We start from the raw sequence: 72089 nt of genomic DNA on the forward strand, positions 1-72089 counted from the left end.
CGTGTCAACCATGTGATATGTGTAGCAGGCAGGCGGAAAGTCAGAAACCCAAACATTTTTTTTTTTTTTTAATTAAATTTAAAAAAAATTGTGCTGAAGCAGGGACACACATACACACTGCTCCCGACACACAGTTTGGAAAGCACTGCTGTAGGGGGTGGGAGCGGGTGGGACCGCCACACTACAGGCAAAGTTAAAAAAATAAATAAGAGCCGGGTCAGTGAGGTAGGAAGGAGGGGCAATAAGTGGGATCCATTGACGGAAAGGGATCGGGGAGGGGGGGGGAGGGTATTGATGGGGGTGAACGTTTTTTGCCTAATTTGCAGCAAACTGGGTACTGGCATACAGTAGATGGCGGCAAAATAGGTAGAGGGGGGGAGGGTTAGAGAGCTGTTTGAGGGGGGGTCAGGGAGGTAAGGAGGGATACTACCCTGCAGAAAATATATTTAAAAAAAAAAAAAACCTTTGATTTTTATACTGGCAGACTTTCTGCCAGTACTTAACCCTTTGAGTGCTAAGCACTTTCCGACCTGGGTGCTAAGCTGTTTTAAGTTTTTTTTTATTTTTTGAAATATTTTTTTTTTCTCAGATCCCCAAGACTTACACTGTTGGAAACGTTAGGTTATTACCTTTCCAACGGTGGGTTCTTGTGGGTCTGTAGCTGCTTAGATCCCTGAGATACAGGCTTCTAAGCAGCATGCGCCCTGCTCCTATACGTAACATTGTGAATTTTAAATAAAGTTGCGTGGTGACGTCATCACGTCATTGCGTGTGACGTCACCGCGCATAACATAAAGCCCCGGAGATGCCTGTCACTATGCAGGCCCGATCGCTGGGGTAGGAGTGCGTGGGAGCCCCCAGATCTCCCTCAAGGTGAGAGAGTGCTAGCGACGGCTCTGAGCCTCATGATTCAGTTAGAGAATACAATTTTAAACAACTTTACAATTTAATTATATTATTTCATTTGTTTCCTTCTCTTATTATCCTTTGCTGAGGAGCAGCAGAGAACCTAGGTTCTAGCTGTTGATTGGTGGCTGCATATATATATTGATTGTGATTGGCTCACCCATGTGTTTAGTTAGAAACTATAAGTGCACTGCTGCTCCTTCAACAAATGACACCAAGACAATGAAAGAGATTAGATAATAGAAGTAAATTAGAAAGTTGTTTAAAATTGTATTCTCTATCTGAATCATGAAAGAAAAATGTTGGGTTACGTGTCCCTTTAAGATGGAGGCAACCTTTGGGGGGTGGGGGAGGGAAGAGAGCTGTTTGAGAGGGGTCAGGGAAGGATCAGGGGGTGGGATGTGTCAAGTGGGAGGCTGACCTCTATACTAAAGCTAAAATTAACCCTACAAGCTACCTAATTAACACCTTCACTGCTGGTCTTAATACAAGTGTGGTGCGCTGCGGCATTTAGCGGCCTTCTAATTACCAAAAAGCAATGCCAAAGCCATATATGTCTATTTTCTGAACAAAGGGAATCCCAGAGAAGCATTTACAACCATTTGTGCCATGATTGCACAAACTTGTTTGTAAATAATTTCAGTGAGAAACCTAAAATTGTGAAAAAGTGAACGATTTTTTTTGTTAGATCGCATTTGGCAGTGAAATATACCAAAATGGGCCTAGATCAATACTTTGGGTTGTCTACTAAAAAAATATATATATAGTTTTGATAGGTAAATATAAAAAAGGCTCTATTTCTGTTTAAAAAGTACAAGAAGACAGAGGGGCGCCTCATGTGTGGTATAATCAGATGGTATGATACAGAACAAACAGAATGGAGCCAAATGAGTACTCACATACTATTGAAGCACACCTATGTGCTGGTAGAGACAAGCTGCAATTTCAGATAGGTGTGACAGCTCACCCTCCAGGCAAAACTGTAGCTGGTGAGAGATTAAAAAACAAACAAAGAAAGCACTACATGTGCAGACCATTAAAGGTATAACCGGCAATATCGCTTAGATGATACAGATGGGTACTCACATACTCCTGTAGCACACTTATGTGCTGGTAGAGGCAGGCTGTAACTTTATGACAGGTGAAAAAGTGAACGATTTTTTTTATTAGATCGCATTTGGCAGTGAAATGGTGGCATGAAATATACCAAAATGGGCCTAGATCAATACTTTGGGTTGTCTACTAAAAAAATATATATATAGTTTTGATAGGTAAATATAAAAAAGGCTCTATTTCTGTTTAACTGTAGTGATGGCAAAAATGCTCTGGGCTTTTGGGAAAGTTTTTGTCTGAAATGCCCGGTCCTTAAGGGGTTAAATAGCAATTAAATTTAAATGTGTCAACCAAAACTCACTATCTATTGTTACAAATGACAGTAGTGAAACTAGTACATGTATAATAAACCTATATCAGCTGAGTGATTGTGGATATATTCTACATGTGTATATAGTTTGTTATATGTATTATACTGTAAAATACTATATTATGTATTTAAAGTAAGTTCATTATATTACAAGATTCTGTCTACAGCATGTTAATATCCCATAGAATACAGAAGCTATAGTTTGTTTGTTTTTTTGGTTTACAAAAGTGTGTTTTTTTTAACTTTGCACTGTTTAAAACATGTTTTTAAAATAGATGGCTTTTTATTATTGGATTTGTACAGCCACTACAAATTTTATCGCTGTACTGTACATGTTTAATTATAATATCATGACTGCACTCACTGTACCAAAAGTGTTATATATTAATAACATGTTTGTTATAGTGTGGTCACAATATTATAAGTAATTCAGTTCAATATTGTGTAAACTTACTTTGACACTTCTATTTTTCAAAATCATCATTTCAGCATTTTTAAAAATATACTCCTTTTGTGTTTTCTGTACACTTCAATGCCTTTATATAAATAAATATAAAAAGAAAAATCCGATGTGGGCACTGGCAAATTGATAACTTTAACTATTTATAATAAATTTAGGGAACAGAAAAATATATTTGATAATATTTTAATATTATCTGTTGTCTCCTTATAACATTTAATAAAATATGCAGCTACTCTTAGTGTCATGTTTTGCACCTCTTCAGTCTTTTTGCAAATTAACAGACTTGTTATCGATATCCAAAAATACTAGCTACGTTTTCACCAGCAGTCTGCTCATCAACTACTGCCTGACGCCAGACACCGCAATGAATAAATGAAAAACAAAAATGTTTAGATTATATAAATGGTTATTGCTTTATGAATAAGTAACTGAGACAGATTAAAACTTTGTGTTTTCACATATAATAAACTTACTTCTTTAAAGATAAATAATTTAGTTCAAGAAACAAAACCAAAATTCATATATGGTTGCTCTTACAATCCCTAAGCATATACAAATACACACACACAAAACTAAATTATAATATAAAAATGTAATCAATATTAAAGGACAGTAAAGTCCAAATTAAACTTTCATGATTCAGATACGGCATGCAATTTTATACAACTTTCCAATTTACTTTTATTATTAAATTTGCTTTGTTTTCTTGGTATTCTTAGCTGAAAGCTAAACCTAGGTAGGCCCATATGCTAATTTCTAAGCCCACCTCTTACCTGAATGCATTTGACAGTTTTTGGGGTTTTTTTGCAGCTAGAGGGTGTTAGTTCATGTGTGCCATATAGAGTTATTTAAGAGTCTGCACTAATTGCCTGAAATCCAAGTCTGTCAAAAGAACTGAATTAAAGTGAATGTAAATTTTGATGCTAAAGTGCCTGGTTTTTAAAAATTTGATTAAAAACAGGGGCAGTTTAATTCATCAAAATTTACATTTCACTCGTTGTGAAGAAATACCTTTTAAACTTGACAGCAGCTCTAGCTTCCTCAGGTCGTCGCAAGCCATTTTTGATGTCAGAAATTATGGATAGGTCATCCTCCAATCACGGCTTCCCCCCTGGGGGAGTCAGTGTATGATTCAACGCCGTAATTGGAGGAAGCCGGATTCCTCATTTCTCTTGTAAGATGTGTCGAGTCCACGGATTCATCCTTACTTGTGGGATATTCTCCTCCCCTACAGGAAGTGGCAGAGAGAGCACCCACAGCAGAGCTGCCTATATAGCTCCCCCCTTAGCTCCACCCCCCAGTCATTCTCTCTGCCTGCTTAACTGCTAGGAAGGGCAAAGAGGAGTATGGTGACAAAAATGTTAGGTTTTTATTTTCTCAAGCAAAAGTTTGTTATTTTTAAATGGTACCGGTGTGTACTATTTACTCTCTGGCAGAAAAGGGATGAAGATTTCTGCAAGGAGGATGATGATCTTAGCATTTTGTAACTAAGATCCACTGCTGTTCTCACAAGGGCTGAAGATTACAGGAAAACTTCAGCTGGGGGAACAGTTTGCAGGCTAAACTGCATTAAGGTATGTTCAGTCTATTTTTTTCTAGACAGACTGTGTTATTTCTAGAAAAGGCTGGCAATATCCCCATGAGGGGAAGGGTAAGCTGTATTCAGACACTTGGATAGGAATTTCAGCTTGCATGAAGGGCTCATTAGTTACTGATGACACTGTTTGGTAAAAACATTTTTTGTTTATTCAGTGAATGATGCAATTATAACGTTTTTTTGAAGGGACTAAAGGGGTCATTGTGGCTTGTTTTTGAGTTTTCTAACCCACATGGTTAATTTAGAGACACTCTAGTGTTTATCTGTTAGGCCTCAAAACATTGAGTGAGGTGGGAGGGGCCTATTTTTGTGCCTCAGTTGTGCAGTTTCTTTTCCTCTGAGACTTCTAACTGCTTCTCCAGAGGTTCCTGCCGTGTTTGAGGGCTGTAAAAGACGTTTTTTTCCCCACAAATTGTTCTGAAGCTCAGGTAGGAGCCACAGCAGAACTGTGGCAAAGTGCTGAAAGTCTTTTTTACTAGTTTTGATGTTTTTTTCAATCCGGTTTTGTCATTAAGGGGTTAATTGTTTATTTGCATAGCTGTGCAAAGTTACTAAGGCTATATGATACTACTGTAAACATTTTGTTATGTTTACTGCTTTTTTACACTGTTTTGCAGAATTTGTGCAGCTTTTTTTCTCTTAAAGGCACAGTACCGTTTTATTTCTAAGTGTTATTTACTTTGATTACAGTGTTTTCCAAGCTTGCTTGTTACATTACTAGCCTGTTTAACATGTCTGACACAAAGGAAAATCCTTGTTCAATATGTTTGGAAGCCATTGTGGTACCCCCTCTTAGAATGTGTCCCAATTGTACTGATATGTCCATAAACTATAAAGAACATATATTAGCACTTAAAAATAGAGCAATAGATGATTCTCAGTCAGAAGTAAATGAGGGTTTAGCATCTAGCTCTCCCCAAGTGTCACAACCAGTAACGCCCGCACAAGTGATGCCTAGTACCTCTAGTGCGTCTAATTCATTTATTTTACAAGACATGGCCACAGTTATGAATACAACCCTCACAGAGGTTTTATCCTGACTGCCTGGTTTTCAAGGAAAGCGGGACAGCTCTGGGTTAAGGAAAAATGCTGAGCAGTCTGACGCTTTAGTAGCCGTATCTGATATGCCCTCACAATGCTCTGAGGTAGGGGTGAGGGATTTGTTATCTGAGGGAGATATTTCTGATTCAGGAAAGACGCTTCCTCAGACAGATTCTGATATGACGGCCTTTAAATTTAAGCTTGAACACCTCCGCTTATTGCTCAGGGAGGTATTAGCGGCTCTAGATGATTGTGACCCTATAGTGGTCCCAGAGAAATTGTGTAAGATGGATAAATACTTAGAGGTTCCTGTTTACACTGATGCTTTTTTCCAGTCCCTAAGAGGATTGTGAATATTATTGCTAAGGCGTGGGATAGACCAGGTATTCCGTTCATTCCCCCTCCTGTTTTTAAGAAAATGTTTCCCATATCTGACACCATGCGGGACTCGTGGCAGACTGTTCCTAAGGTGGAGGGAGCTATTTCTACTCTTGCTAAGCATACAACTATACCTATCGAAGACAGTTGTGCTTTCAAAGATCCTGTGGATAAAAAATTAGAGGGTCTCCTGAAGAAAATTTTTGTTCATCAAGGTTTTCTTCTTCAACCTATTGCGTGCATTGTTCCTGCAACTACTGCAGCTGCTTTCTGGTTTGAGGCTCTAGAAGAGGCTCTTCAGATGGAGACTCCATTAGAAGAAATTTTGGACAGCATTAAGGCCCTTAAATTCTTTTATTACAGATGCCGCTTTTCAACTGGCTAAATTAGCGGCAAAGAATTCAGGTTTTGCCATTTTAGCACGCAGGGCGTTATGGCTTAAATCCTGGTCTGCTGATGTGTCATCTAAAACAAAACTTTTGAACATCCCTTTCAAAGAAAAGACCCTATTCGGGCCTGAACTGAAAGAGATTATTTCAGACATCACTGGAGGGAAAGGTCATGCCCTCCCTCAGGATAGATCAAATAAGATGAGGACCAAACAAAATAATTTTCATTCCTTTTGGAATTTCAAGAGTGGTCCCGCTTCAGCTTCCTCTGCTGCAAAGCAAGAGGGGAATTTTGCCCAATCCAAGTCAGTCTGGAGACCTAACCAGGCTTGGAACAAGGGTAAACAGGCCAAGAAGCCTGCAGCTGCCTCTAAGACAGCATGAAGGGGTAGCCCCCGATCCAGGACGGGATCTAGTAGGGGACAGACTCTCTCTCTTCGCTCAGGCTTGGGCAAGAGATGTTCACGATCCCTGGGTTTTAGAAATTGTGTCCCAGGGATATTTTCTGGAATTCAAAGGTTCTCTTCCAAGGGGGACTTTTCACATTTCTCGATTGTCTGTAAACAGACAAAGAGAGAGCTGTTCTTACGCTGTGTAGAAGACCTACATACCATGGGGGTGATCCGCCAAGTCCCAAAAGAGGAACAGGGGCTAGGTTTTTACTCAAACCTGTTTGTGGTTTCCAAAAAAGAGGGAACTTTCAGATCAATCTTGGATCTCAACATTCTAAACAAGTTCCTCAAAGTTCCATCATTCAAGATGGAGACTATTCAGTCTATTCTACCTCTGATCCAGGAGGGTCAATATATGACCACCGTGGACTTAAAGGATGCATATCTACGCATCCATATTCACAGAATTTTCACAAGGGTGCTAGGGGCCCTTCTGGCGGTTCTGCGACCACGGGGCATAGCAGTGGCGCCTTATCTAGACGACATCTTATTTCAGGCGTCAACTTTCCAGCTATCCAAGTCTCACACGGACATTGTGTTGGCTTTTCTGAGATCTCACGGGTGGACGGTGAACATAAAAAAGAGTTCCCTCTTATAAGAGTTTCCTTCCTAGGGACTCTGATAGACTCGGTAGAAATGAAAATATTTCTGATGGCGGTCAGAAAATCAAAGCTCTTAACCACTTGCCGAGCTATTCATTCCATTCCTCGGCCATTAGTGGCTCAGTATATGGAGGTAATTGGACTCATGGTAGTGGCAATGGACATAGTTCCTTTTGCCCGCCTACACCTCAGACCACTACATCTATGCATGCTCAAACAGTGGAATGGGGATTATGCAGATTTGTCTCCTCAACTGCATCTGGACCAGGAGACCAGAGATTCTCTTCTCTGGTGGTTGTCTCAGGACCACCTGTCTCAGGGAATGTGTTTCAGCCCTGCTAGGCTGGGATGCAGTCTGGAACTCCCTGAAAGCACAGGGCTTATGGTCTCGGGAGGAATCTCTTCTCCCGATAAATATTCTAGAACTGAGAGCGATATTCAATGCGCTTCAGGCGTGGCCTCAGCTTGCTGCGGCCAAATTCATCAGGTTTCAGTCGGATAACATCACGACTGTAGCTTATATCAATCATCAAGGAGGAACAAGGAGTTCTCTAGCGATGATGGAGGTAACCAAAATAATCCGATGGGCAGAGGATCACTCTTGCCATCTCTCAGCAATCCACATCCCAGGAGTAGAGAACTGGGAGGCGGATTTCCTAAGTCGTTAGACTTTTCATCTGGGGGAGTGGGAACTCCATCCGGAGGTATTTGCCCAGCTGATTCAGCTATGGGGCACACCAGAATTGGATCTGATGGCGTCCCGTCAGAATGCCAAACTTTCTCGTTACGGGTCCAGGTCCCGGGATCCCAAGGCGGTACTGATAGATGCTCTAGCAGTGCCTTGGTCCTTCAATCTGGCCTATGTATTTCCTCTCCTTCTACGTCTGGTTGCCAGAATAAAGCAGGAGAGAGCTTCGGTGATTCTGATAGCACCTGCGTGGCCACGCAGGACTTGGTATGCAGACCTAGTGGACATGTCCTCGGTTCTACCATGGACTCTGCCAATGAGGCATAACCTTCTAATCCAAGGTCTGTTCACGCATCCAAATTTAATTTCTCTGCGTCTGACTGCTTGGAGATTGAACGCCTGATTCTATCAAAGCGTGGTTTCTCTGAGTCGGTCATTGATACCCTGATTCAGGCTAGAAAGCCTGTCACCAGGAAGATCTATCATAAGATTTGGCGCAAATATCTTTATTGGTGTGAATCCAAAAGTTACTCATGGAGTAAGATTAGGATTCCTAGAATATTGTATTTTCTCCAAGAAGGTTTGGAGAAGGGATTATCAGCTAGTTCCTTATAAGGACAAATATCTGCTTTGTCTATTCTTCTACACAAACGTCTGGCAGATGTCCCAGACGTTCAAGCATTTAGTCAGGCTTTAGTCAGAATCAAGCCTGTATTTAAACCTGTTGCTCCGCCATGGAGCCTAAATTTAGTTCTTAAAGTTCTTCAAGGGGTTCCGTTTGAACATATGCATTCCATGTATATTAAGCTTCTATCTAGGAAAGTTTTGTTTTTAGTAGCTATCTCTTCGGCTCAAAGAGTTTCTGAGCTATAAGCTTTACAGTGTGATTCCCCTTATCTTATTTTCCATGCAGATATGGTGGTTTTGCGTACCAAACCTGGGTTTCTTCCTAAGGTTGTTTCTTATAAGAATATCAATCAAGAGATTGTTGTTCCTTCACTGTGTCCTAATCCTTCTTCAAAGAAGGAACGTCTGTTGCACAATCTTGATGTGGTTCGTGCTTTAAAGTTCTACTTACAAGCAACTAAAGATTTCCGTCAAACATCTTCATTGTTTGTTGTTTATTCTGGTAAGCGGAGAGGTCAGAAGGCTACGGCTACCTCTCTTTCCTTTTGGCTGAAAAGCATCATCCATTTGGCTTATGAGACTGCTGGCCAACAGTCTCCTGAAAGAATTACTGCTCAGTCTACTAGAGCTGTGGCTTCCACATGGCTTTTAAAAATGAGGGTTCTGTTAAACAGATTTGTAATGCGGCGACTTGGTCTTCGTTTCATACTTTTTCCAAATTTTACAAATTTGATACTTTTGCTTCTTCGGAGGCTATTTTTGGGAGAAAGGTTCTACAAGCAGTGGTGCCTTCCGTTTAAGGTCCCTGTCTTGTCCCTCCTTTCATCTGTGTCCTAAAGCTTTGGTATTGGTATCCCACAAGTAAGGATGAATCCGTGGACTCGATACATCTTACAAGAGAAAACATAATTTATGCTTACCTGATAAATTTATTTCTCTTGTGATGTATCGAGTCCACGGCCCGCCCTGTTTATTAAGACAGGCATATATATATATTTTTATTTTTAAACTTTCAGTCACCACTGCACCCTATAGTTTCTCCTTTTTCTTCCTAGCCTTCGGTCGAATGACTGGGGGGTGGAGCTAAGGGGGGAGCTATATAGGCAGCTCTGCTGTGGGTGCTCTCTCTGCCACTTCCTGTAGGGGAGGAGAATATCCCACAAGTAAGGATGAATCCGTGGACTCGATACATCACAAGAGAAATAAATTTATCAGGTAAGCATAAATTATGTTTTTAGACCCAGGAAGAGGCTTTGCGACGGGTGGAGGAAGCTGGAGCTGCTGTCAAGATTAAAAGGTAAGTTTTTTTCACAACAGCAGTGAAATGTAAATTTTGATGACTTAAAGTGCCCCTGTTTTTAATCAAATTTTTAAAAACCGGGCACTTTTAGCATCAAAATTTACATTCACTTTAAGGAGGCAGTCAGCAGAAGCTTAGATACAAGGCAATCACAGAGGTAAAAAGTGTATTCATATAACAGTGCTGGTTATGAAAAACTGGGGAATGGTAAACAAAAGGATTATATATATTTTTTAACAATACACTTTTTGGTGTTTACTTTCCCTTTAAGATTGCTAAATAAAAATATTGTATATAAAATAAAAAGTCAGGACAAATAAACATTTCTCAAATTAAAACAAGATGATGCCTTAGTGAACATTTTAAAGGATCTTTATATTTCCATTCTTTCCATAAACATTATTGAAATAAACTGATACGGCTCTACCACATTATATCCTTCATATTTCTATTCCCAAGATGCTCCTGGCTAGTTGGTTTCTCCGTTTGTTCTGGACATTAGTCACAAATAAGAATACAAAGTGAGTTACTGTTGATATGTTTGGATATTCAATCATGGAAGCAGTGTAAACCAGAGAATGGACAGGATAAGTTATACTTTAATGACAAGTACAATACATACAAATTTATACAATGCACTGAATAATAAAGTTTGATAATACAAATAAAACCTTTTCCCCCCCAACAATATTAATAACTGACTGTTAATGCATGTGAACAGTTCGCTTTAAGCCATAGAAACTTTACAGTACATTGGTTCCCTATCATGAACTTATACTGTGAAATGGCATACTAAAATGCGGGAACAATATAATTTATTGTAAAAAAAAAAAAAAATTACTTTAGTCTACAAATATACTTATTGAGTGAATGTTTAGACACCCTTTTTTACACACATTTTTTTTTTTAAGTAACTTAAAACCAAAAATATTTATTTTATGATTCAGATAGAGAATACAATTTTAAACAACATTCCAGTTTACTTCTATTATTTAATTTGCTTCATCTTTAGATTATCCTTGGTTGAAGAAATAGCAATGCACATGGGTGAGCCAATCACACGAGGCATCTATGTGCAGCCAGTGCCACCAATCAGCAGCTACTGAGCCTATTTGGGTATACTTTTTAACAAAGGTTATAAAGAAAATGAAACAAATTAGATGATAGTAGTATATTGGAAAATTGCAAACTCTTTCTAAATCATGAAAGAAGAAATGTGGGTTCCGTGTCCCTTTCATTTTTGCAAATATTGTCTAAAAACTCATCCACAATTTTACAATTTGTTCATATAATTGGTACTGTTATAATGCATTTTATATTGTAAGACTTTACATTTAGTTAGTTTGTATACTTAGTTATGTGCATTGTATCATGGGTGGTGCTAGCCATGATCACATATTTCCTATGGATACATAAAGAAGTGTATCTTAACTAAGATGCCTGGTCACAGCAGTTGGTTGGGATGTCAAATACCACATAGATTACAAATGTTAACATATTTGAGGATAGTATGGTCTTACCTCAATTCCTCACCATATCTGTCTTCAGCCTATTCTAGCAATGATGAAAAGGCTATTTGTAGCCCCCTTCTGGGCGGTTGATTGGTTAATCAGAAGAGAGTGCTCAGTTCTGATATTGATCTATTATACTTAGTCAATTAGCATAAAAAAACAAGTATGACCAAACACTGACAACAGTGGGAAAAGGGACTGTAAAGGACCACAAGAGGATGAAGACAGACATTGTTTAGAGAAGGATTAAGATAATACATTGCTAAGTAAGTGGGTGGGTTGTTTTTTTTTTTTGAGTTTAGATGATAGAGGGAAGGTCTTAGATACAAGTGGTAGGGATAGGGATAATGAAGGGGTGTCTTTTTGTGATGGGGCAGTGCAGTAGGAGTTGTTTAGAGGGGTCACACAAGTTTTACTGGGGTGTCATATGGTGGGTTACATTGTGTGCAAGGGGGTCACAACATGAGGTTAATGCATTTAGCATAGAAATAATGTGGGTGGGTCTGAGTGTCAAATGATTGGTGCTCTTGTGGGTTCCAAGTCAGTTAGGTTTAATAGCTGTTGAGGATGTCTGTCATGGTAAGGCTTAATAGATGTTGTGGGTTGTTGTTAGGCATTAAATTTAGGGTTAATATCATTGGGCTTCCAGTGTGGAAAGTCATGGTTAAAATGTATTTTGTTGCAGGTTCTGAGGGCATCAAAGGATCCTCAATCCTGAGAGGACACTGGAACCTACCTTTATAGATGGTCTTTTGGGGGGTTAAAAATACAGTACAGGTACAAATCGCCAAAATCCAGAATTATTCCAAAATACAGACTTTTTCATAAAAAATTTTTTTAAAAGTAAAATAATTTTAAAAATTACCATTTTCCCCACCAGTAAGTCACAAATTTTCTTTGCATGTGTATTTGGTTTGTTTTTTTTTGTGTTCTAAAATGCAACTATTAGTACTGTGCTATCTTTCTGATGGTACTATGTATACAAAATGATTAACATTATATAAAGCTAGCTTTAGGTTGCATGCATAAGCTGTATTGACATAAATGACAAGATATTGTATGCCATCTGCTCTCCAAGCAGTCCTATTTTATAGAACCAAATATACAAATATTCCTAAATCCAAACTATTCTGAAATCCAAACCTTTCCCAGTTCCAAGCAGTATGGATAACGTGTTTTCTGCCTGAATAACACATGTATGTATATCACTTGCATTTAAAGGGACATTAAACACTAAATAAACGCTAGATAGAATGATGCATTCAAAGAAAAGATTAGTCTGAGAATTTAAATAGTGAAAAAATAAGTGTAAAGTTTTAATGTCTGTAAAACAATGGGGGCTGTCATGTTGTTACTTAGGTTACCTTCTCTGCTGTGGCCTAACAGGGGCAGTTATAAATAGGTCATTAGAGTGTGCAGCCAATGGCTGTATGGAATATAACAGTTTTCTGCACTTCCATTTCTAACAGATACTGAAATGCTCACAATTTCAGAATGGAATTACATAAAAAGGGGACAAAATAAATAATTCAAGTATATTGTAGATATTTTGTGTATATACAATGTATTTTATTTTCCCATCTCATATTGTTTAATGTCCCTTTAAAAAGAGTCAGCATTAAAAACAGTTTTCCATAAACTTCACATTTGTGTTGTTGATTGAAGTTGGTTTCCTTCTAAATCTGCATCACCTGCAGCCGTGTTCTGATTGGTTGATTTTTCCATGTCCATTCCAATAAGCAATGTCATAAAATCCACTACCGTGTCAATGTGTTGAGTTTTTGTTGAGGCATCTTTAAGTTTACATAAAACACTTAATCGACTGAAAGATTTTAGTTGGGAAATATTTGCTCGTAAAAACATAATGATAATATTTAAATCATTTATAGGACAGCCAAGCATTTTGTTACTTAGCAGGTCAAATGCAGGAAGCATTTCATAAACATTAAGGAAATGTTTATCCCAGTAAAATAATTTACTTAAATTATATAATATAACAGGAACCAAGATAACGTACACAACCGCATTGGCTACACTAATTAATTGGAAAATAGACAAAGAAACAATCTTGCAGTTAACTAATTCTGACTTCATTGCTTCTGATTGTAGAGGTCCTGTTTTTATATGACAGTTGAATTCATCCTGAAAAAAAACACTTAAGTGAAAAATTCCCAGGTAGACACAGGTTAATGCAATAAAGACAAGTAAAAGAATATTTCTTAGGAGATATGTGAATACAAGATGATATGAACGTTGTTTGTAAGATAAATATCTCTCCAGCATCGGAAATTCAAAGTATCTGACATGGCGGGCACTGAAAGAGAGAAAACAAGAGAAATACGGATTTTAGTTATTACTCTATGTTAAAGGGATACTAAACCCACATTTTTTCTTTCATGATTCAGACAGAGCATGACATTTTAAGCAACTTTCTAATGTACTCCTATTATAAATTTTTCTCCATTCTCTTGCTTTCTTTATTTAACCCTTTGAGTGCTATTGAGTTTCCCACTCTGGTGCTAATGACGGCTCAGACGTCACTAGCACTCTCCCACCTTGAGGGAGATCTGGGGGCTCCCACCCGCTCCTACCCCAGAGATCGTGCCTGTAGAGTGACAGGCATCGCCAGGGCTTCCCGTTTTGCGTGGTGACGTCACTCGCAATAACGTAAGTATAGGAGCAGGGGGCATGCTGCTTAGAAGCCTGTATCTCAGGCATCTAAGCAGCTACAGACCCCCAAGACCCACCATTGGAAAGGTAATCGCCTAACCTTTCCAACAAAAAAAAAACATTAAAAAATCTTAGCACCCAGGTGGGAAAGTGCTTAGCACTCAAAGGGTTAAAAAGCAGGAATGTAAATCTTAGCAGCCAGCCCATTTTAGGTTCAGCACCATGGATAGCGCTTGCTTATTGGTAGCTACATTTAGCAAACCAATATGCAAGCATAACCCAGGTTCTCAACCAAAAATGGGTCAGCTCCTATGCATCATATTCCTGCTTTTTAAATAAAGATAGCAAGAGAACGCAAAAAAAATTGATAATAGGAGTAAATTAGAAAGTTGCTTAAAAATGCATGCTCTATCTGAATCATGAAAGAAAAATTTGGGTTTAGTGTCCCTTTAAAGGGACATGAAACCCCACATTTTTCTTTCATGATTTAGGTAAAACATACCATTTTAAAATACTTTTTAGCTTACTTCTATTATCAAATTTGCTTCTGCCTCTTGGTATCATTTCTTGAAGAAACAGTAATGCACTACTGGTTTCTAACTGAACACATGGCAATCGGTATAGATATGCAGCCACCAATCAGCAGCTAGAACCAAGCTTACCTAGATAAACCTTTTAGCAAAGGATAACAAGAGAAGAAAGCAAATTAAAAAATATAAGTAAATTGGCAAGTTGTTTAAAATTTTACTTTACTGTCCCTTTAACTATCATATAGCAAATCTAAATCGGCCTCTGCTTATTGGCTGATTATCTAAAATTTGCCAGAATGTTCTTGGAAGTATCCAGATGCCTCCAATAGTAAGTTATAAAGTTTACTGAAAAGGGAAACTTTATTGGCAGGAGCAAAGTTGACTTTAATCAGATAGCAGTAGAATTTTGTAATGTATGGGTAGTATTGTCACAGATAATCAGACTAGATTTGTTTTTCTCTTTAAATTTGTAATTGAACAATTATCTTGTTGTTTGAGGGTTGTATCATATCTGGTTATTGCAGGTTATTTTAGTTTTACTATAGGATAGAACATGCAATTTTTTTTTATTTTTTTTCAAATATCTTTTTATTGTTGTCAGGTAAAGCAATACATACATTCCAGTTATTACATTTTGTGTGGATATCATGTCTGGTGACAAGATTTACATTGTAGATCCAAAATTAAACACAGTATGAAACATAGCAATGTCACATTATAAGAGGTGGAACATTTTCTTCACTTGACCACACTGCGTTCTTATCTTACATGATATTTACTTGGTCTGAGTGATTGCACTTCCCCGACATAATCTTTTTCCAATTTCTTTTTAACATACCTACAACTAAACGCTTAAGCAACCTATTCTAACTAATAACCTAAATAAATAAATCCTTGAGGCCCGGCGGAGGAGAAAAAAAAAAAAAAAAAAAAAAAAGAGAAGAGGGGAAAGTGGGGGGGGGGGGGGAGACTGTAGGAAGTGAGGGAGGAGAGGGGGGGAATCAGGTCCCCTATGAGACAATTGTCGTTTTAAAATAAATGTGCCCACTCCCCCCTCAGTCCCGCTTCTATGTAGAACATGCAATTTTAAACAACTTGCCAAGTTACCTCTATTATCTAATTTGTTTTGTTCTCTTAGTATCCTTTGTTGAAATGCATACATAGGCTCAGGAGATGGTGATTGGTGGCTGCACATATATGACTTATGTTATTGGTTCACCCATGTGAGTTGATGTTTCTTTAACAAAGCAAACAAGATAATAGAAGTTCAAAATGTATTTTCTATCTGAATGCACATGGGTGATTCAATAACATGAGGCATATATGTGCAGCCACCAATCAACAGCTCCTGAGCCTACCTAAGTATCATTTTTTTAACAAAAGATATCAAGAGAACAAAACAAATTAGATTATAGAAGTACAATGGAAATGTGTTTAAAGTTGCGTAATTTTGCTGAATCATGAAAGAAAAAAATATGGTTTCATGTCTCTCTAAAGTTGATCACGCTCCTGAGACAATTTCATGCTTTCATAGAAAGGAGCTATAGTTCAAGTTTGGATTTATATATATATATACTGTATATGTGTGTGTAAAACATGGGTATCCACAAGGGGGGGGGGGCATGGATTTACCTCTCGACCCGGAGTACAAATTGCAGGGGGGAAGAATCCCCCTAAATGTAGCTCAATTTTAGCACATTTTTCTAGGAAGTTATATAGGGTTCTGGAATTTATTCTCCACTATTTCACTCTCAGTATTGTGATTCTGCAATTCTGGACTCTAATTCCCAGCAGGCATTGTACAGTAGTAAAACATGAGCTTCCTGGAAGGTAGAACATTTTGCATGAGGTCACACCCCCTCTTCCATGCTGTATGTGACCCTGGTAGCAGGGAATATGGTCTGATTCTCTGCATCATTCATGTTAACTGATGCACTATGTGTATAAAGGCTATAAATCCTTTGTACACTCTAGGGTTTATTTGTATGGTCAGACCCTATGCTCAACTGGTAGTGGGAGCGGACAGGGTGCACTGTGCCAGTAATTTTAAACTCTGCACCATGACTTCCATGTTATATATATATATTTCCACTATATATATATATATATATATATATATATATATATATATATATATATATATATATATATATATATATATATATATTTTCTTTTTTATTAGTTGCATTCTGGTCTGAGTTAAGATTTTCTGTGCAGTCTTCCTATTCACATACTAAAATAATTTGTTAAAAGTTTTGCCGATAGCACATAAAGAGAAATGTACATTTTGTATATATTTGGTAATGTACTATTAGCAGTTTTAGTCTTTATATGTTAACTTATGTTGGTTCTTTTGTGCTTCATTTTGATTTTGTTTTTCTTTTGTATAACTGTAAAATGCAACACAAATCAATAAATACAACTACATGCTCCTTTTATTTTCATTTATAAGGAGTCTGGATAAATATATAAATCTTATTATACTCCCAAAAAAGTGTACTAATAAACTAGTAAGCATTTTAGGATAATTTCCAACCACTGATTTATGTGTATATATATATATATATATATATATATATACTATATGTATATATATATATATATATATATATATATATATATATATATATATATAGTCTTGGCACATTTTTTTGCCCCCACCCTAGAAAATTTTCTGCGGACGCCTATATATATATATATATATATATATATATATATATATATATATATATATATATATCTAATATATATATATAATATCAACTAGAGCTTTTGCTATTATAAGCATTGTTCAATTTAAATTGATAAAAGTTAGCTGTGAATATAGAGGAAGCATTCAGACTATGCTTTTACTGAGAACATTAATTACTGGATGAAAACCCATGCCATAAATTTAACAAATGGGGTTTATCCAATTGTTTCCTAATAAATCAACACATAAAATCTATAAAACTTGTAACGTATAAAGCTATGTTAGCACTTCCCTTCAGATGCTCGCTGCCAGCCCCGGTTTTCCCAGACCGTATCCAGAAACAAGAAATATTGAATGTGGCGGCGCTGTGTCACCTCAGGGGATGCAAGCTGTTCTTTTCCTCTGTGAAACCTGCCTTCTTTCACCTCAATATATCAAAATCAATATATGTCAAAGCAAGTTCGAGTAGTGACTAGTAGACTACTCCAACTTGCTTTGACATATATTGATTTTATGCTCTTGAGAAAGTCTTGTTTTGCCGAAACGCGTTGAGCTATATTTTAATAAAATCTGAAGCTGCATCTAAAGATACCCTTGTGATGGTTATAATAAATGGTTGATTTAAAACTGAAATCCTGTGAGTATGACCTGTTTGTGCGCCTACCATTTTATTTAAACCGTGCTACACCATTGTGAGCTTTTTATTTTGGAGGTGAAAGAAGGCAGGTTTCACAGAGGAAAAGAGCAGCTTGCATCCCCTGAGGTGACACAGCGCCGCCACATTCTATATTATTTGTTACTAAAATCTATACTAATAGATCATTATATAATTAAAGCCATCATTTTGGGCAAGATTTCATATGACGCGTTGGGTGCAATACCAATTTTTATTCGGACCTAGCATCGACTTTGCTCCACCTGGAAGAAGATGGATGTCCGGACTTCAGGAATGGTAAATTTTTTCGGGGTTAGTGTTTGGCTTTTTTTGGGGGGAGTATCTACTTTTTTTTTAGATTAGGGATTTTTATTATTTTCATGGGCACTAAAAGAGCTGATTGCCCTTTTGGGGCAATGGGTAGCTTAGTTTTTTTTTTAGTTAGGCCTTTTTTTATTTTGGGGGGTTGTATTGTTAGGGGCGTCTTTATAATTTTTTTTCATAAGAGAGCTGATAACCTTAAGGCAATGCCCTACAAAAGGCCCTTTTAAGGGCTTTTAGTAGTTTATTCTTAGATTGTTTTTATTTTGCAGTGGCTTTTTTGTTTTGAAGGGGGTATTAGATTAAGCCGGACAGATAGCTCATTGTGCTAATGCACTGTTACAGAGATCTGTGGCAACCCAAGGGTTAGAGGTTTTTCAATCCTGGCAAGGTCCACTCAGTCTTTCATCCTTCCGAGGTCGGTAAAATGAGTACCATTAAGTTGGGTAATAATAATACCTGTTATCAGTGCCGCATGTCGATTAAGTTTGAGGTTGTTCCCTATACAAGTATCCAATTATTATTAGATTAGGAATATCTTTTTTTTATTTTGAATAATGTAGTTTTTTTTTTCCGTAATCGAAGCTTTTGTTATATTTTGTAATCGTAGCTATTTTTTAATTTAATTTTAGGATTTTTTATTTTTATGTAATCTTAGGTTTTTTTATTTTCATGTCATTTTAGAAATTTTTATTTTAATGTAAAGATAGTTTGTTTTTGTTTTTTGGTAATTGTAAAATAATTTTTAAGGTAGTCTTTTTTATGTAATTGTAGTTTAATTGGGCTTAATTTAGGGAGTGTTAGGTTAGGGGTCTTAGGTATTAGATTAATACTTTGCGTTGTGGGGGTTGGCGGATTAGGGGTTAATAGTGTTTATAGGTAGTTTGAGTTGTGGGGGGGTTGGTGGATTTGGGGTTAATAGGTAGTTTGCGTTGTGGGGGTTGACGGTTAGGTGTTAATAGGTATTTTGCGTTGTTGGGTGTTGGCGGTTTAAGGGTTAATATGTTTATTAGGTAGTTTGCATTGTGGGGGGTTGGCGGTTTAGGGGTTAATATCTTTATTAGGTACTTTGCCTTGTTGGGGGGTTGGCGGATTAGGGGTTAATAGTGTTAATAGGTAGTTTGCGTTGCTGGGGTTGGCGGATAAGGGGTTCATAGTGTTTATAGGTAGTTTGCGTTGTGGAGGGTTGGTTGATTCAGGGTTAATAGTGTTAATAGGTAGTTTGCATTGTGGGGGTTGACGGTTTAGGTGTTAATAGTGTTAATAGGTATTTTGCGTTGTGAGAGGTTGATGGTTTAGATGTTAATAGTGTTAACTTAATAAAATCAATTGACACAAAAAATGAGCACAAAGAAATTACATAAAAGCAGAATACACAACGTGTATTTAACGGTGTTAATGTATTACTTACAGTCATCAGACACCGTCCGGTTTAAGCAATACATTAACACCGTATATTTGGAACTGTATTTGCTGGTGACAAGTCCTCTAGTCTCTCTCCTATATAGGAAATTCAAGGAGATTGAGAGGAGAATTTTTTGTATGGAGAAAACTTTCTGATATCCGTATTTCTGTAAACTTAAAGAGTGGTTTTGTTTGTTTACTACGCTGAACTCAGTAACCCTCATTAGGGTACCTACGTTGTGTATGCTGCTTTTATGTAATTTCTTTGTGCAAATTTTCTGTGTCAATTGATTTTATTAAGTTTGGTGTGTAGTGGTTGCTGTGCAGACATCACTACATAGACTATATATTTATTGTGTTGTTTTTTTTATACAATTGAGCATGCTTTTTATGTGTATTTCATTTTAGTGCACAATCTGTATTTTAACAAATAAGACCGATACTAAATGTATTTTAATACCCTTTTATCCCACTTTATAAAATAAATGAAAATTATTATCTATAGCCGTACTAGTTTATATTAAGCTATCTGAAGCGCCACTGATTTTAGTTTGGATTAGCTCTCTCTGTTAGAACTAATACCCTCTAATTATTTTTTTCTATTACGTTTGTAAGGTGTTTTGGAGAAAGCACCTGTATCTGTAGGCATTATAAACTTATTTGTGAGCGCAGATCATTCCTTGTCTAAATAAAGTGATAGCGGATAGCGGATGGCGGACACTGCAAGGGCCAGTCACAGACACCAGTGTCTGTTTATGGACACCTTGCCTATCCCTGGCCCACCAGCAGAACGCTATTTCAGTTATTTGGCCTTAGAGGTGACGTTTCCACCTCTTAGCCAATAGCCGTGCGTGAAATCCGGCTTGGCACCGCATATTGCGGACTTAAAGTCCCCTTTATTTTTTCCAATGATAAATCCTAGCGTTTCACAAATGCTAGGATTTGCCATCGCTTTAACAAATCTTTTGTCATTGTAATTAAAGGATTTTTTTTTATGGCACATTATAGAAAACAAAATATAACCTATAAACAAAATAGTGTGATACATATTATAGACATAGTTAAAACTTACCTCCTTAGCTCTTCCCAAAAGATATGTGGATCCGGGCATGTTCTGTGAGTTTTTAACAAGTATTGGACAAGCTTTATTGATCGATTATATGATTTGTCCAGTTCATCAATGATAAAAACAAGATCTAAATTCAGCGATGATTCAGATATAGACTTCCATAATACAACAGGGATATACATTGCTACAGCTATAGCTATTAGAATATATGGAAAAACCTAGGTATAGAAGAAAAACACGGTTAGTGAATTAAAGGGAGCTATTAAAATAGAGCTGTTTACAATAGTATAGCCTATCAGTAGAACTAAATGCTGCAAACACATTCATCATAAATGTAGGACACAATAAAAACTGTTGACAGCATGCAGATTAATTATACCCTAGCGTAATACTTCTCAGCCTAGGTAACACCTACAGTTTGTAAAAAAAATATGTATAGCATGTGTATTAGTTATTCATTGGAAATTTGCATGTGTCATTCATCACTGTTGATTAACCCCTTCAGTACGGGAAATTTCTGAGAAAAACTTGCCCAAGTACCAGAGAATTTTTAGCATTTTTGCTATCACTCCATTTAAACGGAAATAGAGTCCTTGTTTTTTATTTACCCATCAAAACTATATATATATTGTTGTTGTTTTTTTGTTTTTTTTTACCTTGACAACCCAAGGTATTGATCTAGGCCCATTTTGGTATATTTCATGCCACCTTCTGGTTCACCTGCGATCACATAAGCTGTACCCCACACTCGTAGCTAACACAGTAGATCAGCAGAGCGGACCCTAACAGATGTAAGATACACTACCTGGGAATTCACCGTTGTGGTGCTGATCCATATAACGACTTTTTAAGGCACCCACATAGTGGGAATTTAGCGGGACTATTACTGTGAAGCTGCACACAGTAGATTGGCAGCTGTAAGATACACTACCTGGGAACTCACCGCTGTGACGCTGATCTTAATCTCGTACAAATAAAGAAAACCACTTCCAAACAAAGAGAGCATCTAACGTTCCTGAACATCTGACTTCAGACGGTACTGTTATTCCATATGAATGGAACTTTGTTCATCTTCTTTAGACCTTTTGGTATCTTGGATACCCCGAAATATCCGTAACCAGCTGTTGGTTTCTGAGTCACGTGATTATTGCATCCAGGACGTGTTCAGACTGTCCCCATTACAGACTGGATTTGCCGTTGTATTCTGAGGCCCTTTTCTTGCAAGTATCTTGTTAACATTTTGCTACTTTTTAATTGTTTATTAAGAGTTATAGGGGTCTATTTATGATAGTGCGGACGGACGTGATACGATGTAGCGTATCATGTCCGCCGCACATCGATAAATGCCAACAGCATACACCCCATAGACTCATGTAAATTTTTATACGGTACCGTAATCCATTTAGCTTTGATCAGAGCATTTATTGTATTACTAGTCCTAAAGCCCGTTCACACGGGCCATGTGGTTTATTTTTATTTTTATATTCTCTCTCTCTCTCTGCCCTATCTCTCTCTCTCCCCTCTTTCCCCCCCCGTCTCTCTCACTCTCTCCCCCCTGTCTCTCTCACTCTATCCCCCCTGTCTCTCTCACTCTCACTCCCCTGTCTCACTCTCACTCTCACTCCCCTGTCTCTCTCTCACTCCCCTGCCTCTCTCTCCTCCCCCTGTCTCTCTCTCTCTCCCCTGTCTGTCTCTCTCTCTCCCCTCTCTCTCTCTCTCTCTCTCTCCCCCCCTGTCTCTCTCTCTCCCCCCCTGTCTCTCTCTCTCCCCCCCTGTCTCTCTCTCTCCCCCCCTGTCTCTCTCACCCTCTCCCCTGTCTCTCTCACCCTCTCCCCTGTCTCCCTCTCCCCTGTCTCTCTCACCCTCTCCCCTGTCTCCCTCTCCCCTGTCTCTCTCTCCCTCTCCCCTGTCTCCCTCTCCCCTGTCTCTCTCGCCCTCTCCCCTGTCTCCCTCTCCCCTGTCTCCCTCTCCCCTGTCTCCCTCTCCCCTGTCTCTCTCTCCCTCTCCCTTGTCCCCCTGTCTCCCTCTCCCCTGTCTCCCTCTCCCCTCTCTCCCTCTCCCCTGTCTCCCTCTCCCCTGTCTCCCTCTCCCCTCTCTCCCTCTCCCCTGTCTCCCTCTCCCCTGTCTCCCTTTCCCCTGTCTCTCTCTCCCTCTCCCCTGTCTCTCTCTCCCTCTCCCTTGTCCCCCTGTCTCCCTCTCCCCTGTCTCCCTCTCCCCTCTCTCCCTCTCCCCTCTCTCCCTCTCCCCTCTCTCCCTCTCCCCTGTCTCCCTCTCCCCTGTCTCCCTCTCCCCTCTCTCCCTCTCCCCTGTCTCCCTCTCCCCTCTCTCCCTCTCCCCTCTCTCCCTCTCCCCTCTCTCCCTCTCCCCTGTCTCCCTCTCCCCTGTCTCCCTCTCCCCTGTCTCCCTCTCCCCTGTCTCCCTGTCTCCCTCTCTCCCTCTCCCCTGTCTCCCTCTCCCCTGTCTCCCTCTCCCCTGTCTCCCTCTCCCCTGTCTCCCTCTCCCCTGTCTCTCTCACCCTCTCCCCTGTCTCCCTCTCCCCTGTCTCTCTCTCCCTCTCCCCTGTCTCCCTCTCCCCTGTCTCCCTCTCCCCTGTCTCCCTCTCCCCTGTCTCCCTCTCCCCTGTCTCCCTCTCCCCTCTCACCCTCTCCCCTGTCTCCCTCTCCCCTGACTCCCTCTCCCCTGTCTCCCTCTCTCCCTCTCCCTGTCTCCCTCTCCCCTGTCTCCCTCTCCCCTGTCTCCCTCTCCCCTGTCTCCCTCTCCCCTGTCTCCCTCTCCCCTGTCTCCCTCTCCCCTCTCTCCCTCTCCCCCTCTCCCCTCTCTCCCTCTCCCCTCTCTCCCTCTCTCCCTCTCCCCTGTCTCCCTCTCCCCTGTCTCCCTCTCCCCTGTCTCCCTCTCCCCTGTCTCTCTCTCCCCTGTCTCCCTCTCCCCTGTCTCTCTCACCCTCTCCCCTGTCTCCCTCTCCCCTGTCTCCCTCTCCCCTGTCTCCCTCTCCCCTGTCTCCCTCTCCCCTGTCTCCCTCTCTCCCTCTCCCCTGTCTCTGATCAGCTGCTTTCAACGGCTATTTGCGTGCGCGTGCGCAGGGTGCGAGGGTGCGTGCGCATTCTGCAAGGGGGATCTCATGTCAACGATTAGTTGCGTGCGCGTGGGTTCGCATGCGCATGTGAGTGCGAGGGTGTGTGCGCATTCTGCAAGGGGGATCTCATGTGTCGCTGTGAAAGTGCTGAAATCAGTTTACGCTAAGTGGGTGCGAGGGTGGTGCGTGCGCATTCAGCAAGGGGGGTCGCTGACATCAGTTTTTTTTTTCAGCTACAATCTTGCTAAGTGGGTGCGAGAGTGCGCGCGTGCGAAGTATCAACAGCTGACCAAGGGTGCGCGTGCGATCAGCTGCAAGAGTTTGTCTGAACTGCGCATGACGGCTTCAGACAAACTCTTGTCTTTTTTAATATAGGATGTTTTAGCTGTGTTTATTACATATATTCTTTTGTATCTCGCATTTATACATTCTAGTAAACTTGCTTTAATTTTAATATTACGCCTTCCTTTCCTATATGTGCATACACATCTCAAATCAGCTAGATTAACCAAGCTTGGTTATCTTAAGCTCTCTCCTATACTGTTATTCTTTGGTTTTATGTTTTTCCCTATCTGATCTCTCCCAAAGAGCTCTCTCCTCCCCCACCCACACTCTTCACGACCATCTTAGGTACTGGCAGACAGTCTTAGGTACTGGCAGTTTAGTGCTTTCTTCTTCTTATTATTATTATTATTATTTTTTTGAGGATTCCTCTTCAACCCTCCAACCCCCTTATCCCTCCCAAGCAGCTCTCTAACCCTCCCAGTAGTGGCAGCAATATTCTCCCCTCCCCCTTATTTGTGATCATTTAGTAGCCTCCTCCTCACTTAAATTTGACATGTTTCTGTATTGTAGCTTCCCACCCCTCCCTCTCCCTACCAAACTTTGGTTCCATAGTGTAGCATCCCACCCCTCCATCCCCATGCCAACCCCCCTTGCAATGTGGGTGAAAAAAGAGGATGTACCATTACGTCACTAGGGTTCTTAAGACACAGTTTTTTCGTTACATAATGGTACATCCGAAAATCTAAAGTGGTTAAAGTCCAAATTTCTAGAAACATGTTTAACTTTTCTAAATATATGTAGCTCATAATGTTTCTAAAATACCCTAGACACTCCCTTGTTGACTGGTATCATCAAGTTGCGTTGCTTAGTATTTACTTTTGCTGATTGCCTTCATCTACATTTACTCTGCGTATCTGCCCAGTTCTGCTTCACTTACAACCACAGCACACATCAGGTTTTATTTTTTAAAGAGACATTTTGGATTAAATGTGTCTGGGTCCAGCTACCATATCCTTAATTGGGTATTTTGATACAGGGTTTATGTTTATGAACTTTACAATTATTTTATTGTTTATTGACCCCATTCTGCCTTACTTCCCCTGTAAAGAGTATGCCACTATGTCATCCTCTGGAAGCATGTGAAACCTTGGTAAGGACAAATACTGTGGAATCCAGCAATGCCACTAAAGCTTACTAGCTCTTTGCTGGGTTTCATACCAGTTCCTCGGTTCTTGGAGTTTCTCCTAGATTAAGTTTGTTTAAAAATGAACCATTTATTCTCTGAAAGTCCATGTTTATGCTTTTTCACGTCTTTTTTTTTCAGTGAAATATATCTCATAGCCCTAATGTTCTTACTTTTTTCTAGGTTCTGAAAATAATTTGCCCTGCGTTAAGGCATCTCATACTTCCAAGAGACCTTGGTAGAGTTCATCTACAGATAAACAAGTTTAATTACAGCCAAACTAAGTGCCCAAATTATCAACCTTATTATGGACCTTATGGTGCAGGATTGCTTATCTATGATTGCTGTACCACGTTAGAGGGGGTGGAGTTAAAGGGATAGGAAAGTCAAAATTATAAATGTATGATTCAGATAGAGCATTACATTTTAGGGGTCCAATGATCTAAAATTCTCCGCTCAGGCAAGATGATCTAAGAAGTCTCGCCAGTACAGTGAGGACCCTCAAAGAAATACAAATTTTACTTTAAGATATGTTTATCTCACTATCGGCTAGATTTAGAGTTGGGCGGTAGCCGTCAAAACCAGCGTTAGAGGCTCCTAACGCTGGTTTTGGCCGTCCGCTGGTATTTGGAGTCAGTCAGGAAAGGGTCTAACGCTCACTTTCCAGCCGCGACTTTTCAATACCGCAGATCCCCCTACGCCATTTGCGTATCCTATCTTTTCAATGGGATCTTTCTAACGCCAGTATTTAGAGTCTTGGCTGAAGTGAGCGTTAGATATCTAACGACAAAACTCCAGCCGCAGAAAAAAGTCAGTAGTTAAGAGCTTTCTGGGCTAACGCCGGTTTATAAAGCTCTTAACTACTGTGCTCTAAAGTACACTAACACCCATAAACTACCTATGTACCCCTAAACCGAGGTCCCCCCACATCGCCGCCACTCTATTAAAATTTTTTAACCCCTAATCTGCCGACCGCACACTGCCGCAACCTACGTTATCCATATGTACCCCTAATCTGCTGTCCCTAACATTGCTGACACCTACATAATATTTATTAACCCCTAATCTGCCCCCCACAACGTCGCCGCTACCTACCTAAACTTATTAACCCCTAATCTGCCGACCGGACCGCACCGCTACTATAATAAATGTATTAACCCCTAATCCGCCTCACTCCCGCCTCAATAACCCTATAATAAATAGTATTAACCCCTAATCTGCTCTACCTAACATCGCCGACACCTAACTTCAAGTATTAACCCCTAATCTGCCGACCGGAGCTCACTGCTACTCTAATAAATTTTTTAACCCCTAAAGCTAATTCTAACCCTAACCCTAACACCCCCTAAGTTAAATATAATTTTTATCTAGCGAAATAAATTAACTCTTATTAAATAAATTATTCCTATTTAAAGCTAAATACTTACCTGTAAAATAAACCCTAATATAGCTACAATATAAATTATAATTATATTGTAGCTATTTTAGGATTAATATTTATTTTACAGGCAACTTTGTAATTATTTTAACCAGGTACAATAGCTATTAAATAGTTAATAACTATTTAATAGCTACCTAGTTAAAATAATTACAAATTTACCTGTAAAATAAATCCTAACCTAAGTTACAATTAAACCTAACACTACACTATAAATAAATTAATTAAATAAAATACCTACAATTACCTACAATTAAACCTAACACTACACTATCAATAAATTAATTAAATACAATACCTACAAATAAATACAATTAAATAAACTAACTAAAGTACAAAAAATAAAAAAGAACTAAGTTACAAAAAAAAAAAAATATTTACAAACATTAGAAAAATATTACAACAATTTTAAACTAATTACACCTACTCTAAGCCCCCTAATAAAATAACAAAGACCCCCAAAATAAAAAAATGCCCTACCCTATTCTAAAATTAAAATAGAAAAGCTCTTTTTCCTTACCAGCCCTGAAAAGGGCCCTTTGCGGGGCATGCCCCAAAGAATTCAGCTCTTTTGCCTGTAAAAAAAAACCATACAATACCCCCCCAACATTACAACCCACCACCCACATACCCCTAATCTAACCCAAAAAAAAAACCTAACACTAAGCCCCTGAAGATCTCCCTACCTTGTCTTCACCACACCGGGTCCCGATCTGTCCAGAATAGCCTCCGAAATCTTCATCCAAGCCCAAGCGGGGGCTGAAGAGTGACGTCCATCCTCCGGCTGAAGTCTGGATCCAAGCGGCGGCTGAAGAAATCCATCATCGGGCTGAAGTCTTGATCCAAGCGGGCGCTGAAGAAGTCCATCATCAGGATGAAGTCTTCTATCAAGCGGCATCTTCAATCTTCTTTCTTCCGGAGCCATCTTCTTCCAGCCGACGCGGATCCATCCTCTTCTACCGACGCCTACTCGCCGAATGACGGTTCCTTTAAATGACGTCATCCAAGATGGCGTCCGTCGAATTCCGATTGGCTGATAGGATTCTATCAGCCAATCGGAATTAAGGTGGGAAAATTCTGATTGGCTGATGGAATCAGCCAATCAGATTCAAGTTCAATCCGATTGGCTGATCGTATCAGCCAATCAGATTGAGCTCGCATTCTATTGGCTGATCAGAACAGTCTTGAGAAAGGTCAGTGGAGACTGAAACCGGTTGACTGGTAAGGAGTATTTTAATTGTGATCACATTAAGAAGCCATCTGCACTATTGTTTGCCTTTCCTTTTTTGGCAGGTAAGGGACAACATTGCAAGTTGGAATTATTTGTTAACTACCGCCCAAGAAGATTTCTACATAATCAGCAGTTGGGCTCCATATTGAGATAGACTATAGCAAGATTCTTATTATCCAATTTGAATATTTATTTCGACTTTTAAGCATTTTATGTTATATCATCTGTTTTTTAACCCAATGTTGTTATATGGTCTCTTTTAATTAACATCTTGAGGCTCTTTGAGCAAGTCCCTTATATCTAGCTCAGCAACTCTGAGCCCTTTAGATTTGTATTTTAGGGTATCAATTTAGAGCCTGTGTTCAATTTCAATCCAATCACAAAGTTTTGCCACTATTCAGTGTTTATAATAGATATTTGTTCACATCACATCACAGTTTGCAAGCAGAAACACATTTGAACACACGTTAAAGTTGTGCTGTTGTTTTTTTTTTTTTTTTGGTTCTATTTATGCTTTATGTTTGCATTAGTTGATTTGTCCAAAATTCACTTGTATATTGTTTTATTTTGAATTCATTGTTTATTTTGAAAATAAGGTTCACACACCCCTGCAATATTTTTCTCACATTTTTTCACTTGTTAGGATGTACACCCTTTTTGGATAAACACATAGGCACAACCTCAGGTCTTATATTTTGAATTCAGGTTCTAGAAATTCCTGTAACATTTTTTTTTTTTTTGTCCACCTGTTAGGATTTACACAATTTTGGATAAACACATAGGCAAAACCCCAATTCGGAGCCACTTACATTTCACACCCACTGGTTTCAAGCAACCTGGAATCTATCCACCTGTGCATTGTAACCCATTGTTTTTATAAATAAAGTGTGCATAAGCGCTCCTAGCATTCACATATTAGAATTTAAGTTTATGCGATAGACATTATTTGTAAGATTTTTTTTTTTTGTTATTTATTGTTCTACAAGCATTTTTAAATTGTTCCTAGTGTTTCAATATATATTTTAAAGTGTAACATGGATCCATGACTAATTGTTGTTAATTTTAAATGTACCAACTTTTTTATCTTATGTATTAAATCATATTATTTCAACCTATTGTTACCTTTGGTATTTGACTATCTGCCCATAGACCCTGCCTACGTTGTTTGGCGCTCTGATATCCAATCTTAAAATTGAATCCACCCTTGGCAACTAGGTGCCAATTTATTAGAGCTGGAGGTCTGTTGCATTATATAGTTGGCGCTTAGTTATCACCTTTCCACACAATTCAATGCCCATACAAATGCCCTTTTAGGGGCAATGGGTAGCTTAGGTTTTGTAGTGTTAGTTTTTTTTTATTTGGTGGGGTTTGGTGGGTGGGGGTTTACTGTTAGGGGGAATTAGTTTTTTTAAAGGTAAAAGAGCTGTTTAACTTAGGGCAATGCCCTACAAAAAGCCCTTTTAAGGGCTATTGGTAGTTTAATATTAGATTAGGGGGTGTTTTTTATTTTGGGGGGGGGGCTTTTTTATTTTCATAGGGATTAGGTTTAATTTTTTTATTTTTGATAATTTGATTTATTATTTTCTGTAATGTTAGACTTTTAATTTTTGTAATTTAAGATTAATTTAATTTAATCTTGGGTTTTTTTAAGTACTTTTAGGATTTTTTATTTTAATTGTAATTTACTATTTTATGTAACTTGGAGTTAATTTAGGGGGTGTTAGGTTAGGGGGCTTAGTAATTAAATTAGTTATATGCGTTGTGGGGGTTGGCGGTTTAGGAGTTAATAGATTAATTAGGCTTATTGCAATGTAGGGGTTTGGCAGTTTAGGGGTTAATAAGTTAATTAGTTACTTTGCGATGTGGGGGTTTGGCAGTTTTGTGGTTAATACTTTTATTAGGTAGATCGCGATGTGGGTGAATGGTGGATTAGGGGTTAATAGTTTAATTAGGCATATTGCGTTGTGGGGGGTTGTCAGTTTAGGGGTTAATACTTTTATTATTATTTGTGATGTGGGGGGATTGCAGATATTGGGGTTTTTACGTGTCAGGATTATTTTTGGGAAGTGGGATAGACTTTTACGGGAGATTTAACTTTTTTTTATTTTTTATTATGTGCCGGCAGTTTCTAAAGTGCCGTAAGTCACTGGCGACTCCAGGAAATGTGTATTTATGTACATTTCTAGACATTGCTAGTTTATCCGACTTACGGCATTTTCTGAACTGCCGGCGGGGTTTATGTGATTCCCCGATGTGCGAGGTGAAATTACGGGTGACACGGGTTTCAGCAGTTGCGCTGAAGCCTGTGCCGTATATGTAATCTCGCCCTAGAAGTGTTTACTGTTCCCTTAAATGGGGATGTACATACTATTAGATTTTTTTTTTTTTTTTTAAGGAATTGTTAGGTTTTTTTTTTTTTTACAAAAGGTCAGCAACTCTGAATGTTAAATCCAAAAAATCTGTGATTCTAGAGTAAAAATCTGAAACAGTAATTGCTAAGTGTCAAGATAGTTTAGTGGATAAAAAATCTTACTGCTGAACTAAACACATATTAAAATTGCTATCAGACTATTTAAATGATTTTATTTTAATTTTAAAAGTAATGTAACATATATATTACTTATATTCACATCGTTTTTTGGGGGGGAGGTTTGCATAATTTAATGAAAAATAATTGTTCACAACGGGTTCTTGTAAACACATTTAACCTGAGTCTTTGATAGAATAACAGTATACTTCTGATGTCATCATATGTAAATTTATTAACAGGACTTATCAAACATCCAATTAGTTTTGGATATAGAGCACCTTATTATTTTTTAAGTAGTGTGACGTTATAACTCATACAGAAATAAAGAAATGACCAAAACTTGTAAAATGATTTGTAACTCATTTAGCATTGTTTGTGTACTTTTTAAAATCTGGGTTTTATTAACCTTAACTTATTGGCTACAATTGGGTAAGGACTTATATTTCATTCATATATTAAATTTCACTTTCATCCTTTGTCACGCCGCTCCGGTTCCGGACACTGCTTCCCTGTGTTGTCATGGCCGTTGCCATGGATGCGGCGGCCTGTTGCCTTGGATGCAGCAGTTGTTTCTGGCGAGCGGCGATGACAACATCGCTGCACGTCAAGTTACTCTGATGCCGGTCCTGATTGCAGCTGGGTACCCTCCCTGGCGCGAATCCACCCCTATGTAAGTACCTCTGTTTCCTGCATTGCCCAAGTATAGGTGTTACTGTGTGTGCTCGTAGGTGCTTTATTACTTGAATTGCTGGATTGCCTTATCATTGCTAACTCTGCCTGTCTGACTACTCTGCCTGTTTAACCATTGAATTGCTGGATTGCCTTATCATTGCTGAACTCTGCCTGTCTGACGACTCTGCCTGTTTAACCCTTTAATTTCTGGATTGCCTTATCATTGCTGAACTCTGCCTGTCTGACTACTCTGCCTGTTTAACCCTTGAATTGCTGGACTGCCTTATCATTGCTGAACTCTGCCTGTCTGACTACTTTGCCTGGTTTACCCCTAAATTTCTAAACTGCTGGATTACCTTTTGTTGCTGACCTCTGCCTGTTCCTGACCATTCTATTGGTTTACCCCTGAACTGCTATACTGCTGGATTGCCTTTCTGTTGCCGAACTCTACCTGTCTCTGACCATTCTCTGCCTTAATCTTATTGCTGTGAAAGTCAGGACTACCCTGTGTACCGTGAGTACTGCTTACATCATTTCTTAAACTCACTTTGTTCTGGGATATTTCCTTATCTTTCTACTTGACTCCGGGATAAGAAGACTACTGGCCAAGTTTGGTCTGATAGGGAAATATCCCACGAGCAATACATCCTTAGGTTAAAAGGTAAAAAAACAAAATAACTGAGGTTTCATACTCATAGGATTTAATTAAATATAAATTAATTTGTATTTATATTTATAAATGCTCCTTCAACATCTAGCGCAAATGCATCTCCGAATAAAAAGAGAAGAATGTGCCTGTATAATTCCGCTTGGGAAAATACTTTCTCTTGGGGGGTACCTATGGATCCTAATGACAAAAGTAAAACTTCAATAAGGTGTAAAATATCCAGTAAATTGCGTTGTTTACAGTAGAATATGATAGTAAATCATTTTCCCAACATGCCAAGTCACAGAAACATTTGAAATTGAAAAAGGCTGCTGCTTCCTGAAGATTGAATTCTTTTTTGCCTTGTTAAAGTTTCTCAAACAGGGGCGTATTTAGGCATAGGCCAACAAGGCCGGTGCCTAGAACGGCAGATTTGAGGGGGCGGCACTGCCACTGATAAGTTGGCACTTAGCAATGTCGGCATTATTATTTTATTATAAAAAAAATAATTCCTGTGCGGCAGTCACGTGACCCGGCTTTTGCCGATGTCAGGTGACGTTTTCCTCCTTCTGCCCGCCTTCCTGTCTGCTCACAGTGCACGCCGGCGGAGTGTTGGTCCTCAGGATTGGAATCTGCAGGGGTACTGGTGGCTGTGGTCATCATCACTTGTGGGCTGCTATGGCAGGTAAGTCACTGGTAGTACTACCTTGACCTAGCTACCAAAGAAATACTTGAGACTTTATGCAACACGTACAAACCATATATGGTTCACCGTTCACTTCTCCCTGCAAGGGGATTACATTAAATTGCCGCTCATGGGAAGAAATAATTGTAAAATAGGAAATAAGTTACGCTATCTTTCTTGCTTATGCATTACTGAGCTAAACTTACCTGATAATATTTTAACTAAGGCTCAGGCAGGGAAGGCTTTGAAACGTATGTAAGATATTTAAATAGGGGGAAAAAAACTACCAGCTTACGGAGAAATGTGCTTATATCGACGTAACATACACGTTATTGTTATTTTTTAGTTGTTTATACCAGCATAGATTTTGTGCTTGATTTAATTAGCACTAGTGTTAGTTATAGCGCCAAAAAGTAAACAATTGTAGTAATGGGAAAACATCTTACTACTGTGTGAATGGCCAATAAGTTAAGATTGAATAATGATGCTCTGCCTACTATAGCCTAATTGAGTTAGAATACAGGGAGTGCAGAATTATTAGGCAAGTTGTATTTTTGAGGATTAATTTTATTATTGAACAACAACCATGTTCTCAATGAACCCAAAAAACTCATTAATATCAAAGCTGAGTAGTTTTGGAAGTAGTTTTTAGTTTGTTTTTAGTTATAGCTATTTTAGGGGGATATCTGTGTGTGCAGGTGACTATTACTGTGCATAATTATTAGGCAACTTAACAAAAAACAAATATATACCCATTTCAATTATTTATTTTTACCAGTGAAACCAATATAACATCTCAACATTCACAAATATACATTTCTGACATTCAAAAACAAATCAGTGACCAATATAGCCACCTTTCTTTGCAAGGACACTCAAAAGCCTGCCATCCATGGATTCTGTCAGTGTTTTGATCTGTTCACCATCAACATTGCGTGCAGCAGCAACCACAGCCTCCCAGACACTGTTCAGAGAGGTGTACTGTTTTCCCTCCTTGTAAATCTCACATTTGATGATGGACCACAGGTTCTCAATGGGGTTCAGATCAGGTGAACAAGGAGGCCATGTCATTAGATTTTCTTCTTTTATACCCTTTCTTGCCAGCCACGCTGTGGAGTACTTGGACGCGTGTGATGGAGCATTGTCCTGCATGAAAATCATGTTTTTCTTGAAGGATGCAGACTTCTTCCTGTACCAATGCTTGAAGAAGGTGTCTTCCAGAAACTGGCAGTAGGACTGGGAGTTGAGCTTGACTCCATCCTCAACCCGAAAAGGCCCCACAAGCTCATCTTTGATGATACCAGCCCAAACCAGTACTCCACCTCCACCTTGCTGGCGTCTGAGTCGGACTGGAGCTCTCTGCCCTTTACCAATCCAGCCACGGGCCCATCCATCTGGCCCATCAAGACTCACTCTCATTTCATCAGTCCATAAAACCTTAGAAAAATCAGTCTTGAGATATTTCTTGGCCCAGTCTTGACGTTTCAGCTTGTGTGTCTTGTTCAGTGGTGGTCGTCTTTCAGCCTTTCTTACCTTGGCCATGTCTCTGAGTATTGCACACCTTGTGCTTTTGGGCACTCCAGTGACGTTGCAGCTCTGAAATATGGCCAAACTGGTGGCAAGTGGCATCTTGGCAGCTGCACGCTTGACTTTTCTCAGTTCATGGGCAGTTATTTTGCGCCTTGGTTTTTCCACACGCTTCTTGCGACCCTGTTGACTATTTTGAATGAAACGCTTGATTGTTCGATGATCACGCTTCAGAAGCTTTGCAATTTTAAGAGTGCTGCATCCCTCTGCAAGATATCTCACTATTTTTGACTTTTCTGAGCCTGTCAAGTCCTTCTTTTGACCCATTTTGCCAAAGGAAAGGAAGTTGCCTAATAATTATGCACACCTGATATAGGGTGTTGATGTCATTAGACCACACCCCTTCTCATTACAGAGATGCACATCACCTAATATGCTTAATTGGTAGTAGGCTTTCGAGCCTATACAGCTTGGAGTAAGACAACATGCATAAAGAGGATGATGTGGTCAAAATACTCATTTGCCTAATAATTCTGCACTCCCTGTAGATTATCACTACCCAAATTTGACCAGCCAGCCAATAACGTCCTATGCATTATTTAACAGGATTTTATTATACTTGAGTACACTAATTACTTTTACTGCAGTACACTAATTACTAATTAATTTTAAAATGCAGAAAAAAAAGGTCACATGACTCCCTGACTAAATAATGATATAGCCAAAAATGACCTAAATCCAGGGGGGGGGGGGGGGGGTTACGGGCAGCAGGATTCTGAGTGCCTAGGGCAGCACAAAACCTAAATACGCCCCTGTTCTCAGAGCAAAAAGATAACTGTTGCAGAACTTATTCACATTTACCATGGAGTAAAACATTATACAGTAGTTATTTTCTTGCTCAAGACTGCAGCATCAAAGTTCTGTAGCAAGTCATACAAGATTCGAAAATGTGAAGAAAATGATACACAAAATCTTCTATTTTTAAGGTAATTCTAAACCAAAAAAAAATCATTTAATGATTCAGATAGATCATGCAATTTTAAGCAACTTTCTAATTTACGCCTATTATCAATTTTTCTTCATTCTCTTGCTATCTTTATTTAAAAAACAGGAACGCAACGCTTAGGAGCCGGCCCATTTTAGGTTCAGCACCCTGTATAGCGCTTGCTTATTGGTGACTACATTCAGCCAACCAATAAGCAAGCGTAACCAAGGTTCTGGACCAAAAATGGGCCGTCTCCTAAGCTTTACATTCCTGCTTTTTAACTAAAGATAGCAAGAGAACAAAGAAAAATTGATAATAGGTATAAACTAGAAAGTTGCTTAAAATCGCGCGCTCTATCTAAATCATGAAAGAAATAAATTGGGATTAGTATCCCTTTAAAAATGTCCAATATACTTTCTCAGTTGAACTAGTTCTAAAGATTGGTATCACTTTTTCTATTGTAACTGATGCATCCAGTAAAGAAAACCCAAAATGGTTTCCTGTTGCTATACAATACTTTACTCCTCAGGAAGGATTTTAGATTTTTATAAAGATGCATTTGAAGATTCACAATCCATTAAATATCAGATGAATAATGTTACAGCATACAGAGCAAACAATGCTACAGTAAACTAACGAGTTAAATGGACATTATACACCTTTACATAAATGTTTTGTAGATGATCTATTTATATAGCCCATAAAGTTTTTTGTTTTTTTAAATGGATAGTTTTGCTTATTTTTAAATAACATTGCTCTAATTTTCTGACTCCTAACCAAGCCCCAAAGTTTTAGGAGAATACCGACGTACTCCAGCTTTTTTTCTGTTTGTGTAAAGGGTCTTTCATATGCAAAGGAAGTGGGAGGGGGGTCTTATTTCCCACTTGCAGTGGGTGTTCCAGGAACCTTTTAAACAGAGCTAGACTGGAAGCTTCTAAGTAAGTTTTTAAACGGTTTTATACTGGATTTTTGTATCAGTATCTGTGCATATTATTCTTTATAGTAGTGTCTATTACATGCAGTTATATGAAAATTTGTGTATGAATGAATATTAAAATACTATTACAGCTCACTGCAATAACTATATTTTGCTTAACTGTGCAAAAAAGAATTAAAAGCTCTTTCTTTTTTGACATTTAAAATATAGTTTTAACCCCTTAACCACCGAGGACGTGTCAGGCACGTCCTACAAAAAGCGGTCATTAACCCCTTAATGACAACTGACGTACCAGGTACGTCATGCAAAAACTAACAGTTAATGACAATAGATGTACCTGGTACGTCAGTTGTCTAACAGAGTGCTGGAAGCGATCGCAATCGCTTCCAGCAGCTCTGAGGGTATTGCAGTGATGCCTCGATATGGAGGCATCCTGCAATAACCCTTTACAAGCCTCCGATGCAGAGAGAGCCACTCTGTGGCCCTCTCTGCACCGGTAGCTATAGTGCCGTTGTCTGGGTGGGAGCGCGCGTGCGTGCGTGCGCGTGCACATGGGCGGGAGTGCACGGGGGTGTGCGCGTGCACGCGCGCGCATTAGCCACACTGACACCAATGAGGGCAGAAAGGGAGAAAAAAGTAAAAAAAAAAAAAAAAATTAAATATAAAAGGATCTGGGAGGGGAGGGGGTGGGGGTATTGTGGGGGGGCTGCTACACTACAGAAAGAGTTTTAAAGTTAAAAATAAAATAAAAACTTAGGTTTTTGGGGCCAAACTGGGTTCTGGCAGACAGCTGCCAGTACCCAAAATGTCGGTAATTAGGTAGGGGAGAGGGTTAGAGAGCTGGAGGGGGGTTCAGGGAGGTTGGGGCTAAGGCAGGGGTCCATCACAGCTAAAATATTTTATTATTTTTATTTTAAAAAAAACACAAAACTCTTTTATTTAGTACTGGCAGACTTTCTGCCAGTACTTAAGATGGCGGGAACAATTGTGGGGTGGGGGAGGGAAGAGAGCTGTTTGGGAGGGATCAGGGGGTGGGATGTGTCAGGTGGGAGGCTGATCTCTAAAATTAACCCTGCAAGCTCCCTACAAGCTACCTAATATAACCCCTTCACTGCTGGGCATAACTCATGTGTGGTGCGCAGCAGCATTTAGCGGCCTTCTAATTACCAAAAAGCAACGCCAAAGCCATATCAGTCTGCTATTTCTGAACAAAGGGGATCCCAGAGAAGCTTTTACAACAATTTCTGCCATAATAGCACAAGCTGTTTGTAAATAATTTCAGTGAGAAACCTAAAATTGTGAAAAATTTAAAGTTTTCTTTCATGTAATTAACAAGAGTCCATGAGCTAGTGACGTATGGGATATACATTCCTACCAGGAGGGGCAAAGTTTCCCAAACCTTAAAATGCCTATAAATACACCCCTCACCACACCCACAAATCAGTTTTACAAACTTTGCCTCCAAGGGAGGTGGTGAAGTAAGTTTGTGCTAGATTCTACGTTGATATGCGCTCCGCAGCAAGTTGGAGCCCGGTTTTCCTCTCAGCGTGCAGTGAATGTCAGAGGGATGTGAAGAGAGTATTGCCTATTGAATGCAGTGATCTCCTTCTACGGGGTCTATTTCATAGGTTCTCTGTTATCGGTCGTAGAGATTCATCTCTTACCTCCCTTTTCAGATCGACGATATACTCTTATATTTACCATTACCTCTACTGATTCTCGTTTCAGTACTGGTTTGGCTTTCTACAAACATGTAGATGAGTGTCCTGGGGTAAGTAAGTCTTATTTTCTGTGACACTCTAAGCTATGGTTGGGCACTTTATTTATAAAGTTCTAAATATATGTATTCAAACATTTATTTGCCTTGACTCAGAATGTTCAACTTTCCTTATTTTCAGACAGTCAGTTTCATATTTGGGATTATGCATTGAATTATCATATTTTTCTTACCTCAAAAATTTGACTTTTTTCCCTGTGGGCTGTTAGGCTCGCGGGGGCTGAAAATGCTTCATTTTATTGTGTCATTCTTGGCGCGGACTTTTTTGGCGCAAAAATTCTTTTCCGTTTCCGGCGTCATACGTGTCGCCGGAAGTTACGTCTTTTTTTGACGTTATTTTGCGCCAAAAATGTCGGCGTTCCGGATGTGGCGTCATTTTTGGCGCCAAAAGCATTTAGGCGCCAAATAATGTGGGCGTCTTATTTGGCGCTAAAAAATATGGGCGTCGCTTTTGTCTCCACATTATTTCAGTCTCATTTTTCATTTGCTTCTGGTTGCTAGAAGCTTGATATTTGGCATTCTTTCCCATTCCTGAAACTGTCTTATAAGGAATTTGATCTATTTTGCTTTATATGTTGTTTTTTCTCTTACATATTGCAAGATGTCTCACGTTGCATCTGAGCCAGAAGATACTACAGGAAAATCACTGCCTGCTGGATCTACCAAAGCTAAGTGTATCTGCTGTAAATTTTTGGTAGCTATTCCTCCAGCTGTTGTTTGTAATAATTGTCATGACAAACTTGTTAAAGCAGATAATATTTCCTTTAGTAATGTACCATTGCCTGTTGCAGTTCCCTCAACATCTAAGGTGCAGAATGTTCCTGATAACATAAGAGATTTTGTTTCTGAATCCATAAAGAAGGCTTTGTCTGTTATTTCTCCTTCTAGTAAACGTAAAAAGTCTTTTAAATCTTCTCTCTCTACAGATGAATTTTTAAATGAACACCATCATTCTGATTCTTTGGACTCTTCTGGTTCAGAGGATTCTATCTCAGAGATCGATGCTGATAAATCTTCATATTTATTTAAGATGGAATTTATTCGCTCTTTACTTAAAGAAGTACTAATTGCTTTAGAAATAGAGGATTCTAGTCCTCTTGATACTAATTCTATACGTTTGGATAAGGTTTTTAAAGCTCCTGCGGTTATTCCAGAAGTTTTTCCTGTTCCTAATGCTATTTCTGCAGTGATTTCCAAAGAATGGGATAAATTGGGTAATTCATTTACTCCTTCTAAACGTTTTAAGCAATTATATCCTGTTCCGCCTGACAGGTTAGAATTTTGGGACAAAATCCCTAAAGTTGATGGGGCTATTTCTACCCTTGCTAAACGTACTACCATTCCTACGTCAGATGGTACCTCGTTTAAGGATCCTTTAGATAGAAAAATTGAATCTTTTCTAAGAAAAGCTTATCTGTGTTCAGGTAATCTTCTTAGACCTGCTATATCATTGGCTGATGTTGCTGCAGCTTCAACTTTTTGGTTGGAAACTCTAGCGCAACAAGTAGCAAATCGTGATTCTCATGATATTATTATTCTTCTCCAGCATGCTAATAATTTTATCTGTGATGCCATTTTTGATATTATTAGAGTTGATGTTAGGTTTATGTCTCTGGCTATCTTAGCCAGAAGAGCTTTATGGCTTAAGACTTGGAATGCTGATATGGCTTCTAAATCAACTCTACTTTCCATTTCTTTCCAGGGAAACAAATTATTTGGTTCTCAGTTGGATTCTATTATTTCAACTGTTACTGGTGGGAAAGGAACTTTTTTACCACAGGATAAAAAATCTAAAGGTAAAAACAGGGCTAACAATCGTTTTCGTTCCTTTCGTTTCAACAAAGAACAAAAGCCTGATCCTTCGTCCTCAGGAGCAGTTTCAGTTTGGAAACCATCTCCAGTCTGGAATAAATCCAAGCCTGCTAGAAAGGCAAAGCCTGCTTCTAAGTTCACATGAAGGTACGGCCCTCATTCCAGTTCAGCTGGTAGGGGGCAGGTTACGTTTTTTCAAAGAAATTTGGATCAATTCTGTTCACAATCTTTGGATTCAGAACATTGTTTCAGAAGGGTACAGAATTGGTTTCAAGATGAGACCTCCTGCAAAGAGATTTTTTCTTTCCCGTGTCCCAGTAAATCCAGTGAAAGCTCAAGCATTTCTGAATTGTGTTTCAGATCTAGAGTTGGCTGGAGTAATTATGCCAGTTCCAGTTCCGGAACAGGGGATGGGGTTTTATTCAAATCTCTTCATTGTACCAAAGAAGGAGAATTCCTTCAGACCAGTTCTGGATCTAAAATTATTGAATCGTTATGTAAGGATACCAACGTTCAAGATGGTAACTGTAAGGACTATATTGCCTTTTGTTCAGCAAGGGAATTATATGTCCACAATAGATTTACAGGATGCATATCTGCATATTCCGATTCATCCAGATCATTTTCAGTTCCTGAGATTCTCTTTTCTAGACAAGCATTACCAATTTGTGGCTCTACCGTTTGGCCTTGCTACAGCTCCAAGAATTTTCACAAAGATTCTCGGTGCCCTTCTGTCTGTAATCAGAGAACAGGGTATTGTGGTATTTCCTTATTTGGACGATATCTTGGTACTTGCTCAGTCTTTACATTTAGCAGAGTCTCATACGAATCGACTTGTGTTGTTTCTTCAAGATCATGGTTGGAGGATCAATTTACCAAAAAGTTCTTTGATTCCTCAAACAAGGGTAACCTTTCTGGGTTTCCAGATAGATTCAGTGTCCATGACTCTGTCTTTAACAGACAAGAGACGTCTAAAATTGATTACAGCTTGTCGAAACCTTCAGTCTCAATCATTCCCTTCGGTAGCCTTATGCATGGAAATTCTAGGTCTTATGACTGCTGCATCGGACGCGATCCCCTTTGCTCGTTTTCACATGCGACCTCTTCAGCTCTGTATGCTGAACCAATGGTGCAGGGATTACACGAAGATATATCAATTAATATCTTTAAAACCGATTGTTCGACACTCTCTAACGTGGTGGACAGATCACCATCGTTTAATTCAGGGGGCTTCTTTTGTTCTTCCGACCTGGACTGTAATTTCAACAGATGCAAGTCTCACAGGTTGGGGAGCTGTGTGGGGATCTCTGACGGCACAGGGAGTTTGGGAATCTCAGGAGGTGAGATTACCGATCAATATTTTGGAACTCCGTGCAATTTTCAGAGCTCTTCAGTTTTGGCCTCTTCTGAAGAGAGAATCGTTCATTTGTTTTCAGACAGACAATGTCACAACTGTGGCATACATCAATCATCAAGGAGGGACTCACAGTCCTCTGGCTATGAAAGAAGTATCTCGAATTTTGGTTTGGGCGGAATCCAGCTCCTGTCTAATCTCTGCGGTTCATATCCCAGGTGTAGACAATTGGGAAGCGGATTATCTCAGTCGCCAAACGTTGCATCCGGGCGAATGGTCTCTTCACCCAGAGGTATTTCTTCAGATTGTTCAAATGTGGGGGCTTCCAGAGATAGATCTGATGGCTTCTCATCTAAACAAGAAACTTCCCAGGTATCTGTTCAGATCCCGGGATCCTCAGGCGGAGGCAGTAGATGCATTATCACTTCCTTGGAAGTATCATCCTGCCTATATCTTTCCGCCTCTAGTTCTTCTTCCAAGAGTAATCTCCAAGATTCTGAGGGAATGCTCGTTTGTTCTGCTAATAGCTCCGGCATGGCCTCACAGGTTTTGGTATGCGGATCTTGTCCGGATGGCATCTTGCCAACCATGGACTCTTCCGTTAAGACCAGACCTTCTGTCGCAAGGTCCTTTTTTCCATCCGGATCTGAAATCCTTAAATTTAAAGGTATGGAGATTGAACGCTTGATTCTTAGTCAAAGAGGTTTCTCTGACTCTGTGATTGATACTATGTTACAGGCTCGTAAATCTGTATCTAGAGAGATATATTATAGAGTCTGGAAGACTTATATTTCTTGGTGTCTTACTCATCATTTTTCTTGGTATTCTTTTAGAATTCCGAGAATATTACAATTTCTTCAGGATGGTTTAGATAAGGGTTTGTCCGCAAGTTCCTTGAAAGGACAAATCTCTGCTCTTTCTGTTCTTTTTCACAGAAAGATTGCTATTCTTCCTGATATTCATTGTTTTGTACAAGCTTTGGTTCGTATAAAACCTGTCATTAAGTCAATTTCTCCTCCATGGAGTTTGAATTTGGTTCTGGGAGCTCTTCAAGCTCCTCCGTTTGAACCTATGCATTCATTGGACATTAAATTGCTTTCTTGGAAAGTTTTGTTCCTTTTGGCCATCTCTTCTGCCAGAAGAGTTTCTGAATTATCTGCTCTTTCTTGTGAGTCTCCTTTTCTGATTTTTCATCAGGATAAGGCGGTGTTGCGAACTTCTTTTGAATTTTTACCTAAGGTTGTGAATTCCAACAACATTAGTAGAGAAATCGTGGTTCCTTCATTATGTCCTAATCCTAAGAATTCTAAGGAAAAATCGTTACATTCTTTGGATGTTGTTAGAGCTTTGAAATATTATGTTGAAGCTACTAAATCTTTCCGAAAGACTTCTAGTCTATTTGTCATCTTTTCTGGTTCTAGAAAAGGCCAGAAAGCTTCTGCCATTTCTTTGGCATCCTGGTTGAAATCTTTAATTCATCTTGCCTATGTTAAATCGGGTAAGACTCCGCCTCAGCGGATTACAGCTCATTCTACTAGGTCAGTTTCTACTTCCTGGGCGTTTAGGAATGAAGCTTCAGTTGATCAGATTTGCAAAGCAGCGACTTGGTCCTCTTTGCATACTTTTACTAAATTCTACCATTTTGATGTATTCTCTTCTTCTGAAGCAGTTTTTGGTAGAAAGGTACTTCAGGCAGTGGTTTCGGTTTGAATCTTCTGCTTATGTTTTTCATTAAACTTTATTTTGGGTGTGGATTATTTTCAGCAGGAATTGGCTGTCTTTATTTTATCCCTCCCTCTCTAGTGACTCTTGTGTGGAAAGATCCACATCTTGGGTATTCATTATCCCATACGTCACTAGCTCATGGACTCTTGTTAATTACATGAAAGAAAACATAATTTATGTAAGAACTTACCTGATAAATTCATTTCTTTCATATTAACAAGAGTCCATGAGGCCCACCCTTTTTTGTGGTGGTTATGATTTTTTTGTATAAAGCACAATTATTCCAATTCCTTATTTTATATGCTTCGCACTTTTTTTCTTATCACCCCACTTCTTGGCTATTCGTTAAACTGATTTGTGGGTGTGGTGAGGGGTGTATTTATAGGCATTTTAAGGTTTGGGAAACTTTGCCCCTCCTGGTAGGAATGTATATCCCATACGTCACTAGCTCATGGACTCTTGTTAATATGAAAGAAATGAATTTATCAGGTAAGTTCTTACATAAATTATGTTTTTTTTTATTTGCTCGCATTTGGCGGTGAAATGGTGGCATAAAATATACAAAAATGGGCCTAGATCATTACTTGGGGTTGTCTACTACACTACACTAAAGCTAACATTAACCCTACAAGCTCCCTAATTAACCCTTTCACTCCTGGGCATAAAACACGTGTGGAGCACAGCAGCATTTAGCGGCCTTCTAATTACCAAAAAGCAACCCCAAAGCCATATAAGTCTCTTATTTCTGAAAAAGGCGATCCCAGAGAAGCATTTACAACCATTTGTGCCATAATTGCAGAAGCTGTTTGTAAATAATTTCAGTGGGAAACCTAAAGTTTGTGACAAAATTTGTGAAAAAGTGAACTTTTTTTTTTTATCGCATTTGGCGGTGAAATGGTGGCATGAAATATACCAAAATGGGCCTAGATCAATACTTTGGGTTGTCTTCTAAAAAAATATATATACATGTCAAGGGATATTCAGGTATTCCTGACAGATATCAGGGTTCCAATGTAACTAGCGCTAATTTTAAAAAAAGTGGTTTGGAAATAGCAAAGTGCTACTTGTATTTATGGCCCTATAACTTGCAAAAAAAGCAAAGAACGTGTAAACATTGGTATTTCTAAACTCAGGACAAAATGTAGAAACTATTTAGCATGGGTGTTTTTTTGAGATTGTAGATGTGTAACAGATTTTGGGGGTCAAAGTTAAAAAAAAGTGTTTTTTTTTCCATTTTTTCCTCATATTTTATAAAAATTCTTTTAGTAAATTATAAGATATGATGAAGATAATGGTATCTTTAGAAAGTCCATTTAATGGTGAGAAAAACGGTATATAATGTGTGTGGGTACAGTAAATGAGTAAGAGGAAAATTACAGCTAAACACAAACACTGCAGAAATGTAAAAATAGCCATTGTCATTAAGGGTAAGAAAATTGAAAAATGGTCCGGTCATTAAGGGGTTAAGGACCAAGGATGTGCCTGACACGTCCTTGGGTAATCTGAGTGCTGGAAACGATCGAGATCGCTTCCAGACGCTCAAACAGTATTGCAACGATGCCTTGATGTTGAGGCATCCTGCAATACTGTTCCTGACTGCCGGCCCCCGCTTTGATCGCTCTCCCAGTATCATCTTCTGTCAATCAATTTGACAATATAGCGCGCGAGAAAGCTGCGCTTATCGGCAGAGGTTTAAAAAAAGGTTAAAATGTGAGTAAACAAATAAATATAAAAAAATTGATGACTTAAACTCTGCCTAATTTTTAAAACTCTACCCGATGCCCTGAACAAATAGGGTTAACTTTACATTTACTTTAAGTAGTAGTATTGTTGTTGTGAGACTGAGTTCATACAGGCGCTTCATGATACAGGCATAGGAAGTGTGACATTGACAGCCTGCTTGAATTCCTTCCTCCCCGAGTTTGGTGCTACAGCCTCTGTGCTGTGCTGTGATGTTGCTGAACACATATTGGGGTGTTCTTTGGCAGTAACGCATAGCAGGAACTGAGAATAATCCATGCCTACTGTTGGTTGAATTAGTGCATGGAAAGTGTTAAAGTACCAGCATTTCAAATACCCTAGGTTGTCTATTTTTCAAAAATATATGGTTTGATGGGGGTAAATTACACTGCAACAATGTAACATAAAACACAGCACTCACTGCACAGCCAGGAACAGGTTCACCAAACCCAGCATCGATATAAAGAAACAAAATTGTTCCAGCTGGTGCAAAAAAGACTTTTATTGTGCAAACAGGGATATAAAAAAGCAACGTTTCAGGCCCACACTTGGCCCTTTCTCAAGCTTAGACTACACTGGCCAGCTTAAAAAATGTCCTAAATAGGACATGGGTGCATGATGACCTGATGTGAAAATTCCAAGTAGGAAAACTGAAATGCACCCCCTTAAAATAAGGCCTTTTAGCCCCCAGAGAGCCTGATAAACCTATGCATGGGTGGTATCACTGTACTCAGGAGATGTTGCTGAACACATATTGGGGTGTTCTTTAGCAGTTAGCCTTAAAGTTATCAGTATATGTATCCTTAAATTGCTATTTGTGTAAAAAAAAAATACCACTTTTTTTTTTTTTTTTCAAACTTTGGCATAGATTGGTGGTAAAATGGTTTCATGAAAAGAGTCAAAATACAAGTTTAATACCTTAGGTTGTCTTCTTTTAAAAAAATATATACATGTGAAGGGTTATTTAGGGATTCCTAAAAATGGTTTGGAAATAGCAAAGTGCTACTTGTACTTATTGCCCTATAACTTGCAAAAAAAGCAAAGAACATGTAAACATTGGGTATTTCTAAACTCAGGACAAAATGTAGAAACTATTTAGCATGGATGTTTTTGGTGGTTGAAGATGTGTAACAGATTTTGGGGGTAAAATTTACACACAAAAAAGATTGTTTTATCATATTTTATAATTTTTTATAGTAAATAATATGATATGATGAAAATAATGGTATCTTTAGAAAGTCCATTTAATGGCGAGAAAAACGGTATATAATATGTGTGGGTACAGTAAATGAATAAGAGGAAAATTACAGCTAAACACAAACACCACAGAAATGTAAAGACAGCCCTGGTCCTTAACGGTAAGAAAATGGAAAAATGTTCTGGTGGTTACTAAGGGGATAAAGGTTCTTGCAGAATTTTCTAACTCTGCTAAAAAAATTAGAAAAGCTGAGAGTTTTTTTTTTTAATTGTTAAGCAGAGTTCCATGAAGCTGTCTGGCATGTCCTATCTCAGTGGCTTAGCTTATCTAAACGGACATGATACCCAAATGTTGACATACTTGAAAGTGATGCAGCATAGCTGTAAAAAGTTGATTAGAAAATATCTCCTGAACATCTCTATGTAGAAAAGGAAGATATTTTACCTGAAATTTTCTCAGTAGCCACTTTAGGCAGCCAATCAAAATGCTAGTCCTGAGACTTGCAAGAGAGCATACATCTGGCATGTGAAGGCAAAGTCATGTTATTTCCCTGGCTGCATCTCCTGATTGGCTGACAATTCATATTCTACTGGTTAAATGCACAGTATGCTTAAGACAGAAAAGCAAAATTGCCATGCCCCAATGAATTAGAGCTTATTATTTTTGCATTTGAATGTTCCTTTAATTTTACCCATATTAGCAGACACATATTATTGGCATATATTATTTTAGATTTGTACCATTTATACATTTAAAAAATATGATCCTACTTATTATTATATTAATGTATAAAGGATAATAATTACCTTATGTATCCATAATGATCTTAGCGTGGGAGTCCCATTTAATTTTAAATCATGATGTATCATTGTATGCCAGCAATGCTTGTCAACATACTGAACTTGTTTTTCAGTAAAATTATTTGGTGGAAAACAGATAACCTGAGGTTCTGAAATAGAAAAAAAATAATTTTATCAATATTATTATTTCAATCAAGAAACATAATGACACACACACACTCTCTGTAAATACACTGTTGCCATATTTTGATTTTTTTGGTAGAATTTGCTGGTGAAAGTCGTCATATTATATAGTTTAATGGTAAAGTAAGTTTTGATTTGAAATGCACTCAGAAAGGTTCAGTTTTTCTGTATGTTCATTGATTGCATAACCTATTTTTCAGGCCTAATTTCAAGGCCAGGTGTTTGGGTTTTTAGGTGGTTTTTTTTTTGTGTGGTGGTTTTTTTTTGTGGGTTTTTTTATGGAAGCAAACTGATATACTTGAGGAAATTTCTTCACCATCCTAAAGCCTATTAAGCTATGTTCAGTCCCATTTGAGCACCTTTCTCATGTTTCGTTGTGACATGAGGTATTCAGAAGTGGACTTTTCAGTGGGCTTGAAGGAATATAGCTGTACCTTCACTAATTAAATCAAAACAGGACAAAATGTACACCTGGAGTTAGCTGTAGAAATTCTGGTGCAAAAGCACAAATGATCTAAAAGAGGATCTCACTTATTGTATATACAGTAATCCTAAAACAAGTTGCTAAGCTAAATTTGTTAACAATTACATGTCCACTCCACAAATAGCATAATACCTTTATTGCTTGTGATATGCATAAATATACAGTATGTACAAAAACAGGCCCATTATATTGGTGCCATGTAAAAAGACTCTATGCATTGACAGTGCAGCATAGCAAGCTTTCCTTCTTTGGCCTGTATTGTGCCACAGACAATAGGCATATTAAAAACTAGACTTGTGACCGGTGATAAATGTGGTCCTTCCAAAATGTTCGGTTCAGATTTTTTGATGGATTCAGGTCATCAGAATTTTGTTTGCTGGCTTGTCCGGTTCGGCCAAATATTTGGAAGACAATTTTGTTCGGAATTAAATTCATTACATCACATTAAAGCCTATGGGAAGTCTTTAAAAGATTTCTTTTAGCCACAAAATTACACTACTAGGAAATTCCAACAATCCAAACATTCATTGCTATCTGGGACACGAGAACATATAGGAACTGAAACAAGTTTAACAAGAAGAATTCGAACAATAATTTGGAATTAAAAGCACCATTAAAACCTTTCCATACAATTTTTTATTTTTATTCAATTTTATCTTTTTTCTTTTTTTTTTTATACCTCATGCTAAAGTACCCACATTCCTCACTTTCTCACACAACTGCTCCAAAACAAGTTTGTTAGCTCAACTAAGAGAAGGGGAGAAATAGGATAGGCAGTTCTAGGAAGCAGAATAACCAAACTAGGCTTCTGATAATAAAAGTGCATAACCCCTAAAAATATAGCTCCAAATAAGGAAGGCAAACGTCTTCAAATAGGCCGAAAACAAATGCACAAATAAAGACATCAACAACAAAATTCCTCATTAATTTTATAATTAATTTCACATTGGACCCATATATTTTGTAGGCATGGGCATTCAGCAGCTTCATTAGTTGTCGAATGCAGAAGAAGGAGGTGGCTTGTGTATTTCGGCAATTTTCGGGGGCTGGATTTATGCTTGTGAAAGACAACCAAACTAAGTTATGTGCAAATCCAGATCTTAGTCTGGTGATCTTTGACAAGCATAACTCCCCTGTCTCTGAAAATAGCCAAAATCTACGAGTTGCGGCCTACTTTCTCATTCGGCAGTAGGGTTGCCACCTCGGTCGGCCATGTTTTCCTGGACACTTATGAGTTACACATGCTGCAGGGTGTGCAGAAAGGAACATGAATAGTGCTGTTCATCACATGATGTCCAAAGTCACAATACATGTTCCTCCCTGCTTACCCTGCAGCATGTGTAACTTATAAGTGTCCAGGAAAACATGGCCGAGGTGGCAACCTTATTCGGCAGCTAATGAAGCTACCAAATAGTTTGCTTTTTACAAACCTCCCATAAAAAGCCAGATAAAAGGTTGCTTCTTGTAGTTTTTCACATGTATTTAATTCACGTATACGAATATCAGATTCATAATTTGAGCAAATTAGCTAATACTTTAGGAAGCAATTCTAATGGATTGAAACAGAATACAAAAAAAGGAATCCAAAAACAAAACCCACTTTGTTGTATGCAAAGTTTTCATACAATAAAGTCTAATAAATAGGAGAGGGAACATATATTAGTTTCTTATGTTTATATAACTATAAAAGTATATACAGAGTTCATCTTTTTAAAATGCCAAATATTTATCATTTATTATCTAGCAGTGTTATTAAAATATATTAACCAAGGTTATGATTTATCATTTTTATATTCTGGCATTTTTTTTAATGGGACTTTAACCCCTTAATGACCGCAGCACTTTTCCATTTTCTGTCCGTTTGGGACCAAGGCTATTTTTACATTTTTGCGGTGTTTGTGTTTAGCTGTAATTTTCCTCTTACTCATTTACTGTACCCACACATATTATATACCGTTTTTCTCGCCATTAAATTGACTTTCAAAAGATACCATAATTTTCATCATATCTTATAATTTACTATAAAAAACATTATAAAATATGAGGAAAAAATGGAAAAAAACACATTTTTTCTAACTTTGACCCCCAAAATCTGTTACACATCTACAACCACCAAAAAACACCCATGCTAAATAGTTTCTAAATTTTGTCCTGAGTTTAGAAATACCCAATGTTTACATGTTCTTTGCTTTTTTTGCAAGTTATAGGGCCATAAATACAAGTAGCACTTTGCTATTTCCAAACCACTTTTTTTCAAAATTAGCGCTAGTTACATTGGAACACTGATATCTGTCAGGAATACCTAAATATCCCTTGACATGTATATATTTTTTTTTAGAAGACATCCCAAAGTATTGATCTAGGCCCATTTTGGTATATTTCATGCCACCATTTCACCGCCAAATGCGATCAAATAAAATTTTTTTTTCACTTTTTCACAAATATTTTCACAAACTTTAGGTTTCTCACTGAAATTATTTACAAACAACTTATGCAATTATAGCATAAATGGTTGTAAATGCTTCTCTGGGATCCCCTTTGTTCAGAAATAGCAGACATATATGGCTTTGGCTTTGCTTTTTGGTAATTAGAAGGCTGCTAAATGCCCCTGCGCAAAATACGCGTATTATGCCCAGCAGTGAAGGGGTTAATTAGGGAGCATGTAGGGAGCTTCTAGGGTTAATTTTAGCTTTAGTGTAGTGTAGTAGACAACCCCAAGTATTGATATAGGCCCATTTTGGTATATTTCATGCCACCATTTCACCGCCAAATGCGATCAAATTAAAAAAAACGTTAATTTTTTCACAATTTTAGGTTTCTCACTGAAATTATTTACAAACAGCTTGTGCAATTATGGCACAAATGGTTGTAAATGCTTCTCTGGGATGCCCTTTGTTCAGAAATAGCAGACATATATGACTTTGGCGTTGCTTTTTGGTAATTAGAAAGTCGCTAAATGCTGCTGCGCATCACACGTGTATTATGGCTAGCAGTGAAGGGGTTAATTAGGTAGTGTGTAGGGAGCTTGCAGGGTTAATTTTAGCTTTAGTGTAGAGTTCAGCCTCCCACCTGACACATCCCACCCCCTGATCCCTCCCAAACAGCTCCCTTCCCTCCCCCACCCCACTATTGTCCCCGCCATCTTAAGTACTGGCAGAAAGTCTGCCAGTACTAAAATAAAAGATTTTTTTTTTTTTAAAAAGAAAAAAAAAAAAAGCATATTTACATATGCTGTGTTTAGGATCCCCCTTAGCCCCCAACCTCCCTGATCCCCCCCAAAACAGCTCTCTAAGCCTCCCCCTCTGCCTTATTGGGGGCCATCTTGGGTACTGGCAGCTGTCTGCCAGTACCCATTTTTCACAATCAAATATTTATTTAATTTTTATTTTTTGTTATTTCCCCCCCACCCCCCCCCCCCCCCCCCCCCCCGACCAACCCCCACCACCTAAATACCGAATAAGGTGTTTTTTTTTAAAATTACTTGTCCCACTTTTATTTTGGGACACATTTTTTTCTGTAGTGCAGCGGTCCCCACCCGGTCCCTGCCCCGGCGCGCCCCCGCGCGCACCCCCTCGTGCACGTGCGCGCGCCCCCGCGCGCGCCCGGACTTGCACGCCCACGATCCCGCCCCCCTCCACATGACAAGGGCCATCGATGGCCGCCACCCACCTCCCACACCGGCTCCCACCCACCAACGATACCGGCCATCGATGTCCGGTGCAGAGAGGGCCACAGAGTGGCTCTCTCTGCATCGGATGGCCATCTAAGGTTATTGCAGGATGCCTCCATATCGAGGCATCACTGCAATAACCGGAAAGCAGCTGGAAGCGAGCAGGATCGCTTCCAGCTGCTTTCCACACCGAGGACGTGCAGGGTACGTCCTCAGGCGTTAACTGCCTTTTTTCTGAGGACGTACCCTGCACGTCCTCGGTCATTAAGGGGTTAAACATCTTGTAATTACATTACATTTCTGTTGTCTTGCTATAGAATAACATATAAATAGATTTTAGTTTTATTGTGTGCACATTTTCAAATTAGTTTAGTTTTTTTAATGCCACATATCTGTGGCTAATTTGCATTTTGTTATCATTTTTGCTAAAGTGAAACAAAGAATATTTTGTTAACACAATGACAGTAACAAACCCTGTCTTCTCCAAATTCAAGTCCGAAGTAGAGGTGGAGTTTGACCATTGAAAAACAATTGCAGAAAAAAAGGTATTAAAGGGACAGTAAAGATATAATTTAGCATACAGTTTCAAACTTATCCAATTTACTTCTATTATTTAATTTGCTTTGTTCTCTTGGTATGCTTTGTTGACTAGTACACCCAGGTAGGCTCAGGAGCAGTAATGCACTACTAGCTGGAGCTAGCTGAATTACATCAGGAGAGCCAGTGACAAGAGGCATTTGTGTACAACCACTAAGCACCAGCTAGCTCTCAGTAGTGGATTGCGGCTCCTAAGGCTGCGTAGGCCTGTGTGGGAGGATCGTGAGAAGGAAACCATTAAAGTCTAAAAACCATGTATGGAGTTTGCCAAAAAGCATGAGAGCCCAGGTTTGATGTGGAAAAAGATTTAGTGGTTAGTTGACATCAAAAGATTTTTGGCCAAAATTCAAAGCTCTATGCGTGTCAGGATAATGCTGTGGGTGTACTTCTTGATAACAGGGACTTTTTCTTAAGAACAAACAAATGATGAAACAAATACAAAGTACGGCTAAATGACCTGCTTCAATCTGCTAAAAAAACCTTTAACCTTGTAAATAAAATTCACTTTTCAGAAAGACAACAATCACAAATAAAGTAATTCAAAGACAAAAAGAATGAATGTCCTTTTCATGGGCCAGGTCTAATCTCAGTTCCACTAAAAATCTCTGGTAATATTTTAAAATTGTGGTCCACAAGAAACAACCATTCAACCTGGAGAACCTGAGGCAAATCTGTCAAGAAGACTAAAATCACTCCAAAACTATGTGCAAAGTTAGTCCATATTTAGCTAGAAAGACGTAAAGGGGAATTTCTAAATAGCATGCCACAAAAAAAGGCTTAGAGCCCCCCATGACCCCTTCTTTTAAAGCCCAGAAGCCTCTCTTTAAAATAAAGCCACTATATATGTTTTTATAGCCAGGTGATCACAGTGGTAATATTTGAGTAGAAGCTCACTGGAGCCTCTATGTGCACATCAAAGTTATATAAATATACCCAAAGGCCCTAAATGATACGAGGATAACCCTTTCTTCTTTTAGCTATAGTGTTTATACATATATATATATATATATATATATATATATATATATATATATATATATATATATATATGTATAGTTTGAATCTGCTGGGTTTGCTGGGAAAAACAACATATAATATGTGTTAGTTTTCCTGAAAAATGACCTACACTGGGGCTTAAATGTGAGCATCTAAAAACTCCAAATCAGTTTAGCACAGGAGTGGAATTGTCTTGGCAAATAAAGGGTTAAGGCAGGGGTTTAACTCCCTTTATGCCAATAACAATTTTATTGATTTAGGTTTCATTTCCAAAGCCGTTTACAATCTATTTAAATAGTCACTGTTTCAATGAGTAAAGACAAAGGTTTATGTGCAATATTTTCATGTCATCAACTCTTGTATGCTTGCAATGAGGTAAATGTATATGTGTGTCAATGTTATCTTTAAAGGGACACTGAACCCAATTTTTCTTTTTTCTTTCGTGATTCGGATAGAGCATGCAATTGTAAGCAACTTTCTAATTTACTCCTATTATCAAATTTTCTTCATTCTCTTGGTATCTTTATTTGAAATGCAAGAATGTAAGTTTAGATGCCGGCCCATTTTTGGTGAACAACCTGGGTTATTCTTGCTGATTAGTGGATTAATTTAACGGACCAATAAACAAGTGCTGTCCAGAGTACTGAACCAAAGAATAAGTTAGATGCCTTCTTTTTCAAATAAAGATAGTCAGAGAACAAAGAAAGATAATAAGTGTAAATTAGAAAGTTGTTTAAAATTGCATGCTTTATCTGAATCACGAAATAAAAAATTAAGGGTTCAGTGTCCCTTTAAGTGCTTTCAATTTCTCTTCATGGGGCTTTGCAGGCTTTTCACAGACCTTCCCGGTAGGAAGTAAAAATAACACATTTTTGTGCATTATTTAATGCACAAATAAAAACATTTTGTGCATTATTTAAAAAAAAAAAAAAAAAGGGTTATAAAACACTATAAAAGCTAATGTGATGAATTGTAGTTGCATGTTTAGCAATGGAAAGAGAGTTATAAGAATGTTCTTTTTTTTTTTTAAAACATTTTTACACACACATACATACCTACATATTGTGACAAATCCTGCAATATTATTGGTGGTATTGAAAAGGTGCTATTCAATTGTGTATTATGGGCCAGTAATCCACTCCACACTTTGTATGTGGCAGAGAGTAGCAGGTGAGAAATCCAGTTCAGGTTTTCCAGACAATCTAAAAATTCACTCACTCACCTGCTGCTAATTAAGGACAATTAGCACTTGTTAAATGAGTGTGTGCTGGGGCTGTTAGATAGAAAACAGACTAATGTTGAGTTGCTTTGTTAAAGTTCTAGGCCTCTATGCTTATTATTCTGCTTTGTAATGATTGTGGTAAAGCCACACAACTTTAGTTAGGGCTACTTTATACTGTATAGCAAGGTTGGCCAACTGGTGATCTAAGGGCCTCATATGGCCCTCTGCACTGGTATTTGCAGCCCCAGGGAAATTGCAGAGCTAAGAATGTGTGCCAAGGAAAATGTAGAAATAAAACTGGGCTTTGGGTGGCCAAAAATCAAGAGTTCTAAATGGAAAAACACAAGATGAGAGTACCCTGCTACGTCACCTAAATACCCTGTGCCACTGAACATTTTTAGGAAGTATATTATTTGTTTTAACAGTCATAAATGTATATGTAGCCCTTAAGGCTTCTAAAATATTGACCTGCAGCCCCCATGTGTTAGGAAGCTGGCCATCCCTGCTGTATTGTAAGCACTGTGGAGCAAGGAATTGTTTTATTTATGTTAAAGTTTGTTCCTGCAAACTGTCTGTAAAAGGCCAAGGATTTTACACTGAAACCATTGCGTGGCGTACTACTTTTCTGCTTTAAAAGACTGTTTTAAAGCTGATCCTGGGACAAACCCCTAAAGGAAAGAGTAATTTTGTCACAAATATATATATATATATATATATATATATATATATATATATATATACATACAGTGTGTATATATATATATATATATATATATATAGAGAGAGAGAGAGAGAGAGAGAGAGAGAGAGAGAGCACATGTACAACTCTATATAAAAAAAATCACATATACACACTCATACACTTATATTTCTAAAAATAGAATTTATTTTATTAATACAGTAAGAGTAGGGCAATAGGGATTTAGAAGGGGGGAGTGAGATGGTGTAAGGGGCAGTTAGAGGGTGTGAGGGGGAGTTATAGAATAAGAGGGAAACAGGGTGAAAGAGAGACATGGAGAGTGATAAAGGAGAAAAAGCTTTAGAAAGAGGCACCATTTGCACTATCACGGTATGTAATATTTTCTTTTTTAAAGACTGACAAACATCATTTTGGACTCATTTATTTTAGAAAGCTTGAGATACACTTTTTTTCATTTTAAAGGGACTTTATATTCAAACATTTAAAAAAAATATATATGTTCTTGTGCTTAAAGGGACATGAAACCCAAAGTTTCTCTTTCATCGTTCAGATAGAGAATACAATTTTAAACAACTTTTCAATTTACGTCAATGCTTTGCTTCATTCTATTTGTATCCTTTATTGAAAAATAGTGATTAACTACTGGGATCAATGCACTGGGAGAGCCAATAACATGAGGTGTATATATGTGCAGCCACCTATCAGCAGCTTCTGAGTCTACCTAGGTGTCTTTTTTTTAAAACAAAGGATATCAAGAAAATAAAATAAATTAATTAATGGAAGTAAATTGGAAAGTTGTTTAAAATCACATGCTCTGTCTGAATCGGAAAATAAAACAAATTGGATGTCATGTCCCTTTAATAAAGCCAGTGAGCGGTAGAGTCCTGTGACACAATCAAGCAATTCCTGTTAATTTCAGAATCATTTTTAACAGCTTTTACTGAACTTTTTTTCCTGCAGAAAATATTTTTGGGTAGCTTCTCCCTTTAAAGGACCAGTCAACACTGTAGATTTGCATAATAAACAAAGGCATGATAAGAAGATAATGCAATAGCACTTAGTCTGAACTTCAAATTAATAGTAGATTTTTGTTAAATAAATTGAAAAGTTGTGTCTATTTCCACTCCCCCTGTACCATGTGACAGCCATCAGCCAATCACAAATGCATATACGTATATGCAGTGAATTCTTACACATTCTCAATAGGAGTTGGTGACTCAAAAAGTGTAAATATAAAAAGACTGTGCACATTTTGTTAATGGAAGTAAATTGGAAAGTTGTTTAAAATTGCATGCTCTATCTGAATCATGAAGTTTAATTTTGACTTGAGTGTCCCTTTAAGTGGTATTGGATTTGTTTTAAGGACTTATCAACCTCAAAATGTCTAAGCATTTGAGCATCACACAAACTCTGATAAAGTTTTTTAAAAATCACACTTAGAAAAGCTTAGGCGCAGCAATGCACTAATGGGACCTATCTGAACACACCTGCTGGTGAGCCAACGACAAGAGACATATGTATATGTGGTGACCAATAACCTGCTATTTCCCAGTAGTACATTGCTGCTGCTGAGCCTACCACGGTTTACACAGGAGATACATTGAGAAATAGTTTCTGAAGAAGAGAGGGGAAACAATTAAAAAGGGTTAAAGGGACATGAAACCCAAATTTTTTCTTTCATGATTCAGATAGAGAATACAATTTTAAACAACTTTCTAATTTACTTCTATTATCTAATTTGTTTCCTTCTCTTGGTATAGTTTGTTGAAGGAGCATCAATGCACTAATGATTTCTAACTGAACACATTGGTGAGCCAATCAAAATGAATATATATATGCAGCCACCAAGCCAAGGTTCTCTGCTGCTTCTGAACTTGCCTAGATAAACCTTTCAGCAAATGATAACAAGAGAAGGAAGCAAATTAAATTATACAAGTAAATTGGAAAGTTGTTTAAAATTGTATTCTCTATCTGAATCATGAAAGAAAAATTTTGAGTTTCATGTCCCTTTAAGTAAAAGCTGTTTAAATTCTGCTTGTTAGTTAATTCAGCACAGGGACATCAGTTTAAAGAACCAAAACAAAAGCTCTATAGTACATTTAGAATCATTCTCTTTCAGACAGAACAGAGAACATTTTGATATCATGTCACTCTAACTGAAAAGTGAAGAAAAATCCATAGGATGGTGTATGCAAGAAAGACCATCAGAAAAAGAATAAAACATACAAAATGATAAACTGATAGTACTAAAGAAAATGGAACAAAGGGAAAAGAAACAGCTACCAGTATATATGGTGGACTTGTCCAAGCATCATCCACTAGTGGCAAGAGATTAAAATAGCAGTCGAACATACTATAGATTTTCCACTACAATTAGACCCGACTATATTTTTACTAAACAACCTTCCTAAGATCAAATGTAAATTGAGATACGGATTACTAGTTCTTATGCTAAACTGTGCCTAGGAGATTGTTTCCCCCGGGACTGGAAATCTATCAAAGTCCCCTCCATATCAGAATGGAAATCTTTAGTTACACATACCTTATTGCTTGAGAAATATCATTACGTTGCCACAAAACAATTGGACGATTTTCTAGCTATGAACTTTATTTGGGAAGAGTATTATAACTCACAAACATAATTCAGCTTATATAACTCTACAGGATAATTTGATATGAGAAAAGAAATATTGTCTATTGGTCTGCCTGTGATATATTCTAATATTATATGTGTATATATCAAATACTACATAATAACAAGGGACACAAAAAGTCAAGGTTTGTATACTTTATTTGTAATATTGCTGTACATGTTGTTTTTCTTAAGACACAGACATCATGTAATATGTAATCTAGATATGATGCACTATATGTAACAGTTTTTGTATTGTATTTGTCTTTATGTTTATTTAATAAATAAAAAACAGAAACAGGACAAAGACAAAAAAATAAAAAGTAAAGGGCAAATATTCTAATCCTTTAGAAAAAAGATTTATTTACAAAAATTCCAGGGACTTTATGGATAAAGAAACATTCCAGTCGAAATGTAAATGCACAAAGATGGATAACATCTATGAATAGATATCTGTAATATACATGTATTAGCAAAAAAATGCTTTTAGTAAAAATGATCACTGTTTTACTATTAACATTTTTCTCTGCACGTGTATGTGAAGCATATCTAGATATTCTCAATGCACTAGTATTTTAAATATCACAGCTGCTCGGGATGCCAGTGGGGCTTGTGTCATATCATCAATTAAAGGAATAGAAAGTTAAAAATTCAAATGTGCATTTAAATGTTAAATAGAAGCAGTTTTTGCAATATACTTCCATTAGCAAAAATGCTTCTAGTAAAAATTATTACTGTTTTTCTGCAGCATACACACATATGCTCTGAGTGCCTGTGCACCAGTATTCTAACACTACACCCTCTCAGAGAGCCGGTAGTGGCTTCTATGACACAAATTACATCTTCACGCAAGCAGTACACACCACTGCCATTTCTCTGTGCTTGAATACTAATTAATACTAATAATTAATACTAATTAATTTAGAGTTTTCTATCCCTTGAACAAATTGGGTCATTACCAGAAAGTAAACGAACCTTAGGCTCTCTGAGCAAGTGCTGTGTTTAAAATGCCGGCGCACTTTTGAAACAGCTATCGTTTTATGCTATATGTAGCTTTACAAAAATAATTCTATTCAAAACCGAAATGCAACCATGTGGATTCCAATTTAGGCTGGAATGTCCCTTTAAAGGGACACTGAACCCAAAATTTTTATTTCGTGATTCAGATAGAGCATGCAATTTTAAGCAACTTTCTAATTTACTCCTATTATCAATGTTTCTTCGTTCTCTTGCTATCTTTATATAAAAAATAAGGCATCTAAGCTTTTTTCTTAGTTCAGAACTCTGGACAGCAGTTTTTGATTGGTGGATGAATTTATCCACCAATCAGCAAGGACAACCTAGGTTGTTCACCAAAAATGGGCCGGCATCTAAACTTACATTATTGCATTTCAAATAAATATTCAGAGAGAATGAAGAACATTTGATAATAGGAGTAAATTAGAAAATGGCTTAAAATGTCATGCTCTATCTGAATCACAAAAGAAAAAAAATGGGTTCAGTGTCCCTTTAAGCTTTGAAAAGCTTTTCTAAATGATCAGAATATATATAAATTAAGGAATTAAAATGGAAAATGACAAATAACAAAAACATTTTTTTTGTAGTGTTTGCAAGCATTTACTAGTTACTATTCCACTCTATGTTAAAGACAGACCAATGCTAAATTTCTAAGTCACTTCTATTTCATAGTTTTGTGGACATCTGTATATATATATATATATATATATATATATATATATATATATATATATACATATATAATATATATATATATATATATATAATATATATATATATATATATATATATATATATATATATATATATATATATATATAATATTATTTATGTAATCCAGTGAGTGCAGATATTTGTATCACTCTACAGTTATTAGAATCCTGTCACCCTGATTGCTGATATTTTGAAAGTTGAGAATCCGGATTCTTCATGACTGAGATACAGAAAAAAAATATTTTTTCTTGTTTTAAGTATTATAGACACATACAAATATATTTATGTGTATGTGTTTCTGCATTAGAATTTATTTTATACCTGCAGAAAACTTTTTTAAAGTTAGCATATCAGATTTCTTAAACTTACTTTAAAAAGTAATGAACATGTTAATAAAATAAATATATTTATTACATTAACAATCTATTTTACTTTAAGAAAATAACTTGCATCTTACCAGCAGAAATTTCTCGAGCAAAAGCTAACGAGACAAGAAGAAGCGGCAATCCAACAGAAACCAGTTTAATGATACGATCAGTTGGTAATTCCAGTCGAAAACGTTTCTTGTTTAAATGATTATCTGGAAGCAAAGAATCTGAAAGCATATACTCGGCTGCTCTGTTTGCGATAGACATTTTTCATTTAAAAAGAATAACAATCGTACTAGGAGAATTTTTTTGAGCTGTCAGAATTGTATGAATAATAAGATAAAAGTATGAAACTCAAGCAGCAAATTCAGTCCAAAAGAAAGCGCTGAAACTGTTTCAATTAGAGTTTAAATACTAAATGTTTTTTTCTAAATATAACATCTTGGTGCGTTAAAAATACAGACTGCAAAAATAGATCTGAATGGCTCTACAATAATGGTATATAATTTGAATGACCACAATATTATCAATGTGTATTTTTCTGCAAACCAAAATTAGAGACTAAATATTTGTAGTTCTATGCATATCTACACGGTGTTGACAAAGATGAGAAATAGTGTGATTAAAGGGTAGTTTGTTCTTTGCTGGTTCTATATTAAACGAGGCATGGTTACTTTAAATTATGTATGTGGACAAAGACATCATAATCATATACCCATGTAAATGATTCATTATAAACAAATAAAAATACTAGGAGTATATATAGTATAGTTAATATAAGCAATGTAATCCTAAAGCTAGGAGCATTTGCAAAAAGTAAAATAGTTTATCAATTATATTTGTTTAAAGGGACACTCAAGTCATAATTAAACTTTCATGATTCGGATAGAAAATGCAATTTTAAACAACTTTCCAATTTACTTCCATTAACAAAATGTGCACAGTCTTTTTATATTTATACTTTTTGAGTCACCAGCTGCTACTGAGCATGTGCAAGAATTCACAGAATATATACGTATATGCATTTGTGATTGGCTGATGTCTGTCACATGATACAGGAGGAGTGGAAATAGACATAACTTCAGACTAAGTGCTATTGCATTGTCTTTTTAACATGCATGTATTGATTATGCAAATCTTCTGTATTTACTGATCCTTTAATTATAGCATATTAGGTAGCTATTTAAAGAGATGGTAAATCCTAAAAAAAATATCATGTTTATAAATGGGTATAATGTAAACATGTTAAAGGGATATTCTAATGCAAAGGTAAATTATTGCTCAGAAGTTATCTCTTTGCACGAAAAAGTTAAGCTAATACTGCCTATTTTGAATTTGAAGCTAACAGAAAGTGTATGTCTGTGTACAACTGGTCTTTTAAAGGACGGTGTGCTGTATTTTTTTCTTCCATTTAAGGTATTTCCAATGATCCATTTTACCCACTGGGGTGTATTAAATTGTTTACGATTGTTTAGCTAAATTAACTTTATTTTGTCATTTGAAATAGCTGATTTAGCCTACCTATTTAAATCACCACATATTACAGATAATGCAGAAGTACAAGTTATGCAAGATGTTAACAAACAATATCTATGTACAAGGTAAAATACTCCCCTCTGTTTGCACCGCCGCCGTCTATCAGTCTCTCCCAAAATGAGACTGTGGTAATTGTAATGATTTGTGGTATAGAGCCGCAGGTGTTTTCTTGATTATGCTCCAAAATTGCCTGAGAATGAGAGGACTTTATTTCTGTGTGTGTAGATCAACACCATATAATTGTGCAGTATACTTACTCTGAAAAATTCAGAGTCCAGCTCCTTCTTAGTAAGTCTAAATGATAGTGTATTCCCCCAATCCACTGCAACTGTGGATACAAAGTGTCGTACTTCAAAAAGCAGTATGTGACTGTTACAAAAATGTGCAGTATACTTACTCCGATAAAATCGGAATCCGGCTCCCTATACAGCACTCCCGCTGGTGTGGTTGGTAGAAATCCAAAAAGGCAGCAAGCAAAAATTTCGTAAAAATACAAATTTATTTTAAAATGTCACTATGGACAGAAAAGATAAAAGCTCATATTAAGAGGCTCTGCGCGTTTCAACGATGTCTCGTCTTTCTCAAGAGCTGTAAACAGGTAAAGTGCTGCCTTTTGGATTAACACAGGTGTTTTTATACAGGAGTAATTGGTATTCCTTTTCCGGTCTAACCGGAGCCAGACTTACAAAACAATTTTTCAAGATTTACTTAAGGTGTCAATATTGTCAGCCGATTTTTAATTAGACCATTGTTAATGTGCAAAATTTGCAAAGATCTATTTAATAATTGTATAAATCGGATGGCAATATTCGCAGATTTTCATTTTGTTCCTAGGACCAATCAAAGTTAGTTAAACTAAAGTTCCCTTTTGAGTACATATTGGACATAAGTTCTAAATCAGGTCCGCTTCTACCTTTAGATTTACATGGATATTTTTATACAGAAGTTATTATTATTCCTTTTCCGGTCTAACCAGAGCCGGACTTACAATAGATATACAAGATTAGCAATATTGTCAGCCGATCTATGTTTAGATCGTAGTTAGTATGCAAAAATTCGCAAGGATCTAGTTATACTCGTATAAATCGGATGGCAATATTCAAACATTTTTACCTTATTCTTAGAACCAATCAAAATCGGTTAAACAAAAGTTCCCTTTCAAGTTCATTTAGTACATTAGTTCCAAATCAAGTCCGCTTCTGTGTTATTATCACGTGTTCGGTGAGAGGACCAATCCTGGGTGTTTTGTTTCCATTTTGTTTTCATTCCGATGTGAAGGGATTTTCGTCCGATGTGAAAAAGGGAGTCTGTGTCAATTTGTCCAATGTTATAAAAAGTCCAATGTTGAGTTACAATCTGAAAATAATAGTGCAGATCACTAGGGGTTCAGTTAAATGGATAAGCCAAACATAACTTTATAAAACTGAAACATACTAAAATAAAATGAAATAAAGTGATCCATTTGGGGATTATTTCCTTACAATACTCTCTTTAGCCAAAAAATTCTATCTATACAGTAATAAATTAAAAACTAAAATAGAATAAAAAACTAAAATAAAAAACAAATAAAATAATATTAAAAATAAATATAAAAATGAAAAAATGGAAAATAAAAATGTAAACTATTTCTAAAATAGAGTAGTACTATAGTTTTAATATGAATGCAAAGATGTGAATAATCAGATAATGAATTTATTATATGTGGAAATCCTATCCTATTATGTTATTAGATAAAGGCTGCTACTCTTATGTCCTTATTCAGTCCATAATGGCCATAGGTCTTTAGTGTATGTATCCACCAAAGTTCTCTCTTGTTTAATGATTTATCCATCTCTCCTCCTCTCCAGTGTAGAGAAACCTTTTCAATACCTATCCAGAATAAATGATTTTTATTTTTATAGCATTGACAGTTGTTAAAATGAATAGGGACACCATGGTCATCCTTCTTTTTTTCTATTTTGTACATATGTTCAAGTATTCTAGTTTTTATAAATCTTGAGGTCTGACCCAAATATTGAATTTTGCATTCGCATTGCAGTAGATAGATTACATTCTTAGTTTTGCAGCTAATGAAATCTTTTATTGGATATGTTTTACCGGTTACTGTTGAATTAAAAGTTTTGTATGTCTTTTTTGTGTGGTTGCACGCTTTACAGTGCCCACAAGTATAAAAACCTGTCAGGTTTGAAATCTTAATGGGTTTGGGTGGATTCATTCCTTTTATAAGAGATGGGGCTAGTTTTTGCTTAAAGTTCATGCCTTTTCTAAAAGTGATTTGAGGTCAGTTAGGAATGGTGGTTTTTAAATATTCATCATTTTTTAAAACTTTCCAATGTTTGTTTATAATGTGTTTCATTTGTCTATGCCCACAATTAAAAGTAGTGGTGAATCTTGGAAAATGAGTCTTGAATGTTTCTTGTTTATGAATTGTGTTTGATATTAATGTTGTTCTATCCCTCTTTGCCACTTCCTTTCTAACATCTTCTAATTGATTAGTTTCATATCCCTTTTCTTCAAATCTTTCTTTAATAATTTTTGATTGTATTTCAAAGTCAGTTATAGTATCACAATTTCTTCTCATTCGAAGAAATTGTCCTTTGGGAACTGCTTTCAACCATGTTGGATGATGGTCGCTATCCTTCCTAATATAAGTGTTAGTGTCACATTTTTTGAAGTAGGTCTTTGTATGTATATTACCTTCTAATGTATATATGGTTAAATCCAAAAAAGTGATTTCTGTTTTACTTGTTTCAGGTGTTAAAATTATATTCATATTGTTGTTATTTAAATAAGAAACAAAAGCACTAACTTCACTTTCACTATCATTCCATATACACAGAATATCATCTATGTATCTCTTCCAGGACACCAGGCCCGCCCCAAGCACGTCATTGGACCATACATAGGTGTGCTCAAAGTGGTCCATGTAAATATTGGCGTAACTTGGGGCGAACCTGGTGCCCATGGCAGTTCCACATACCTGCAAATAGTGATTACCATTAAACCAGAAAAAATTATGTTTTAAAATAAAATCAATTGATGCAATTATAAATTCCAAAAGTGCTGATGATAGATCTGGTTCTTGTTTTAGTCTCCATTCTACAGCTTCTATACCTTTTTTATGATCAATAATGGAGTATAAGGAGGTTACATCCATTGTTAACCAGGAATAACTAGATTCCCATTTTAAATTTTGTAATGAGTTCAATACTTGTTTTGTGTCTTTGAGGTATGATCTTGCTGTTTGTGCATATGGTTGTAATAAATGGTCTATGAAGGCTGAAAGGTTGCAAGTTAAGGAATCTATCCCACTAATGATTGGTCTGCCGGGTGGTCTTGTTGAATGTTTGTGAACTTTCGGAAGAAAGTAAAAAATGGGTGTTTTTGAATCAATTTTATATAGGAAAGCATATTCATCTTGAGATATGATTTCTCTGTCCAAAGCCTGCAATAGTATTTGATTCAATTCCATTGTGTATATTTTTTTTTTGGATTTTCCCTCAGTGTTGTATAGGTATTGGTATCTGATAATATTCTATTTGATTCCTCCATATAGTAACTACGGTCCATAATGACGATACTTCCCCCCTTGTCTGCCTCCTTCATGATTATGTCTTGCCGTTTGTTGAGCTTTTGATAAATTTCAAACTCATCCTTAGTTAAATTAGAATATTTAGGTTTTGAGTGTAACTCTTCCAAATCTTGTAACAATAATTTACTGAATACCTCTATGTTTGGACCTTTACAATGGCTTGGATAAAAAGTGGATGTATTTTTAAAATATGTTCTTGGTTCTTTATTTGGTGTTGTAGTGGGTTGATTCTGACTTAATATTTCTTTCCTTGCAAAAAATCTTTTTACTGTGAGGTTTCTAATAAATTTTTGTGCATCGATGAAAAGTTGGAATGTATTTACATTTTGTGTTGGAATAAATTTCAAGCCCTTTGAAAGTACTTGTTGTTCCTGGTTAGTGAGAGTAGATGAAGAGATGTTATGTATGCCTAGTCTCTCTGGCATCTCCTTCTGTGTCTTTGTTCTTCCCCCTCTTCCCCCCCCCCTGTGTGGTCCGGTGTTCTCTCTCTTTTTCTTTGATTTGTTCTGTCTGAATGTAATGGGGAGTAACGGTTGGGGTGAGCCCACTCTTGATAATTGGAGTTGTGATGTGTCTCTGTGTTGTGTCTTTCCTTGTGTGTGTCTTTTTGAAAAGGGTGAGTGGAATCTGATCCAGAGTGGTGAGATTTTGTGTCTTCTGTGTTAGTGTTATGCTCATTGTGAGTTCTATTTTCTTTTCTATGTGTATTATTTCTATAATCTTGATTGTCACTTCTGTGGTTCCAAGAATTATCATGTCTATAATTATAATTATAATACCCTCTTTCGTCATTCCTTCTATCTTTGTGATTGGAATTCCGTGATTCTTTTCTAACGTTATAGTGTTCTCTTTCGTCGTTTTTAGAGTGATCCCTTCGTGAGGTAGTGTTACTTTTGTGATCAAATGAGACTTCTCTTCTATAGTGATTTGTGTTGTTCCTGTGATTTGAGTGTTCCTTATCTCTATAATTACTATTAGTGTATGTGTGAAAATTCCTACTTTGTGGGTTTCTTCCTCTAGAGTGATCTGAATGTAGATTATTTCTTCTATGTGAAAGTGAATGTTGTTTCGTCTGTACATATTGTGTACCATTTCTAAAATCTTCACTGTCTCTTAAGTATTTGTTATATTTATTCTCTCCAATCTGGTCATCTAGTTCTTTAATTTTTGTTTTTATAGTTTCAAACTTATCGTTGCATATTTGTAACATATCTCAGCCTAATGTCACTATCCCTTTAAGAAATCCTTTTCTGACTGCTGCATTTGGGCAGTATTCACATTCAGCCTGCCTGCCTGATTAATCATTCATGCACCTGATTACCTCAGCCTCTTTTTAAGCCTTCTCAGGTCTAATGTGCCTTGCATTAACATTGAAGTTGTGATCCTGAACAGAGGTCTGCGACTGTTTCCTGCATGAACTTAGCAACTATTCCAAGATACAGCATTTCCTATTACCTATGCAATATATCATCAAACCGCAAGTATCAAAAATATCTCCATTCTGTTTCCTGGACACAGCTACTTAACAATCTCTGAACTTTATTATAATTCAACTATGCTTTTGCTTACCATCACTCTCTAATTACAACAGCATCTTACTCAGAACTTTATAAATATTTCTCTGCTACAAGTTGTCATTGCTGAAATATCCTGCTGCAAATATGTTAACATATTCTGAACTCTGCATCTATGTGTTCAATTAAAAGCTTTCCTGTGATTCTCCAATATATGTTCAAACAGTAATTAATGCCTTAAACTTAACTTTCACCTGTGCTGCTCTGCTAATTACTGACATACAGCTCATTATAATAATATGTACTGTGAACCTGCAATAAACCAAGTTTGCATCTAAATGCACAAACAATAATTAATGCCTAAACTTGCAGCTTGTCTAAGTACCTGTGCAGCTGTGCTTTAACTCTGACATACAGCTTTATATAATATTATGTACTGTGAACCTGCAACAATCCTTAGTTTGCATCTAAGTGTCAAAGTTTCACCAGATTACTCTGAAGCCTGAACATTCCACTTTGCTATATTTCTCTCTCATTGAATCCTGCAGTTACTTCTATTAACTAACTATAAGTCACAGTGAACTCAGAATATATTGTATACAAATGTTGCACTCTCCATTTATTCTACAATAACTTCTAGCAACTATGAATCACAGAATATCATCTATCCACGTCCAGGATACTCTTCCCCGGGTCAGGGGTCGGTGTCTTCAAATCCCTACCACTGCCCCGAGGGTCTGTTTCCTGAGCGCATGTACACCGGATCATGACAGAATGTTAATGCCTAAAAAAGGGATCCGCAGTGGTAGTGGATGCACCGACCCTCAAAGGAAAATGAAAAATTACAACATAACTCAGACCCAAGCAATCCCTAAAGGAAAAACAGAAGATTTTCAAACTTTAAAAAATTTAAAGACACAGTACTCCCATTCTAGACAATCCTCTACTCATGTTCGTGGTTACCATTTTGGTGAAACTGATCCTGAATCTGACTATGAAAATGAAGAGGATTTAACCATAGCTTCAGCAGAAAAAATTCAGGCTTTCAAAGATTTAAAGAGACAGAACCACTTTTCTAAAATGTCATCTGCTCCTCCTGTTTGTGATTCCTATCCTGATGATACTGATTCTGAGTCTGTATATGTCAACAAGGAGGATGACTTCACAGATCCAGCTGAATTGGCATTAGACTGGTATGAGCGCAACTTTAATTCGCCACAAACTCAGACAAGACCTCAACCTATTTGCTATAATGACATCCTTGGTTGTTATATTTACAACATGGATGATACAGACAGCTCCCATCATGAAACCTCTCATGGAAATACTGATCTTCCTATTTCTGATATTACCATGGATTCGTTAGATTGGACAGATTCAGAGCTGGAAGAAAGGACATCTGGTTTACAGACTGCTGTTAGGAGTAAAGGTCCTCTCAACTACTATGCTGATTTATCACATCAGAATTATGCATCCAGTGATGAAGAGGATTTCTGTTCTCAACCTTACTACAAGCCACAATGGCAGCAACCTAAGAAGCCTCATACTGGGAAGAAATCTAAGTTCTCTAAGAAAAAGAAGAAGAAGAAGAAGAAAATCCTTCTGCCCACAGAAAATCAGAAGTGCAAAGAGGAAACTCAGCCTGATTCCCCTGTTTTAGATTCTGTTGTACCAGACCCTCTCTTGCCTCCTGACACTGTCAACACCGAGCTGGATGATGTCTATAGTCACTATCAGTCTCTTCTTAAAGCATCTAATGGTATCTCTTCTCAGACTCTACAACAACTACAAAAACTGTTTCCAACTATTGAATTCTTGCATCCCTCTCATGCTGCCTCAATACCTGTAAACCCTGTGCTAGAAGCAAAAGATAATTCTGTTCCAGATATACAACCTTTCAGTTTACCAGAGATAATCCCTGGAGAATTTAGCTCTGATATTCAAACTCAAATAAGCATGCCTGCTGAACTCCAGATAACTTCTCAGTCAGAATCTTGTGTCACAATTCCTCCGCATCTACCTGAGTGTGGCATATTGCAGTACACTTCACCTTCTCAAAATTCTTCTGTTATTGCATCTAAGAAATTGTTTCCCTTGGGAGATACTTTGCATCAACCTACATTTTCTACTACATCAGTTTCCTGTACAGGAATTCCTGATACTCAATCCTGTGAGGACAACTTTGAACCAAGGTTGCAAGTGGACATTCTTGAACCTGAAACTTGTACAAAAGTTCTTCAAGAAGATTCCCCTGTGCCCATTCCTGTTCCTGTTTTCCATGATTATACTACTAAACCTGACATCAAGGTGGACTCTCCTGTTTTTGACCCTGGTATGGGAATTCCTTTGTTTAACCCAGAAATGGGTGTAATAATACTTGATCCTGAAGATAGCCATGCCCTCTACTCAGAAGCGAGTATGGTTCTTGGCTCTAAAGTGGGTCTTGTTAATTCTTCGTTTATGAACCCTGAAGAAAGCCTTGCCCTCTGCTCAGAAGAGAGTATGGTTCCTGGCTCTAAAGTGGGTTCTTTTTCTTTCTCTATAGTTGAACCTTGCCCTGGCATGGGCATACCTTCACCTGATCCTACTGAGGATATTCCTGAACCTTGCCCAGATGTGGGTACTTCTGAACATTGCCCTGGCATGGGCATTCCTTCACCTGATCCTACTGAGGATAGTCCTGAACCTTGCCCAGATGTGGGTACTTCTGAACATTGCCCTGGCATGGGCATTCCTTCACCTGATCCTACTGAGGATATGACTGAACCTTGCCCAGATGTGGGTATTCCTGAACCTTACCCTGGTGTGGACATTCATATACCTATTCTTAGTGAGAACACTTTTGATTCTGAATCCAGTAAGGAGACATTTCATTTTGAATTAGAAGATGGCAAGAACTGGACAAATCTTGCACTCTACACTCCTATCTCCTATTTTGAAGAAAGCCCTGCTATTGCGTTAGAAGTGGCTATAGCTTTTTCTTTTGGAGTATATCTAATCCTCAGCCAAGAGGTTAATTCTGAGGATACTCAAATCTCTGACCCAAAGGTGGTTAATCTGGTTATCAATCCAGAATGCTGCATCTCTATTTCTGAAGCTGAGGAAAGCCTTTTCATATCTCTAGGACTGGCTGCCTTTTCATTGGCTATATACATGGTCATCTATCATGAAGAACATCCACCTGTCTACCCTCAGAATGATTCTGTGGTAGGAAGCTCATTGTATGTTACGTTCATGCATTCTCACGATGACTACAAAAAAGTTGACTTCAAGTTTTGCTCTCATCATTGTCAAGATCTTTTGATACCTGAATTACATGGCCTTTACTTCGTCATTCAACTTTTTCAAGAGATCTCCAACCCTCCTTTCTTGATTTCCGATTGGACTCACTACCTCCATACACCTACTACCGATTCTCCATATCAATTTTGTTCTCTCTCCTTTTGGATTGTATTGGGCGCCCGGAGGTCGCCATTAAGGAGGGGAATCTGTAACATATCTCAGCCTAATGTCACTATCCCTTTAAGAAATCCTTTTCTGACTGCTGCATTTGGGCAGTATTCACATTCAGCCTGCCTGCCTGATTAATCATTCATGCACCTGATTACCTCAGCCTCTTTTTTAAGCCTTCTCAGGTCTAATGTGCCTTGCATTAACATTGAAGTTGTGATCCTGAACAGAGGTCTGCGACTGTTTCCTGCATGAACTTAGCAACTATTCCAAGATACAGCATTTCCTATTACCTATGCAATATATCATCAAACCGCAAGTATCAAAAATATCTCCATTCTGTTTCCTGGACACAGCTACTTAACAATCTCTGAACTTTATTATAATTCAACTATGCTTTTGCTTACCATCACTCTCTAATTACAACAGCATCTTACTCAGAACTTTATAAATATTTCTCTGCTACAAGTTGTCATTGCTGAAATATCCTGCTGCAAATATGTTAACATATTCTGAACTCTGCATCTATGTGTTCAATTAAAAGCTTTCCTGTGATTCTCCAATATATGTTCAAACAGTAATTAATGCCTTAAACTTAACTTTCACCTGTGCTGCTCTGCTAATTACTGACATACAGCTCATTATAATAATATGTACTGTGAACCTGCAATAAACCAAGTTTGCATCTAAATGCACAAACAATAATTAATGCCTAAACTTGCAGCTTGTCTAAGTACCTGTGCAGCTGTGCTTTAACTCTGACATACAGCTTTATATAATATTATGTACTGTGAACCTGCAACAATCCTTAGTTTGCATCTAAGTGTCAAAGTTTCACCAGATTACTCTGAAGCCTGAACATTCCACTTTGCTATATTTCTCTCTCATTGAATCCTGCAGTTACTTCTATTAACTAACTATAAGTCACAGTGAACTCAGAATATATTGTATACAAATGTTGCACTCTCCATTTATTCTACAATAACTTCTAGCAACTATGAATCACAGAATATCATCTATCCACGTCCAGGATACTCTTCCCCGGGTCAGGGGTCGGTGTCTTCAAATCCCTACCACTGCCCCGAGGGTCTGTTTCCTGAGCGCATGTACACCGGATCATGACAATATTTTATTAGTTAGAAAAGGGGTAAGCTCCGTCTCTAATGTGCTAATTTCTTTTTCGATGTTTTTTAAAGCTATATCCTGATGTTCATATAGTAGACTTACTAAATCTGTGGAACATTTGTGCAGAACTGTGTTCAATTTTTTCATAAAGATAGGGTTTTCTGTGCCAAAAGCAGGTACTTTTGAGACCCTCAAACCTCTCGGTACTATTTCTTCGTTTAGATATCTACTTAAAAAGGTAATCTCCCACCATTTTTTAGTTTCTTTAATATATAATTTATGCAATTTGTTCATAATTATTTCCCAATTGGGATTTTCATTATCTGATGGTTTAAAAGCACTATCGTATTTAATTTTACGTGCATTTCTCCAGTCTGAGAGGGTATTTTTAGCCATATGGGAAAAAAATATAATACAGATAATGCAGAAGTACAAGTTATGCAAGATGTTAAAAAACAATATCTATGTACAAGGTAAAATACTCCCCTCTGTTTGCACCGCCGCCATCTATCAGTCTCTCCCAAAATGAGACTGTGGTAATTGTAATGATTTGTGGTATAGAGGCGCAGGTGTTTTCTTGATTATGCTCCAAAATTGCCTGAGAATGAGAGGACTTTATTTCTGTGTGTGTAGATCAACACCATATAATTGTGCAGTATACTTACTCTGAAAAATTCAGAGTCCAGCTCCTTCTTAGTAAGTCTAAATGATAGTGTATTCCCCCAATCCACTGCAACTGTGGATACAAAGTGTCGTACTTCAAAAAGCAGTCTGTGACTGTTACAAAAATGTGCAGTATACTTACTCCGATAAAATCGGAATCCGGCTCCCTATACAGCACTCCCGCTGGTGTGGTTGGTAGAAATCCAAAAAGGCAGCAAGCAAAAATGTCGTAAAAATACAAATTTATTTTAAAATGTCACTATGGACAGAAAAGATAAAAGCTCATATTAAGAGGCTCTACGCGTTTCAACGATGTCTCGTCTTTCTCAAGAGCTGTAAACAGGTAAAGTGCTGCCTTTTGGATTAACACAGGTGTTTTTATACAGGAGTAATTGGTGTTCCTTTTCCGGTCTAACCGGAGCCAGACTTACAAAACAATTTTTCAAGATTTACTTAAGGTGTCAATATTGTCAGCCGATTTTTAATTAGACCATTGTTAATGTGCAAAATTTGCAAAGATCTATTTAATAATTGTATAAATCGGATGGCAATATTCGCAGATTTTCATTTTGTTCCTAGGACCAATCAAAGTTAGTTAAACTAAAGTTCCCTTTTGAGTACATATTGGACATAAGTTCTAAATCAGGTCAGCTTCTACCTTTAGATTTACATGGATATTTTTATACAGAAGTTATTATTATTCCTTTTCCGGTCTAACCAGAGCCGGACTTACAATAGATATACAAGATTAGCAATATTGTCAGCCGATCTATGTTTAGATCGTAGTTAGTATGCAAAAATTCGCAAGGATCTAGTTATACTCGTATAAATCGGATGGCAATATTCAAACATTTTTACCTTATTCTTAGAACCAAATTCTATCTATACATTCTATTACTGTATAGATAGAATTTTTTGGCTAAAGAGAGTATTGTAAGGAAATAATCCCCAAATGGATCACTTTATTTCATTTTATTTTAGTATGTTTCAGTTTTATAAAGTTATGTTTGGCTTATCCATTTAACTGAACCCCTAGTGATCTGCACTATTATTTTCAGATTGTAACTCAACATTGGACTTTTTATAACATTGGACAAATTGACACAGACTCCCTTTTTCACATCGGACGAAAATCCCTTCACATCGGAATGAAAACAAAATGGAAACAAAACACCCAGGATTGGTCCTCTCACCGAACACGTGATAATAACACAGAAGCGGACTTGATTTGGAACTAATGTACTAAATGAACTTGAAAGGGAACTTTTGTTTAACCGATTTTGATTGGTTCTAAGAATAAGGTAAAAATG

General features: G+C 37.5%; 1 protein-coding gene and 1 long non-coding RNA gene across 2 annotated transcripts; one reads left to right on the forward strand and one right to left on the reverse strand.

Moving 5' to 3' along the window:
- The first annotated feature begins 421 nt into the window (after window positions 1–421).
- LOC128638007 (uncharacterized) lies at window positions 422–3030 on the forward strand. Its single transcript, XR_008399026.1, has 2 exons — window positions 422–1565; window positions 2048–3030. It is a non-coding gene; the product is annotated as an uncharacterized LOC128638007 (long non-coding RNA).
- A 9988-nt stretch (window positions 3031–13018) lies between these two features.
- On the reverse strand, window positions 13019–59166 carry PANX3 (pannexin 3). The gene is made up of 4 exons (XM_053690965.1): window positions 58989–59166; window positions 46323–46465; window positions 20722–20936; window positions 13019–13691 (listed from the first exon to the last, which is right to left on the reverse strand). The coding sequence occupies exons 1-4, from the start codon at window positions 59164–59166 to the stop codon at window positions 13019–13021; spliced, it is 1209 nt and encodes a 402-aa protein (XP_053546940.1).
- Between the last annotated feature and the right edge of the window lie 12923 nt (window positions 59167–72089).

The sequence above is a fragment of the Bombina bombina genome, chromosome 8 (assembly GCF_027579735.1).
Source record: "Bombina bombina isolate aBomBom1 chromosome 8, aBomBom1.pri, whole genome shotgun sequence".
Taxonomy (NCBI): domain Eukaryota; kingdom Metazoa; phylum Chordata; class Amphibia; order Anura; family Bombinatoridae; genus Bombina; species Bombina bombina.

Excerpts from the sequence above, each read along its gene's own strand:
- PANX3 (XM_053690965.1), bottom strand. The coding sequence starts at position 59,166 with ATGTCTATCGCAAACAGAGCAGCCGAGTATATGCTTTCAGATTCTTTG. Across the intron at positions 46,466-58,988 it reads TGCTCGAGAAATTTCTGCTG|AACCTCAGGTTATCTGTTTT; the intron begins GTAAGATGCAAG and ends TTTCTATTTCAG. Across the intron at positions 13,692-20,721 it reads TTTTGGGAAGAGCTAAGGAG|TGCCCGCCATGTCAGATACT; the intron begins GTAAGTTTTAAC and ends TCTCTCTTTCAG.